The following is a 72089-nucleotide window of genomic DNA, read 5'->3' on the forward strand; positions in this document are numbered from 1 at the left end:
AGCTCAGCTGGACTGCCAGCTGGGTACGAGGAGAGTGGGTGTTGAGTCTCGCTGTGCCCCCTCGTTTGCTCAGCGAGACCCCCCATTTTCCGCCAGTCTAGAACACGCCTGTGCCGTGTGCCCTGTGCGCCGGCAGTGATGACACCACTTTTCTTTAGACCGGGGCTTGGGTTTTTTGTGCAGCCAAGAACCATCCACCTGCATGGGTTCCTCGTAGGTCAGAGGCCCATGCCTGGTCGGAGAAGTGGCATGGGGGAATTCAACTGTGAGAGCCAGCCGGGATGGGCGATCTCTCCTACCACTTCTCTCCCTCTCTCTCTCCCTAAGTCTGTTATTGATGCGAATGGCGGTAGACACCAAAGTGTCCAGTGTTGTGGAGATTCAAGAGGCGCTAAAACGTCTTTGACCGGCTCTGAGAGAGCATTGCGGAATAGGGACATTAGGGGTCCCTCGGGCCACCCCGTCTCGCCTGCCAAGGCTCGAAAGGAGATGGAAAACCCTGTGACGGTGTCATTGCCTTGCCAGAGACGGGTCAGCTTCATGGCTGCCTCCTGGCCCGAGACATCATGATCAAAGATCATTGCCATCTCTTTCATGAGGCGGTCTACATCCCGCATAATCGGGGCATCCGCACGAAAGAGGGGATCTGCCCAGCCAAGTGCCCTCCCGGTTAGTAAGGACAGGAGAAAGGCTACCCGTCAGTCGTGGGAGACAAATGAGGAGGGCTGTGCTTTAAAAAATATCAGACATTGGGAAACGAAACCTCTACATTTTCCTGATTCCCTTTCATAATGGAGAGGGAGTTGGAGTTTGGGTTCCTTGTTGGTAACCGGAGTGCTTTGGGTTGGGGGTGTATTGGGGAGTTGTGCTTGTGGAACTGTAACGGGGATTGAACCAGCCCTGCTGGGTCATCATGTTTTCCTGTTGAGCCTGAAGGGCTTGAAGTCCCCCTTCATGAGCAGTTAACGCTGCTTGCTGCGTGACCAAAATCTGATCCAACACTGGTGGGGTCGCTGGTCCATCCATAATTGGCTTTGGTGTTCTGTAAGGGAGCAGGGCGACCGGGAAGGGATCACAAAGTTACCAACAATAAGCTGGATAACCACTAAAATAGGCGAGGAAAATAACAGAAAACGGGAGAGACTCCCTGGCGAATTACCCACTGAAACAAAACCGTGAAAGTGCAAACTAGCACAAAATCTCTAAAGAAGTGGGCGAGTTTTGTGAGAAAAGAACGGAAAAAGGGAATCGATACACCAACCGAAAATCTGACCTGAACTATAATAGTCAGGAAAAACTAAACGATTTTACCGGCAGTCTCGAACGGGCTAAACCTTAAGCGCCAAACTCTGCCACTCGCTCCTCAAAACTGAGGCGGAACCAAGAAACAAAACTAGGGAAGGTTCTCGGGAACTAACCAACCCAAAGGAAAACAAAATAGGTCCCTAAACTTCTCTATTTCTAATTTCTAACTGACACGTGTCAAAATGATGCAAAAGTCAATATTGCCTACCAGCCAACTAGTGTTTTGAATATTATCTGAAAAAACACATGGTTTAGAGAAATGAGCACAATTGGAGATATCTGTTTTTGCAAGTCGACTCTTCACATGGTGATACACCTATTGCTGTCTGTGTGACCAAGGCAGGAAATCAAAAGCACCTCTGACTCTACCATGGTTGTATGAGCGTCAAAAAACCACAACTGTTCTTCTCTCTGCCACAAGCCAAACAAGATGCACAAATTTATATCACAATAACTATTCTGTAACAATAAAAACTTCACATCTCTGCATGTTACTGTGCTACTATTGTTATTGGGGGCAGTTGAAATGAGATGCAGTAACTGTTAGAGAAGTATTGATTCAGGGTACTATAGAAACAGATGGACAGAATATTCATCATGGATAAAAAAGGTTTGTCAACCACTACTACACATGGCAACATTCTTTTTTACCACTCACCACAATTAATTTCAATCATGGACTAAAAATCCATAAATTTGACAGAGGAAAATTCTTCAAAGTTTCAGGTGAAACAGCAGGAAGCTGTATTCAGCGCTGGATGGTCAGCCTTGAGGGCCACATCATATGAGAGGGGAGCTTGCTGCATTATTTTCTTTCATCTCCAATACCAAGAAGAGGCAGCATGCACACTCAAATTCATCCAGAGGTTAGATACTTTCAGTATAACCTGTTTTTTTCTTACCTTTTCAATGACATGCTATTACACATCTATACATTTGCTGCCTTTTATTGTGTTGTTAATCTGAGTTGAGTTACACAACTTGATTTTTACACAGTGTCTGAAGAAACTATCATTTTTCAGGCGCTTTGTTGGAATAAACCCTGAAAGAGGCACCAAGGCTGGACGGGGCAAAGTCTTATCAAAGAAAACTGGCAAAGTCACCAACAAAAAGACAACAACAGTCAATCCACATGTATCCACTCTGCTGAGGAGACTCATGGACTTTGAGTGGGACTTAATTTAAAATGGTGAGATTACTCAATCCCATTACTCATATATATTTATCAAAACACCAGCTTGTCTCATTCCTCTAATTCTTTCTCCCTCTCAATCTCACCCTTCTTCTCCCTTCTTCTCTCTCCCTTACAGAGAAGAAAGTCTGAATCCCTCTTCCATTCTGTCACTCTGATATACTCTCAATCATTCTTTTACTTATGATATCTCTAATTCTCAAACCTTGTATTCTTTCTGTCATTCTCTCTGTTATTTGTGTTCTGTTTCTGAAACTACACATACAACTGTTTGAATGTTCCAGGCTGGGATGTTTTGGCTGGCTGAGGGGTTAGTTCAGGGCTTGGGATATTTTTTCTTTGGATTTTTATGTTCATATGCTCTTATCATAATGTGGACTATCCACATTATGATAAGAGGAAATGAGGGGCACACACGCTGATTTTGTATGTGAGAAGTTGCAATGAAAGTTATTTTGGAACTCTCTCTCTCTCTCTCTCTCTCTCTCTCTCTCTCACACACACACACACACAGAGGGCTACCAAGGTTGGATTGAGAGAACTGGTGTCTTTGAGTGGGCCATAAGTCATTCACTAACCACTCCCCTGCCATCACCCAATATTTGGACTTCCGCACTTAGCCATGTGCCTTGTTAGAGCCTGAACATACAGTTCATATTTGGACATGATGTAACATGTCTGGTGGTGTTCATTATATTTTTATTTTTATTTTAACTGTTTTTGATAGACAGCATTATATTGACAAAACATTAGAGTCCGGGGAAGCAGGCAGGGGTCAAAACCAGAAAACCAAGTTCAACAGAAAACCAGATAACCAGAAAACCAAGGGCAAGGGCAAGGACTCAGGAACAAGGGCAGGGGCAAGGAAAACAAGGAGGCTAGAACTGGGGGACGGAAACAAGGGCTCGGGAACAGAACAGGACAAGACAAACTAGCAGCGTGCAACTGAAAAGGACAGGTATAAATACACAGGGGAATGAGACAAACTAGGCGGGGCATGGGAGTGAGGGCGGTCTAACAAATAAACATCAGGTGAGACACATGAAAGGGTAATAGGACAATAACAAGGGGGAAACGAAAACGCGGACTGGATTCACAATGACACACATGTAATACAAACGGCTCCGGACTAGAGAGTAGACAATTGCAGAGAATCAGGAGATGCAGAGATAGAGAGAGACAGGTGCGAATACTTCGCTGAAACTAAGCAAGTCATCAGTGATAGAATAGGGAGGTGGAGTTACAGAACAGAATTGAAACTGGAGATGTGTTAGTAAGTTAGTTAAGTGATTTAAATTACAAATACCCAAAACTAGTGAATGTTAGTTGTTAGTTTGACAAACATATTAGTGTGTTAGTATAATTAGTACTGTACAAATTCTGTTAGTTGGGATTAGTAAATTAGTGCTATGTACAAACATGAAATGGAGAGAAAGCAGGAAGTAAGGAATGTAAGATTGGAAGGAAGACTGAACCCCGGAACTACCGTAAACACCCGAATAGTGGGGCACGCAGACAAGGGAGTGACTGGGCTAGAAAACATTCAGACTCAGACATCACAGGGGAAGACGAGTGCAAAGACTAACGAATATAAACAGAACACCAGACATGAATATGAAAAATAATAAATTATAAGAATGATGATAAAAAACAATGATAAACTAACACACGGAACACAGGAACATAAAAGTTTTGTTGTAATTCTATGTAATTCTGTAGCTCAACTGTCTTTAACTGTGGGTACTCCACAAAGCAAGGTTAGTAAGTTTGCCAGATGACTTTAAAAATGCTATAACTTCTGAAATTTGGTTTGTTAGCATGAACTTAAATTGTGAATCATAATTTAATCATATTCAAATAGCTAATTCAAATTTTGCTTTACAGATTCAAAACACTATCACAATAATGTAATCTTTTCACACTTACTGTATCTGGCTAACTTTCCTGCTTTGTGGAACAGTCCCCTGATTAAAAGCTGCTTAACAGCAATTGATGTGGTTTCTTCAACTGAACTGTTCTGTTTTGGTCACCTGGTTTAGTTTTCTAAACACTGTTTCATATTTTTCAATATATTGTTAGTCAAAAAAGGTGATATACAGTAGCTGATCCTGTCAATATTTCTGAGCCTAAGTGCCTCGTACTTTTATTGCACTATTTTCAGCAAAAAGCTAAAGGCATTTTGAGAGAAAAGGCTCTGTCTCATGTTTTTGTTACCACTTGTTTAACATGCAATTGTTCTGCATGTGAAGTTCCATCCATCCATCCATTATCTCAACCCGCTTATCCTGAACAGGGTCGCAGGGGGACTGGAGCCTATCCCAGCATACATTGGGCGAAAGGCAGGAATACACCCTGGACAGGTCGCCAGTCCATCGCAGGGCACACACACCATTCACTCACACACTCATACCTATGGGCAATTTACACTCTCCAATCAGCCTAACCTGCATGTATTTGGACTGTGGGAGGAAACCGGAGTACCCGGAGGAAACCCACGCAGACACGGGGAGAACATGCAAACTCCACACAGAGAGGCCCCGACCGACGGGGATTCGAACCCAGGACCTCCTTGCTGTGAGGCGGCAGTGCTACCCACTGTCCCAATCCGTGCCGCCGCATGTGAAGTTTTCAACTTTATATTAAAATAAAAAATAAAATAAAATTAAAATATGGGTTTTTTTCTCTCACATTTAATCACATTTTTGAAAAATCAGTGATTTAGCTCTGTTCTTCATTCACAAAGAACATTTTGTTATGGTTTGCATTCTGTGCTTGTATCCAGCTTTGGACAGAGATTTTGTGAAGACTGACAACCAGTAAGGTCTATTATAGCCTTTTCCTTATTAAAAGTACCTTTAATAGTATGTAGTGTGACTATTCCTATGTGCATAACCTGCTACCGTAAATCCAAATTGTGTCCAGGGTCTTTTATTTACTTAGGCTGCACACAGCACAGGCCTTTATTTGGGGCAGGCTTATATTCGAGGCAGGCCTTTATTTCTTATTAGGCTTCTGGTGTAGAATTTTATTCCTAGAAAAAAAGTAAAAGGCTACACTTAAAGTGGGCCAACACTGTTCAACACTTCCTGTAACCGTTCAGAAATCAATTAGTGTAGGCTAATAAGGAAACACCGTTTGGTAAGTCATAGTGTCAGTCTTAACAGACTTAGTTTATTGCAAATATTCTCAAACACAATAAATCACATGCAAGTCCAGAATCCATAAAATAACAATTTGCCAGACACGCCTTCATGAACAATAACAAATTAGCGTAGATAACAGCAAGTTAAGGATCTTTTTTTCCTAAAGTGCGTTTTATTGTGAGACATGCGTTTCGTTTGGAGCAGCATACCGGTAGGCTATCAAAAGATTTTCGCTTTGGTTTGGGATTTAATTTACTTTTGGACTGTTTGATTCTATTGCTAAATGTTGGGACTGATGGGCACTGATTATATTTGGTCGTTCACTGTTAAGTTTTATGTAGTTGAAACAGTGTCGGGATTTCCACCCGTTTATTGCAAGCCAAGGCTGCCGCTTTCATTCATTCATTGAACATGCGCTGTGCTGTACATACATGGAAACCTCATTGTGTAGCCAAGTAGCCTAAATTGAGTTAATTTTAAATTTTGCCTGATTTACTTTTTATTAAATTCGTAAGCTGGAATGCCTCGCTGCAACAATTGTGTTTAAATGTATACTGCTTCAGCCTTTGGCAAGCTACTTAGAAGGGGGCGGCACGTGACTGGTAGCTTGAGAGCAACGTATTGGAGACCCATGGTGTTGGACAACAAATTTTCATTGGCAACAGTATTAAACCAACCAACAATATAAAATATTAAGAAGAGCTCTTTTATTTTAGTTAAATCGAAACAATGTCTTCTAGTGCTCATGGACTGATAGCCCTACTGGTAGGCAATATTACCCCGGCTTGTATTTGGGGGCCGGCCTTTATTTGTCCGAATCGGCCACGCCCCCGGCTATTATCCGAGGCCCGGCTTCAAATAGAATCCCGGACACAATTTGAGGATTTACTGTAAGTCGGTATTAATTCAGGTTAAAAATTCAAAAAAGGTTTATTAAAATGATTGTAAAAAACTAAATAGTCAGTTAATTGTAAAATACTGTGAAAGTATTTAAAAAAACGGTTCATACTGTATTTTTCATTAATAGTACAAAACGGTAAATTTCAGTGACAGTATAAAAATGTTAATTTTACAGTAACATAATGGCAACCCTGCTGCCAGTTGTTTACTGTTTTTTTACAGGAAACGTTTTAACAGTGTAGAAAACCAAATCATAATTATATTTCTGTCACTTTTCAGACAAGCAAATATTACTATCACTTTTAATATTATAATAATGATATAAACAATATTATCTATCATTCTAATACATTATGTAACTTTACACGAGCTTTCCATTTTGACAGCTAACGGTAGTGTACGTTATAACGCTAATTATAATGTAATTTGTTCCAATTGGCAAGTAAGCAAACGTTAGTAGCCTAACATTGGCTAACATAAACCTGAGAGGAATATCAGGTTCTGTGATATTTGTATGCTAACGTTACCGTATTTTCTGGGGGTGTCATGTGATCGCCAGGATGGGTGGCCGTCCATAAACCAGTCTCTGCGGGTGGAGTTTGAGTACCCGTTACCTTCTGGCAAACACAGGCTGGAGACATCACTGTACATGTTTGTAGTGAGAAGTTTTGCCCCATATTCAGGAAACAGCTGCACTGACGGTGATTAAAAAAACGCCTACACACATTACTTAAGCATTTAATTCAAATATGGTCAACTGAAAATAGCATAACAGTGCTCCTTTAATAATTTTAATTTATTCACTTATCAGGGCTCACTGTGGCCTCAGGCACCTCTGGGGTAAGATTCTACTTCTCACGTCACCTTGCTACTAATTACGTTTATTCTGAATAACAGTTATAGGCTTGACTAATAATGGGCATAGAAAGCAAATAACTTGCAACAACAGTGGCTCCCCTCCATTATAGTTAATCTAATTTTGTATTGACTGTTTGTCCAAGAAGTAAAATCCTCCTTCACCCCACGTTATTAAATGCCCCAAATTACAATTCTGCCTCTTTATCTGTTCAGTGATTTCACATTCTTTTTAAACATTCTTAATGTCTCATTTTAAGATTTTACAGAAAATGCAGTGTACTATTAATATATTAAGGTCCTGCATTATCCATGAAACAGTCCATCACTGTTTTAAACAACTATATGATCCAGTTTTAATGTTGATTTCTTAAAATAATAATTGGGGGAAAAGCCTAAAGCCATTTAGTTATGTTTCTAAGAGAGGGGATAAGGTGGCTGTTGGAAAATAAATTATGTGCTTCTATTAATTGAATCCACATATGACAGGCAACTAAGTATGGTGGTATGACAGGCAACTAAATATCACAATTGGAATACTATGGAGTAGGGGATTTCAAACGTACATTTTATTTGTATTGAGCTTTTTACAGAAGGCTGTAACAGAGACCGAGTAAAAACCTGGTCCTGGGGACCCAACCATTATGATAACAATCTGCTAATTGTTCATATTTAGCAAGACATTTAATGGTTATTGAAGCATTTGGTCAATTATGGCCACAGAAATTATTTACGGCTCAGCTGGCATAAAACTATGCACAATGATTTTGATTTTAAGTGAAGACTACTAAAATGCAGTTTTGTTTCAAGCAGTAAAACATAGCTTCACATAGTGTCACATAACACAATAATTCACAAAACATTCCGACATCAGAAAATGAGAAATGTAATGAAGTATTTATTGAAAAGCATCAATACACAGTGCTTAGAAATGTGAACCAAATAAAATTTCAAAGCTGCCTAATATGACAGGCACATGTATATTTGCCTGTAGAATCATTTGATGTGTAATCAGCATTTTCTTCTAGACTTCAGTTAAAGTAGCATTGCACTTTTTCTTCACATACCTGGTAAGTTTCCTGGTTCCTGAACTATGGCTGAAATGGGTTGTCAATGGTAAAGACAAATGGTTGAATCCCTACTTTTGTCTCAGTGTGACCATGTTCACAAGTGTCCACACTACTGTAGGCATTGTCCTCTCATTTTATTGTGTTTCTGGCAGTATGTATATATTGTTAGTGTTATATTAGTGTATATTAGTGTGTGTGACTGCTTTTGTTACATTAGTTTGTGTGTGATGGATTAGCCTGGGTGTGTCCAGCCGTGATTAGCCTGTTGTGAGTCAAGCTATTAGCATTTTAATACCATTCACCCTTGATTTCTTTCTGCATATGTCTCAGTAACATTCTCCCTTTTCTCTCTACTTTTCCATCCTTCCTTTTGCATCATTTCACTCTTTACATCTACCTCTCCCTCCCACTATCACCCACCTTCCAATATCCCTGTCAATTTAACTTTCTCCTCAATTTCCAACTCTTGTCCTCCCCTCATTCCCACCCAAATCTCTCCATTAATCCAACTCTTTAAATCTCTTATCCTCTAATTCCTCTCTCTCCTATTCATTTTCTTGTTCTGGTCACTGCACCTTGCCAAACAACCCTCCCCCTCCACATAACAAACACACACACACACACACACACACACATTCTCTCTCATTTTTCTGTTTTTTTTTTCATTCAGTTTTGAAGTAAGTGAGAGTCTGAGGTGTGATGTCCATCCACAACTCCTGGATTGATACTGGCAGACAAGAATTGCGTTTGGACAATCAGCTCCAGACTCCCATCCACAGGATGGTAGGAAAGATGACCATGGTCCTTGGATCCATCCACTTTATAACTCCATACTGTACTCTGATACCATATAACTCTAGGCCATGCTGACCCAATGACAGCATTCAGATGAAACCACACAAAGTAAATAATTCAGATATATTATGAACTGAAATAAAATTGTATAGACACATTGTATCATACATTAACACATTGAATTTAAAAAATGGCATTGCTTAACAGAAAAAAATCTATATTGCTATAGTTGCTTACATTTTAAATGGTCCATTGTTGCTCTTATTTCACAATTTCACATTAACATCATTTAAAAGGCACATAAGTTAACAATAGCATTAAATAGCATTAATTTAACTTTTACTCATATCCATTTTACATTTCAATTTACCACATGTTGAAAATAACTGGAGAAAAAAGTAATAGGCAGTTAAAACTAAAAGATGAATTAGTTACTGGCAGATACTCTGTAGTATTCAGATGTTATTGAACTTTACAAAAATCTGAACCATGCATTAATGCGTTCAGGGTAAGATAGCAGAAATATAAGAAACCAGTTGAAAAGAAAATCCATTTGGCTTCACTGATGGCTAATCCCTGCTGATTCTGGCATGCTATGGTACAACAAGAGTATTCAGACCAATGTGGTGTACGCTACTGAAAAGCAATCTGAAAAATGGTGTATCCAGGTCCAGGCATAGAAAATCCAACTGCAAATGACACTCTCTTCACCTCAGACTTTGTTACTGCAACTGTAACTTTTGTAGAAAAGCACATCACAATATCTCAATTTCTCTGAAGCATTTGATGAAAAACGGTATGTTAAATGAAATTAAATGTTTTTGCCGCGATAAACTTGCACTAGTGTAGATTAATAAAACTTCACGTAATTCCAGTAAACCAATCTTTATGAATAAATTTTTTTTAAGTTTTGTTTTCAAAAGCTCAACATTCAAAGATTTCAACCAAAATGTTTTTTAAAAATCATTGTCCGTATGCCTGTGACTGCCCTGAATTTGTTTTATTTTACCTTTAATGTTTATCTTCTTTATTATTTATCCCAGATCTTCTGAATCTTGCCTTGTCCTTGTCTTTCTCCATGTTCGCACATTCTCCTCTGTCCCCGTCCTCAACCATCTCTGTCAGTTTCTCACTCTGTCTTTCAATTTCTCTCTATCCCTCTATCACCTCATTTCATGCAGGACTGGGGTTACCTAAGAGACTGGGCTTCAATGGAGAAAATCTCTTTAGCTACAATAAACTGAGAGTAGCAGAGGGGACAGAGGGAGGGAACAGAGAAGGGGTGCAGAGAGAGCGAGTGAGAGAGCGAGAAAGTGAGAAAAAGAAAGATAGCAGTACAGATGCCGGGTGGAGGGACACAAAATTAGAAATTGAATAAATGGCTTTGCTTGTGTGACTTTGCATTGATAGCCAGACTGTTGTGGCGTCAGTCTGGGCAGCTTGGTTAAACGGATCAGTCGAGCTTGAAACACTTCATTTGGAATCTGTGTTGGATGTTTACAAGACATCTCCCAAGTTATTTCACTGCATACTTTTACCACAAATCATGCTTTTTCTCAATTTACAAAATGATGAGAGAGCATCATTTTTGCAGTGAAATGCAACAAGAAAAATATTTTTCAGGATGCTCAGAATTAAAAAGGAATTAAAAAGGATTGTTTGAGAACCCTTTCACTCTTTGAATCTCAGGGACCTGATGTCTCAACCAATCTCAACCAAGGTCATGAAGCTGAGACTGCAGCCAAAGGATATAAAACATTAGTATACTTATAAAATAAACATTTTTATATCTAATTATAATAGATACATGCAATTATAAGTATTTCTTTTTTTACATATATGCAGTACTGTTTAGAAAACATCATAGATTTTTTTTAAATATGCTTCGTTTTTTTTTGTTTTCTGCATTAGCGTGCCAGTACAAAATAACAAATTTGACATTTCCAAACATTCATGTTCCAAAATTTTTTATGTTACAGCGATATTTTTGCATTTCATTAAATAAAGTTACATATTAAGTAATATATCGCTTTTCAAATAAAAACTTGATTGAGGCTGTCTGGGACTGCCTGGACAGCCAGAAGCAAGCGAGACAGACAGACAAAGTCTTCAGAAGAACTGTAGAACTGTGAAAATATGTTTGGTACAACCTACTTTCTTATAAAACTCCAGGACAGTGTAACAAAGAGAATTGATGCCTTTTTTTCAAGATGAAGAGTGGTCAAAACAAATATTGATTTGATTTAGTTTTTAAATGTTCACTGTTCTTTATAGTAACATTTTCTATATTTAAAACTATTCATTTCATTCTTTTTGAAATAATCTTTGCTTTACAGAATTTGTTTGACATTTGCCTAAAACTTTTGCACAGTGCTGTACATTTGTTATGTACTTGTAAGAAAAGATCAATGCCAGTGGCTTCCTTCAACAACTTCCCAGAGCCCTTCTGTCCCCCATAAGGTCAAAATCCCATTCAAACATATTTTTTCTTTATGTTACATTCTTGTAAATAATTATCAATGGCGATGGCTTTCTTCTTTTTTTTGGTCAAGATCACGTAATATTTTATTTTGAAAAAACAGTAAAATCAATGTTAAATACATTAAAAATTGATCAATGCCAATGGCTTGATCAAGTTTATTACAAGCCTTGCCCCAGAATGGATCATGGGAAATCCCTGCAGATTGTCCATAGTTCCGTTCAATGAAGTTATTTCAAGAGCTCTGTCCATCTGTTACCTTGGCAGCAGTGACCACTGCGTTGCCATGGCAAGGTTGACACAAAAGGGCGTGGCGTGGGAAAGAGTCCACAGGTCAGGAGTGAGGGCAGTGGGGTCGGAGGTCACAGCCAGCTGGACAACAGACAAGAGAAGATGTGGGTGAGAAAAGGGGGTGGAAGGGTAACAGAGGAGCTGACCGAGCGGACTCAACAGGACATTAACATTGAACTGAGAGAAGATAAATGCGGAACCTGACTGAGGCCCACTGACCAGTGTTGGAGGGAACCTGCATTTCAGCGAAGGCCTACTGTGGTCTAATCATGCATGGTGTTTGACACGCAATTGACTCTTCTCAATGCCCACACAAATGCAGCTATTGAGATCTGAGGTGGGCTATGTGTCCTTTATATTCATTCAAGAGGGAAAGTATTTAACTGGAATGTTTTTTGTTTTTTTGCATTTGAGAAAATAAATCTTCACACAGATTATTCACACATATTGCAAACCATTTCACCTGTGCATCGAAGCGCAATGAGGGCACATATCATTTTCATCATAAGATTATCTCACCAGTTATTGTAGCTTTATTTTCACTGTTACAGTAAATAATGTAGCATTATTGTGGTATGTCTCCAAGGGCTGTAATAGCAACCTGATATTCACTAACCTGTGAAAGTTTCAGACCAGTACTCTTTGCTGTCACTCCTGTTTTTCAAGCGATCAAGTACTGAAACAAAATATATTGACCATTATTAAAACATTTTTATGAATCATGTATTGTCCATCATTTGTTAAAAAAATATGACACAAGAATTTAGGGATCATTTCACTCTGGCTTGTATCATGTTAATATTATTTCTGGTTCTGGCCTACAATAAGCCACTGAACCTTAACCTGAATAAAAAATGAATAAACATTTACATTTGTACAGAATTATACACGCACCTCAAACCCAATAGGAATCATAGGAACCATGACAACAAACGGCGTCAGATTTAATAAAAACTCAGCACAGTTGAGATTATGTGATGGATCCAAAACAAGTTCTTGTGACTTTACATATTGACAGGTTGAATTCAATGATACAAAAATGTTGTATGTATGAATACATGTATGCTTTAGAGAACATTTTATATGCAATAAAGTGGCTTCAGAAAGTATTCAGACCCATTCACTTTTCGCACACTTTATGTTTTTTGTTGTCATTTTTTCTTGTCAATCTACACTCAACATCCCATAATGACATGGTGAAAATGTTGCAAAAATATAAGTTTTTACAAATGTATTAAGAATCTAAAACTGAAATCTAAATCTACAACACAATACAGTGTACAAAAGGGATCTGAATACTTTCTGAAGCCACTGTATCTGAAATCATAATATAAGGTATTTCTCTTACACTATTTATCCTTTTTTAATTGTAATAATAGCACATTTTATTTATGTAGCGCCTTTCCTAAGCCCAAGGTCGCTTAACAAGGTAAAACAAAAAACAGCAAGAAAAGTACACCCAAGGAAGCAGATACAAAGAAAGGGGGGATTCAGAGGGGATTGCAGAACGAAATGTAGACAAACTTACAAACAATGCGAAGGTGGAGCTAAGGATCACTGGTATTGTAAAGGTGAGATTGGATTTGAAAATGGCAATAGTCTCTGTTGGTGATGTACATTGGGAGGGCGTTCGATACGGGGTGCAGCCGCAGAGAAAGTTCTGTTTGAGTCAGGTCTTTGGGATGGTGAGTTGATGCCAGTGTATGAGGAGTGGATGGTGCAGGGGGGAGTGTACACAGTTAGCAGGTCAGTTATGTAGGGAGGGGCCAGGTTGTGTAGAGCTTGATGCAACAGAATTTAGAAGTTTATTTGTGCCTTGATGGGGAGCCAGTGTAGGGTTTTTAATGTGGGTATGATGTGATTCCGGGATCAAGTATGGGTTAGCATTCTGGCAGCAGAGTTTGGGACAGATATCCTGGGTCCAGGCCCTCGATAGCAGGTTAAGGTTGACAGTGACAAGGAATAATCTCTCTTGAGGAAATTGAAAGTAGCTTTGGGTGGGTTTCTGCTATTTATCAACATGCTCTCTTTCTTCTTAATGATGTTCCAAACAGTTTGTTTCGGTAAAATTATTGTTTGGTGTATGTCTCTGATTAGTTCCAAAGGCTTTTGATTGCCTACAATATGGATTTCAATACCATTCAATTAAAGGTGACAGTCCGCACTTTGACCTCATATTCATTGTTTCATTTCAAATCCAATGTTCTGGCATACAGAGGCTAAAGAATAGAAATTGTACCACTGTCCAATTACTTGTGGTTCAATGGTTTCTAAGCCTTTGTGTATTTCTTGCTACTATGACAAAAGTTACAGACGTAATGTGATCACACAAACAGGGTGCAGAGTTCATGGGTAGCTTTTTCAAATAGCCCCCCCCCCCCCATCCCCAAAGCATACAAAATTATGATCCCACTCACACATGTATGTGCATGTATATACACACAGTATGCAAAAACAAATGGACACACGCATGCACACATTTCTTTTACTTGGGTATAAATTATATGTTGTATATTTGTATATTATCCATGTATTTTTCATGTATTTTTTTCTATGAGCGCATTTCAGGAAATAGAGATACACAAATTAATAGATCCAGTATTTTATTCATAAAATCCCATATTTCCTGGAAAGAGTGATTTGCACTGGGATCCCGGAAATAAGGATGGAAATAATTCAGTAACGTATTGTCTATGATGAAAGTTACAGAAGAAGGAAAAATGCAGCAGAATAAAGCTGAATGGATCAATACAATAGGGGAAAACCTTTGTAGAATTTTTCACTTCTTACTCAATTACTTGACGCATTCAAAAGTGGTGAAATTTAAACACAGAGCATAAAACATGTTAGGTTTGAGGTGATCACAAATGGTTTGTGTACAAAGAAATGTAAATGTTGTTCAATGTTACAATTGGGAAGTATGTGCGTGGCATTTGTAACAGAGGAGCGGCAAAATTGTAACAACAAAAAAATAACTGGATAAATCGTTATTTGCATTATTGGATGAGTCATGGTTTCTCGTTTTTGTCTCTTGTCCATATTCTGTGAACAAAAGACAAAAGATGCACCTGTTACAAATAAATCCATGGTTAAAACTCTTTATCTGATTTGTGTATAAATAGAAACAAAACATAATCATTATTTAAATGTCAATTTGCTGTTCATTTATTTTAAAACCAACCACAAGCTAGCAAATTTGATTAACTATAATGTGTTTCAGTAGCCTAGTGTATGCTAACACATACATTGGGATATACTTGCTGTTTTATTGCTTTTTAATTTATGCAAGTAAGCAATGCAAGTCAAACATATGCAGACTTGGAACCAGGGTATAAATTATCAAAATGATATGTGTTTTGGTTTAATTAGCACAAACATCAAATATCAAATAAAAAAACACTACTGGTTCATTAATTTACTGAAAAATAATTTGCTCACAGTTTAATGAGTTGCACAGATCTCAGAATTGCACTGTAGTTAGAGGACAGCACAATGCATATATGAATGCATTTTTGCATCTGTGCTTATATTGTTGAATGAGAAAATGTATTTGTTACAATTGTGAAATGTTACACTTGTGCCGGTTCTCCCCTATGTATTCCACATCATGTAGTGTTGCAAGAGGATTTCAATCAGTGGCCACAAAAATTGTCCAATGTAAAATGTATGTTCACAATAGTTTTTGTACACATTCAAAATCAATCGAAACACACATGCACACAGACAGTGAACATTATAGGAAAACATATCTTTTGTTGCTCTCAATTTTTAGTTTACTTGATCAGGTGATAGTTTATTGTTTCATGTTTTTATAAAACATTTATAAATAGTTTTTATTCCAATAAGAAACAATGTTTTTGGTAATCACAAAGATTATTATCCAAGACTCCAGAAGTAACAGTTGGATTCAGAGGGCGCTCCAAATTAGTGTCTCTGACCTGAAAAGATGAAAGGGATGCAATTCAAACATTACTTTCTAACCTAACCTTTGTTTCTACTTTATTAATTATAGTTAATTATATATTATATAATTATATATTAATTATATTAATGATAGAATTTACTTTTTAATAGCTTCTTACTAATTTTAAAAGAGCAGTTTTTTAAACTCACCATCACAAGTATAACAGATGAAATTGAGCTTCTCAGTCTCTGGCAAGCTGACCCACTGATGTTCCCCTCCAGATTCAATAGCTCCTGTGTGACCACACTCCTCCATCCCAACTGGCTCATGTCCATGAGCCCAGTTCTGATAACAACCAGTTTCAGATGTTATCCAGAACCAGAACTTGAAGACACAGGTGAATCGCAGGCCCAGCCAAACATGGGCAGTAGAAGCATTTTCAGCCTTCTTTGCCACCCATTTCTGAGTGGCTACAGAAGTCACAGACACCAAATTGATATGGCGCATTCTGCAATAATGCAGGGCTTCGTTCCAGGTCATATTCTCCTGAATCAGGATCAGATAGTCTGCAAGGGTTAAGTAATTCTTATTGAATTTAAGCAATACATTTGTGTTAAGATTACTTTATGATGAACAATCTCAATAGATCTGATGCTATACTAAATGGTTTCCAAATTATACTAAAACCAAGATATGGGATAGAAAGACTTTTAAAATAGCAAGTGGAAATAATCTTTCATTTATCCATGTTGTTGAAGAACAAATAGAATTTATGAATTTGATTAACAAAATGCTTCATAATTACCTTCAGTTGTGCGTTCCATCATTGCCTTTTCAGTTGTTATATGTTCTGCATATTTGTACTTGGTGGTCAATGTCTCTTTATCAGTGGGGCCTGTAGTGGTGATGTATTTTTCTAGCTGAGTAGTTTCATATCCAGTAGTCTGTTGCTCAGTACTGCTTTTCTGAGAGGTATATTTACTAGGTGCTTGATTTGTAGATTTGTGTGTCACACTGTGTGTCACACTCTCCACTGTGGGGAGAGGGGCTTGGGACTTCATTCCTTTGAATTATATAAAAATGTAAATACATTAGAAATAATAATATGGTAAAAAAGGTTTATGTCCTGCATCTTCCAACATTTACTTCATTAGTCTTTAGGCTGTTAGTTGTTCTTAATAAACCAATGGGTGTCAAAAAAGCTGCAATCATCGATACAAGATAAAGCATAATCAAAAGTATTTCATTAAGATGTAATTTTGAAATGCTATTGATAATTAGCACGGACTGTCATAATTACTATTTTGACTTCCTATTAAATATTTCTTTTCAAACAGATGATGAAATACAAGAGAATTTAGAAACTAATTTTCCCTTCAACAGCTTCCCCTCTTGATCCCACCTACCATATATACAGTGAGTTCCATAATCTTAGGGAAAAATAGATGTTTTTATTTGGCACTATACTCCACAATTTTAGATTTGTAATACAAACCATGCATATGTGGTTAATGCGCAGATTCTCAGCTTTTATTAAACAGTGTTTTCAGTATATTGAAAATACAGTGCTGTTTATACATAGTCCCTTCATTTCAGGGCCCACATTAAAGTCTGTACAGCATAGATTGTAGTTACATTAATGTAATGCAAAGTTTCTACACCTGTTTAATTTCATGACTGCAAACATGCAGATTCGAAAGTCTACAGCCAAATGCAAACCCAGGTAAACTTACTGCCTTGACAGAAGAAAGGCCGACTGCCCTTGCACTGAAAGTCATTCCATCTTCCAGAGTCTTCCAGCACAACTCCCACACAATGCTGCTTTCCTCGCAAATTATTTGGTTGTTTCGACCTCCAGAAGCGGAATGAGGAGTTGCTATGGTCAGACCATTTCCAGGAGTCACTGAACAGTCCAATCCATGCGCTCTGTAACTGTAACAAATGCAGTATTTCCTGGTTCTCTGACTGATTCCGCACACTGACCAGGTCTTCATGATTTGCCCTACAGAAGGCCTGAGCTTTTCTCCAGGTCTTCATTTGCTGAAGTAAGATGAAGCCCTTGTTGCCATTACTTCGTCCTGGCAACACACATACATTGAAGACATCATTCATTTATGAATACTGAACAGCAAAAATCACATTCATTGCATGCCATAGAAATTACTGCAGGATATTGACATCTAGACTAAAATATTTAATAGTATGTAGATCACTTTGCTTGTTAGTGTCTGGTAAATAAATCTGTTCAAAAAATAACAAAATTAATAATGCCTCGCTGTAAATATTCCATACCCTGGACTGCACAAAAAACAGAAGTATTTACCTTTAAGGCATATAAAGTGTCTTTTATTGTTGCAGTTGTCATCAAACCATTTACCACTGGGATACATTGCTGCACAGCTCTCTTTGTGATCATTTTTCGGTTCACCCTGCTTCCAGTTTCGAAATTCTAACTCCCCGTCTCTGTAGAAATCTCTGTCTGCCAAGGACCAGTGCCACTTAAACAAGTCTCCCCTTTCTAGTCCTATCCATGCCCTACCACTAAAACCGCTGTGCACAGCCTCTCGTATGCTTTCAATCCCAGCACTGTTGTACATTGATGCCAGGTCTGAATACTTTTCCCTGCAGTATTTCTGTGCTTCTGTCCAATTCTTCTGATCATTCACAAAGTGATACTGGGGTGACAGACCTGATATCAGGGAGCAACATCCTGTGAAATGAACAGAGAGATTATACACACTATGTTTGATAAAACAGGGTTTATTACACACAAAATACGCTCCGCTCTAGCTCAAGTTCCAAAATGTTTTTACAACCAACATAATCCAAGCGCATTGTAATTTTCTGACCAATGGATTTTCAGTGCTACACTATGAGAGTAATGGAATGTATTACACCCCATTTGAATGGATGCACCTTCCAAAATTTGCAGAAGTTCCCAAAAAAATAACCAATATGAAATATAGTGCTTGTTCTTGAAAATAGCCAATATGTAATATAATGTTAAAGGTAACTTAAAACAAGCTCTGGTTGGGCTAGTGGGCTGCCCTGAGCATTCTCTATGAAATTCCTAGTGAGTTTTCAACCACACATTTTCTTGTAAGAGCTGAATCACATGCATTGAAATGGTTCACTCTCTTCTTTGTTTGGTTAGAATGCTCAGAAAATAGACTTTAGCTACATGTAAAATGTGTGTGTATATATATATATATATATATATATATATATATATATATATATATATAATGACACTCACCTAAGATAATCAGGAAAGGAAACACACTGGCTCTGTTCTTCATAACTGCAGATTTCCATCTGACAATCTGTACCACATTAAGCAAAACACACAAAGACATACCACATTCTGTTATCTTCCTTGTATCTCTAAAGGTGTAGGCTAACTAAAATGACACCCTGTCCATAATTCACTGTCACACATTATTATTCATTACCTTTTACTCACTGTGAGGAACTGGTTCACCCAGTGTAGTTCCTCTCATATTTGTCTGTTTCAGTGAAGCAACTGTGAAACAAATATATTTGAACAATGACTTCTTGTTTTTGAGTCAGAATGTCACTTGGCCAGTTGTCTGGAACTTTTATTTTCAGGAATCCTCATTGCTAATTTGCACAACAGAGAGTGTTGAGGCTTGAACAACCTTTGTCAGGGTATGGAAGATGGGATGAACAGAATGTTGTTCACGGTCACATTTAATACATATGCTAGTCCCTGTAGTGATCACACAAAGTGATAGGGGTTTCATGACATGGTATCCTCTATAATTCCTTGACAAATGAAACTAACACCATGATTTTTTGATGCTTTGATTTAATGTCACTGTATACATCATCATAATCTAATTCCAGCTAAGCATTTGGACATGCTGTTGTTGTTGGTCCCTTTTAACAACACCCACCTCGTACAGACACAAAGAATGAAGATAAGCCAGATAAGTCAGTCAAAAGTATTTTACTCATTCTCCAAATTAAACCAACCATGTCATGCCTTATGTTCTAAAAAGGGTTTTTAAAGGGCTCTCCTGAAAAAAAGTTGTTCAACACCATGCATAAGATTGTTTGAATTTCCAATGTTTTGATATGGTTGTGTTTTGTGAATATTAGTGTTTCTGGTTTTCCATCATCTTTCAATTATATTTCTACCAGAGTGGTAGAAGTACCACAGAGGTAGAAATATAGATTCATTCTCTCTCCCATCCATTGTGAAATACAAACACAAAATCATTCACTCAATCATGTTTTCAATATCAAACTTCAGTTTATTGATTTGACGTGACCAAGAAAACAGTGTTTATTTTATATATAGAAAATATACAGTGGGAGCAATAATTATTTGATCCCTTGCTGATTTTGTAGGTTTGCCCACTTACAAAGAATGGAACTGTGTAGAATCTGTGTAGCTCTATTTTGGTCTCATCTGACCACATCACCTTCTTCCAAGCCTCCTCTGGATCATCCAGGTGTTCTTTGGCAAACTTCAGATGGGCCTGTACATGTGCCTTCTTCACCAGAGGAACCTTGCATGCAGAGCAGTATTTGAATCCTTCACGGTGTAGTGTGTTACTGATGGTTCTCTTTGTGACTGTGGTCCCAACTGCTGTCAGGTCATTAATAAGCTGCTCCTGTGTAGTACTGGGCTGATCCCTGACCTTTCTCATGATCATTGATATCCCACAAAGCGAGATCTTGCGTGGAGCCCCAGACCGAGGGAGATTGGCGGTGACTTTGTTTTTCTAATTTTCTAATAATTTTCTAATAATTGCTCCAACAGTTAACTTCTGACCAAGCCGCTTGCTTATTTTCTTGTAGCCCATCCCAGCCTTGTGCAGGTCTACAATTTTGTCCCTGATGTCCTTAGACAGCTCCTTTGTCTTGCTCATGGTGGAAACATTGGAATCTGATTGATTGCGTGGACAGGTGTCTTTTATACAGCTACATAACGATGTAATGAGTTGACCGGTGTTTTGGGTAATGAGTTGAGATTAGGAGTGCTTGTTAATGGAAAACTAACTGTGGGAGCCAGAATTATTGCTGATTGGTAAGGGATCAAATGCTTATTTCATGCAAAAATACGATAATTTATAAAATGTATATGTTATTGTGGATTATTTTGTGATATTCTGTCTCTCAATGTTAAAATGTACCTCGGATTAAAATTCTACACAGTTCCATCCTTCGTAAGTGGGCAAACCTACAAAATCAGCAAGGGATCAAATAATTACTGCTCCCACTGTATGCATGTGTGGCGAGGTGGTGATAGAAACAAAGAATACCATTCATCCGACTACGCCACCTAGGGAATTTCACCCCAGGAAGTATATAGGGGGGGCTTGGAGTAATGCCTTGATACACAGGCTACACAAGTTCGATAACTGAAGAAAGACAGACGTGATTCCAAAAAATGCAAATTTATTGAATTATTAATAACTAAAAGGGTCCGTGGAAAGAATGGGAAATAAACCAAACCTAGGTGAAAGGCAGTAACAAAGGTTTATTACAAATTTAATCAATATATAAAATACAATATTTTCCTAAACTTCCCCTTCCTAGGCCCTAAGGGGAAAGTAGACTGAGGCCAGCAATGGGGAGGCAGACTAGAGTGTGTCCAGGGGTGCAACCACTTACCTACCACACGTGTATTCACTCCAAAATGGCTACCACGGCAAACAGGTGAAAAACAAGTGTCCCAGTGCTTTTTTAACACTACCAACCAGTGAGGGGAACCACACCAAGGTGTCTAGCCTCGCAACCAAGCCAGCACTCAGTTCCACTTCAAAGAAATGAAAGAAATATTAATCAGAAAAGGGTCACCAGTACACCAGTAAGCTCACAAAAATCAGACAACTGGCTAGATAACACATACACATTGAATATAAAAAATCTCAGCAAAACAGCAGCTGATAGAGACCTACAATCAAAAAGGCACATTCGTACAGAAAATTACTTCAGGTACTGCTCAAACCCTACTTACCCCTGAACATTGGGTTATACCTTGGGTAAAATGCATGTTGGCCAAACAGCCTCAGGGTAACAATCCCCAGCACCGAAGGGCAGGCCGGGACTTAAATCACCAATCGGTTAGCAGCAGACCAGGTAAACAGGACACTATCAAATAATCAAACTATCAAAGTAATTGAGTATGTAAAAAGAATCTTAAAAAACCCAAACGCATGCCTGGATCACCTACCCCAATCACAGAGAGGAGCCAATATTAGCAACCAGCCAAACAGCCAGAGAAAAGCAGAAGCAGCCATGCTGCCACAGCTGCCTTAAATGCCCTAATGAGCTACTTAGAGGGCGGGACCAGGAAGGCTGTGTGGGAATGTCAAGACAACTACTGGACATCTGGAAACCAGTGTTCCTACCACACATGTATTACTTCATTGTTGCATTAGACTATATAGTGGTATGTTAAAAAGGCCTCCGAATCTTTTTTTCATTCTATATGTAAAAAAAAAACACGTTTCATATCAGTAAATGAGATCTTGTTATGATATATATGTTCTAAAAAAGAAAATTGATGCTGGAGGTTGATTCTGCTTCACACTAGATCAGGGATTGGCGGGTTCTTTCAGCCACATACCAAAGCCTTTGTTAGCAGAAGCAAGGTGGGCCAGACCAATAATTTTTAACCTGTCTGAATTACATATACTATGCACCCTTTTTTATATTTCATAAATAGAAGTTTTTTTATTTATTGTAATTTTCTGAGTGTAACTATTGTCACAGCTCTTTGACTTGCTGCATTAAGCCACCCATCTAAAGTTCTCACCTGCCTTTTACACCTTGTTCACACCCCCTGCCCTATTGTACTGCTCCACATCACTCAGCAGTCCCCTCCTATGTGTTCTCCAGTTGAAAACCTTTCACAAGCTCTCACAAAACGTTGATGGCTGTTCACTCAGACGCACATACTTAAACACATCTCCAAAACGAATTGATCAATCCCAACACCTGATACCTCACTTTGTAGCTCTGATCTTATAGTATACGTTAGGGGCGACATGGCTCAGGCAGTAAGAGCAGTCGTCTGGCAGTCGCCCGGGCTGTGTCGAAGTGTCCCTGAGCAACCCCCAAATGCTCCTGACGAGCTGGTCGGCGCCTTGCATGGCAGTCAATCGCCGTTGGTGTGTGTGTGTACGAATGGGTGAATGAGAAGCATCAATTGTACAGCGCATTGGATAAAGACGCTATATAAATGCCAACCATAGTTTCCCAAAAAAAGGTTGTGATATTTGTGTGCACTGTCACACAAATGGAAATGGAATTAGCAATATTTAAGGAAAATATTATATTTAACACATTCAGATGAATGAAAAATATGTTTTATGAATACATCTAGTGTGTACATTATATTTTATAAAACTTGAATGAAACAATCGGTGTAAACACGTGTTGAAAAAATGTATATAAGGCATATATATATATACCTACATCGCTACATGGCGAGACAGTGGCAGTAGTTATCCTACCTGAGAAAAAATGAAAATGATACTATAGAACGTTTTTAAGCAGTGATGGTATAGCTAGCTAGCTAGGTAGCTATGTCAATGCCTAAAGGCTGCCCTCCAGGTCGCCACCGGAAGTAGAACTTGTTAGTCTAGCGTTTCGGTTGAACAACAGAGATGCATGGAAGTGAGGTGACCAAAGGCCTCATTTCTAGTTTTTACTAGTCTGTTTGGCAGCCCTGGGGTGTTCACCGTTTATTGAATACTATGCAATTCAACCCATATAGTTATTTAGTTAGCTAACTCGATGTTTTTTGTTAGCTGCATATCATAGATAACTTTAGCTAGTATTATTAGTCGGATGCCGTTGGCCATCTTCTAAATGAGTTGACTAGCTAGCTGTCACCTGGCAAACTAGCTAACGTTACCGTTCAACTTTGTGTTAGCTAGCTAGCCTAACCGTAGCGCAGTTATTCAGCGAAGTTAGCCAGGTAGCTTTTAGATGCAAACGTTTGCATTTGTTCGTTGATATCGTCTTAACCTTATAACTTAGTTAGCTAACCGTAGCCAGTGCTAGTTAGCAATGTAGTGACATGGTTTGTTGTCTTCCATTTATCCAAGAAAATCAACTCATCTGTATAATTTATAGACTCATACGATAGCTAGATAGCTAGCTACCAATCGCACAACGTTGCTGTTTATTTTAGCTAAGTTAGCTAGCCAGTCGTATCTTATTTGGCAAATTAGCTAAAATAGAGTAGCTATAATATTTATTAACTTTAGCCAAACAGACGTTAACGTTAGTTCATGTCTAGCTAATGACACACCAGGTAACGGTTAGCTTCTAGTCCGCTAACATTTATCATATTGGCTAGCTATTTGAGTATTGGTATGCAGTTAGCTATAATTAGGTCTAGCCATGTATTACTAAGGTAGTCGTCGGAAGTCCAATTTCGCCGTCCACCAACCAGGTATTAGCCTAGCTAGTCCGTGATATTCTGCAGTAGCTAGCTAGCTAGGCCTCATACAGCACGCTTTGGTAGTGGGCTCTGAACGTGGTCTGAAAGCATAACGTTAGACTAGACTCACAAAATCCATAAAGCTACGGGGCAGCCATGGGTGATAGTAGAGGTAAGATCTTGAGCTAATATTACATTTTAGCGAGTTATTTTTGCTGCTGCATATAGTGCTGATATGGCGAGTTAAAGTTAGCTTGCTAGCTAATTGACGACGGGCTTAACTTGCTGCTACGATAGCAGATATTGCTATCTTGGCTAGCAACTAGCATAACGTTAGTTTATCTAGTGATCTGTCTTGCTAGTGTAGGCGCCACTGTTCAGTTGCGATAAACAACTTGCCCGTTAAGGATTCCTAGATATTTTGTTAAACCAGCTAGTCTGGAGCATTTTAATTTAATGGTAATAGCTAGCTAGCTAACTTACTTATGTTTAGGTATCCGCGCTTTTGTAACGAAAATGTGCTTGGTTCATTTACCAATTTGCAAGCGAGTAACTTCGCTTTATTTACTAATTTATTCGAAGACGCTGCATATCTAGTAACTAACTTAGCCAACTTCTGCTAACTTGGCAATTTAGTCCGTTAACGTCAGTATGTAGATGGGATATATTATTAGCTAGCAATGTTCATTCTGAGGCCGTGTCCATTTTAATTGGCAACATTTGCTGCACTACGGTTGTGTGGCTTAAAGTAACCATCCATTCCATACAAGAACATTCTGTCCTAGTACATCGTTGCTGTGGTAAGCAGCTGGCCTATAACGTTTGTTACTTTTATTAATAGCAGCTTGACAATATTTATAACTGTTGTTTAATAGCATTGAGTTGACTATAAGGTTGTTCTGTTTTCTGGGCTGATCTGTTTAAGAACGACACTGTTGATTACTATTGAAATTCTTTATTGTTTCTTCTGGAATTAACGTTATTGTGCCTGTTGTGGTAGCTAATTAGTTTATGTAAAATAAGTTACCCTACTGTTTATCTGCTTCCATATGCAGAGATACATTAAACACACGATTTCGTTTTTTTCTGGCATTTTCAAACTGTATTCCGAAATATTCGGTTAAAATCCTAGGTAACTCCGTTGTTAATGGAACAAATATTCATAGGAACATTTATTTGTGGGCTTAAATATAGTTACGATTGGAACCATTTTGCTTGAACACCTGTGACCGACCGTGGGAGCAAAAACCTTGCAATTAATGTCAATGTCCAGGGTCAGAAGACACTTTTGTTTGTGCTTATCGATGATATCATGTCTGCGGACGCAGTACATGTAGACAGATTCTCACTGGCAAGTGCAGACAAACCGAACTGTTGGTCATTTTTCAGATCAGTTTTAGTGGTAACTTAAAAGTTGTAACCTTAAAATGCTAGATAGATGCACGTCTCAATTAGGAGTTTATAGTATGTATGGAATGGCCTTACAAATGAGAATGCACATCCAAAAATTGAGGAGAAATTCATTGAGCCCTAGGTTTTTTCTTTGTAAATGTTAACACTGATTATGAAAATTATTGCTTACTGAATCAGTGATATGATAACTCACTATTGAGTGGCCTGCCAGGTAGACCTGAATAATCTTCACCTTTTTTTATATTGTTTTGCTTTATTCAAATGGAGAGAAAGCAGAAAGGGTGACAGAAGGGATCACACCTCAGAAGGTGCTGTAGGGCAGGTTCCAGTCCCCGCCCATGGGCTGCGCTCCTTTTCTCCTTGTCTGTCCAGTAACTGTGCACTCGCTGTAGTGTCCTGCGGTTCTAACCTGAGCCGTCCCTGCCTCTCTGTCCCTTTAGATTCACGCAGCCCGGACAGCTCCTCGGTTTCCTCCCCTCCCTCAGCCCAGTGTTCTCCTCCGGCAGCATCCATGACCTCCCTGCCTCCCATCACTTCTGCCGTCAGCAGCCCCATCAGCAGCCTGGGCTCGCCCTTCTCAGTCATCAGCTCCTCCCTGGGGTCGCCAGGTGGCCCCGCCACTCCCTCGGTGGGCTACAGCCACATCAGCAACCCCCAGGTCAGATACAGATGTTGGAGGATTCCCACAGTCGCCACTCACTTTACTGTACAGGCACACTGATATGAACTGTGTGGATCAGCGTTGCTCTGATACCAGGGATGTTAAGGATTACGTGATGGTCGATTATTCTTCATTGCACATTCACATTGGTCAAGCTTGAATGAAGAGAATTCATTTTATTTTGTGTCGCCTAACATTGCACCCCTGTATATTTTAACCTACTGAGATAGGCTTGGGTATCTGGGTCCTGGTGCCCAGTCCAAGAGCCTTAGCGTTTACCGCTATGTTACATTTACCTTGCCTATGTCCTGTCAGTTTGTTGACATGATGACGAATAAGTGGGATTAAGTTGCAGTAAAATTTTGAATCTGTGACAATGCCTTTCATTTATTATTACACACATGCAGACTATCCAGGGGCTGCATCTGTTCAGTTTTAATGGACAATTTAAGTGGATCAGGCAAAAGGAAGAGATGTTGATTCTTTGAGTTGTTTATGTTGTCTTTGTCTAAATTTAACCGCCATATAAACATATTGTTCTGAGCTTTTACATTGAGGTTGATAGTTTTGTAGAAGGCAGTTTGAATGTGGGTGAATAGAAACCCTCTCTAAAAGCCTTGAGTCAGGAAAAGTATTGCCTCTTCTGCCACTATGCATTTTTATTGGTGTGCCATTTTGTTGGAATACACCATTAAATGACTGTATTGTTAATGGAACACCGAGGACCAGGGTTCGATTCCTGGTCCTGCCAAAAACCAAGTTTAGCCGGCTCTCGTGGAGTGGCATAATTGGCTTGCTGCTCCAGAGGGAGGGACTTGGCAGGTTTAGCGGATTGCTGTGCACAACAACACCCCGGGTGCCTCGGAATCATGGTCTCGAGCATGAGACGAGTGCTTGAAGAAGGCCTGTTGTTCTCCTTTGAGATGCGGTGTGGGCGGTGTATCCCCCAGCTAACACTAATTGGATTAGATAGGGTACAATTGACGACCAAATTTGGAGAAAAAGGGAATAAATGTTTATTTTATTTTATTTATATATTTAAAAAAAAGGATCACTGATCAAAGGAATGATTTGAAATGTGCACCCCGATCTGATGTTGCTAAAACCCCCTGCGTCCTACGAAAAGCTGGTACCCTGATGTAAACTACCCGCTGTAGTCCTGTATTATACTTTTTAAATCTCTCCACCTCTGCAGTTTTTCATAATGCATTTTTTGCAATGCTCTAAATGTATTGACTGAGTAAATATAAAGACCGATAACTAGGGATGTGTATCGTTAGGATTTTATCGATACCGATACCAATACCGATACTCCTTATCGGTGCCGGTATTTATCGATACTCTTATCGATACCACGGCGTGTAATTTAGTGTATAAAATAAAGACGTTACAAGATGGTAAAAGATTCAATCGTTTTTATTACCACAAGGGGGGTAACACCAGCAACATCATTAAACAACTTACAGCACCTGCCTTTTAAGCCCTTAGCAAGTCAACATGTGCAGTGCGAGGTATGTCAAAAAAACGAGCAGGCAGCTCCATACAGCCTTAAAGGTAACTGTCAATGTGATAATGCTTCAACAGAACAGAAGCTTAACTTAAAATTGCAAATGCTTCTCAGAATGGATGAAATAAAAATATAAAACCTAGGGAGATGACCAAAGCCCTTGCCTACATGTTCAACCCAACAGACACATACATGTAAACAGAACAGTGGAGGCGCTTCTCCTGATGCATTTAGCCCTAACAGTTTTTTTAAGGAAAAGCAACATATTTACTTTCTCTGGCAGCAGCCGAGATCGCTCTGGACAGAGTGACGTCACGCAATACACTCGGATAAAATGGAGCTGCGCATGTTTTAAAAAAGGGCAGTCTTAAACCTTTAAGGATGTATTAGGAATCAATCTTGTAAATTATTAACTTAATCTAGTATTTCACTTCCCCTTTAATGATTCATACACTTACCGTGACTCGATGAAGAAGTACTGTCGGAGTCTGCCTGCACGGAGGAGGGCACGGTGTTGTTAGCGTCTGCCGGGTTGCTAACTTTAGATGCGTTGTTTAACACGCCGCACTCCTTCAGCTTTATGCTATGGTTAAACTGCAAGTGTTTCATGATGTTGCTGGTGTTACCCCCCTTTGACGCAACTACTTTCTTTGTTTATTGCATTGAGCCGAGGATTCATTGAGTTTGATGAATGAGCCCATACCTTGGAGCGCTTAGCTCTTACGGCCGACATATTGACTACTAGAGAAAACAACGGGGCGCTGTGTCATAACCTGCCGACGGCGGCAGTGTCATAATTACGCGACGGTTAGGTAGACTCTTAAAAAAATACCGAAAATAGTATCGTTTGTCCAGAATCTTTAGCGGTACTCTGGTACCGACCAATTAGGAACCGGTACCAAAAAATACCGGCTCTCGGTACACATCCCTACCGATAACTAGGCGTAAGTGGGTAGGTACAAAAAACTATTTGCTTTGTCCTTGCGGTATGTTGGTCGCTGCTTGATCTGAATGCTTCTTAGTCTTTGTGAATGATGCAGCATTTGTACGTAAGGTTGGTTTTGCATCAAAACCTAGGTTTTGAATCAGCCTGCCATGCAAATATCAGTTTTTAGTTCATGATTATAATCCAAGGTTGTCATCATGGGCAGTAAATAGGCTTAGGCCATGCATTTGCTTTGATGCAGACTGGTGTAAGCAAGGTCAGTGCATTTAACCATTAACACTTGAAAAGGAGATGTATTTCTCGTCCTGCCCTCCACTCACACCTCCTCTGTTGTTGTTCTCATCGTACACCTCTCCTTTCTCCGTTTTCCTTGTTCTCTCTTCTCTCTGCCCGCTCCCTGTTTTCCACTGGCCTCTCGTCTCAGGTGAACTCCACGGTGTCGGTCTCGGTTAGCAGCTCAGACGACGTGAAGCCACCACTCGGACTGAAGTCTCAGCCCGCCCACAGCCCTGGAGCCATGCTGTCCCAGAAGAGGCTGTGTGGCATCTGTGGAGACCGGTCCTCTGGTGAGCACGGACTGTGGCACGGACTGGTCCTAACATTAAAGCACAGTTCACTTGCTGCGCTGGTGTAATGAACAATTCGTGCCAGTGTTGAAATGACTGGTCAGTTTCAGTCAAACTGCCATCTGCAGGAACTACGCAAGAATGACAGAAATCACCCAAAATGGAAATCCTATGGTGACGATGAATTGGAAATTCTGGCGCTTGCTATCAGTAAATGTATATCAATATTGGCTGATGCTGGTACCTCTGATTTACGTTATAACAAAAATGCAAACTGCAACCAAGGAAGTAGATGAGTGCAGCTGTAACCCTGTGAAGGAAAAATGACACAGATTGTAGTTGTATAATCTGAGCAAATCTTAATTTGTTTGCAGAATTGGTATATACACTCATCGAGCACTTTATTAGGTACATTTTTACTTTATTTTTTAACACCTAGTTATTCATGCAATTATCTAATCAGCCAATTGTGTGGCAGCAGTGCAATGCATATAATCATGTAGATACAGGTAAGAAGCTTCAGTTCACATCAACCATCAGAATGTGGTAATAATGTTTGACAGTGAAATGATTGTTGGTGGCAGACAGGGTGGTTAGTGTATGTCAGAAAGTACTGATCTTTTGAGATTTTCACGCACAACAGTCTCTAGAGTTTGCAAAGAATGGTGCAAAAAAAAAAGAAAAAAGAAGTGAGCAACAGTTCTGCAGACAGAAACGCCTTGTTAATGAGAGATGTCAGAGGAGAATGGCCAGACTGGTCAAAGCTGACAGGAAGGTGACCGTAATGCAAATAACCCCACATTACGACAGTGGTATGCACAAGAGCATCTGTGAACACACTGCATCATAACTAAGTGGATAGGCTACTGCAGTAGAAGTCTAAAAAAGAAGTCTAAAAGTGTTCACTGAGTCTACGTGACAGACACCGCAATTCCATTTGTGTTTATTGAATAATTGACTTGAAACTTAAAGGAAAAACTGATCAACTGCCATTCCAAGTGAAGGAAGCAGTCTGCCTTTGTCTAGCTATTTTCTAAAATATGTTTTTAGAAATTGTGTTATGCGGTTCGTAAACAGTTGCATGCAGATTTTGGAGTCAATGGTTGTGCAGTCATGGGTCACATACAGGGATCTAAGCTGCTAACAAACACATGAGGTCTGAAATGAATGCCTCATATTTTTAAAGGAACAGCCTGAGAAATTGCTCATTTACATTATGTGCTCTTCTGTTAAGCAGAGCATAGGTGGCACCCAGCTCTAACACAGCCTTCCTCCTGCCCTGCACCTCGTCCCTCTGTGTTCCCTGTTGTGTGTTCTGGGTCCCTCGCCCTCCCCACACCGCTAACGCTGGACGCAGGGAAGCACTACGGGGTGTACAGCTGTGAGGGCTGCAAGGGCTTCTTTAAGCGCACCGTGAGGAAGGACCTGAGCTACACCTGCAGAGACAACAAGGACTGCCTGGTGGACAAGCGCCAGCGCAACCGCTGCCAGTACTGCCGCTACCAGAAGTGCCTGGCCATGGGCATGAAGAGAGAAGGTGATTCACTGGGCCTCCAGGTGTTGCGCGGCCTGATGCTTTCACTGTGCGTTCAATCTCGTCTCTCTGCATTATACATGACATTGTTTAGCTGCTGTTGATTAGACTAAGCAGGGCACAGTCTCCCCCGGAGGAATGCGGGGTTAAGGGCCTTGCGCAAGGGCCCGGCTGCTGCACGGGTCTCGTCGTGGCTTGAACCACTAACCTTCCAGGTCCCAGTCATGTACGTTAGCCACCGCCAGCTGTGCCAGCTTATCAAGTGGTTAACATGGTAGACATTGTAAACATGGTAAACATTTTCTTACCTTGTTAATGGACAAGAGATGGTGGAGAGAATTTTAGCTTTTGTATTTTTTTATGACCTGGGACAGGTAGGAATTGCTTAAATTAGATTTGATTGGACAATTTTGTCTTGCAAAACCAATCCGCTTTGTGTCAAAAATAATTAGGCTGTGACGTCTCATGAGGCAAATGTGCATAGCATCTTCAGCAACAGTCTACCACGGTCATCTTTTCAACGTGCACTTAAATGATGCAAATCTGGAAGCTAACTTTCCTGTTGCATATGTCTCTTGGTCTCTAAGGCTATGGCTAACTCCATGTATTGGAAGCATGTGTGGTCACAATAAAGATGCATGTCAGGTGAAATGATCCCATTGAGTTTACCCAGGATCTGCTGAGTGTTGGCAACATACCATATCTGTTGGTAACATCTTTGTTGCATTGCCTTTGTCAATGAAAGGAATAGATGTAATTTTAGGTTTGTTACTCAAGGAGCACTCCTGCAAATGTTCCCCTCCATTTTTTAAAGAGATCTCTGGAATATCTAGGAACATACAGTAAATCGCACAATATTTTCTACTTGAGTAATAACGCTTGCTCCCAGTAGTTTCTCAAATTAGCTCCAAAGCTAATTGTAAGGGCACATTACAGTAGCTTCAGAAAGGCTTCATCCTGCGAGTGTAATAACTTCACTCATGGACAACATGCATCTCTCCTTGTAATGGATCACTTTCACTAACCTTTGAGATTTAAATTATTCTCTAATGTTGAAATTAAATGCTGCTAGAACAGGGTGCCAACTGGCTTACATTTGCTGTCTGGTCAGCATCGATTCTCACCACTTCTGGCTCTACACGTTAATATTACTAGACGCTTCCTTCCAGTATGGAAGGAAAATGTAGAAACCACATACGGGGATGGACAGACTGAGTGAAAAGGGAGAAGGCATGTGTTTGTATAGAATATAACCTTTGTCTTCCTGTCTCTCTTTTGTTTCCTCTCACTCCGCTTCTCCTTCCTACAGCAGTCCTGCACGACTGACAGATGTAAGGAGGACGAGGGGCAGGCAGGGGCAGAGATGTGTGCATTTGTATTGTTGCATTTTGTGGCCAAAAAATTTTAGGACTGCATGAATTATAATTATCGGGGTAGAAAAGGGGAAAATGTGATCAGTGAGAACTTTTCATTTCTAATGATTTATTTATTTATTAGTTTATTTGACAGGGCGAATGCGCATTAATAACATTTTTGTAAATGTGCCAGAGTTTTTCATCTGTTGTCCCTGTTTGGAATGTGGTTCCAAACCAGAGCACCTGGAGGAAACGCACACAAACATGGGGAGAACATGCAAACACCACAGAGGGACGGTCAAACCTAGAACAACAGTGGAACAACAGGCATCAGTGCTGACCCCTGTGCCACCATGCCGCCCAAATCGTTGACAAATAAACGTTATACATCAAGGCCTGTCAAGAAAACGTGCAAGTTTGAATTTGGTGGGAAATTGAATTCATATCCGGCTTGTTTCTTGTTCTCCTCTTGTTCTCCATTTTGCCCCTCCCCTCTCCTCTCTCCCCTCGGCAGCCGTGCAGGAGGAGAGGCAGAGGAATAGGGAGCGCGAGGGGGAGATGGAGTCCAGCAGCGCGGTGAATGAGGAGATGCCCGTGGAGAAGATCCTGGAGGCGGAGATGGCGGTAGAGCAGAAGACGGAGCTGCACTCTGACGGAAGCTCCGGCACCAGCTCTGTGAGTGTGGCCCCTGCAGCCTGCAGAGCTTTGCACATGAGGCCTAGTGAAGGGTCCCTCGGATATTACCACCCAGCTACTACTTAACTATCCGCTGGGCAAAAGAGCAGACTGCGAGTAGTCTGACGCTAACGTGGTCTCAAGCAAAAGTTTTAGCGAGTTAGTCGGCATTTGAGTCAGAGCTTCAGCCTTCATAGAGATGTCCTGTCAGGGTTCCTGAAGCAAGGCTGGAGAAAAACCTCTCCTGGGCCAGGAATACAAATACCTGTGCGAAGTGAAACATTTTTAACACTACTGCTCCTGTCCCATTTACATGTTGCGATTTCCCGTTAACTGCAATGCTCTCCCCCCTCCTCACCCACCCACGTATTGGCTCCAGCCCAATGATCCGGTCACCAACATCTGCCAGGCTGCAGACAAGCAGCTCTTCACCCTGGTGGAGTGGGCCAAGCGAATCCCACACTTCTCCGAGCTTCCCCTGGACGACCAGGTCATCCTTCTGCGTGCAGGTAGCCCCCTCCTCTCTCCTGCGTCTCACTTTTCTATGATCATAAGCGGGGCTGGGGCTTAGTATGACACTGGTTATGGAGTGGAACCTTGCCTTGAAGTTATCGGTTGAGTAACTTTGTGTCCATAACTGCCCCTGCATTGTTTCCCTAAGAAATGCATTGTCATACATTGACTTCATTTCACTGGCCAGTTCATATAGATTTGCCCCTGCCTGAAATGTTTTCCTTTTTCTTTTTTGTATTTAGGCCCTAGTTTCATTCTGTATTCTAAGCCACGCAATCATGTGCAACTACCCACTCATTTCTGACCCCCCCGTGGGTTTTCAAGAGAATCGGTAACGGTATTTTGACCATGCCAATTCTGTCCAGGATAGTGCTATTGCTTTTCATAGCTTGGATGTGGGGCAGCCTGTAGCGTAGTGGTAAAGGTACATGACTGGGATGCACAAGGTTGTCGGTTCACCCCGGTCTAGCCACAATAAGATCCGTTCGGCCCTTGAGAAAGACCTTTAACTCTGCATTGCTCCAGGGTAGGATTGTCTCCTGCTTAGTCTGATCAACTGTACGTTGCTCTGGATAAGAGCGTCTGCCACATCCCATTACTGGATCTCCTCACCAAGCGTTTTATGTTTTCTTTTCCCCTGAAGACTGCATTCGCGGCTAGTTCAGGCTACGCAACGCGTCAAGCATACTGGCGACTTGCAACATTCAAATTATACACATTTTTCATGCCTGATGGCAAGAAAAAACCGAAGTAAGCTAAACAAAAGGAAACTATAAAGATAGACTCGCTTTAACATATGCTCACTGTTCTGTCTGTTGGCTAGAGCTTACAAAGCTAGAATTGTTTTGAAGCTTTGAATTATCCTGCCAAAATGAGTTTGTAGCCTACATTACCCTCACCACTATATGTGAATTTGATGGTGTTACACCCATCACATCTATTGCCTTGAGTACTACTCAAGCGATCTGTAACTAGCTACAAAGCAAAAATATGCTCAACATTTTTATGTTTTAACAAAATGTAATGGCTATTTTTAAGCTTCATATTATGTCGAATTGGTAAACCCTGCTCCGTCTGCCTTTCTTGCTCTCGGTCTGATGATGAGGTCTCATCGGGGGTTTCAAGATGCGCTGTAGTTTCATTGTTGTGAGCAAGATAGCAGGGCTTTGGATGTGTGTCAGGAAGTATGCTACTGTGCACTTGTCAGAACAGAGCTGCAACCAGTAACGATGTCTGCATTATTTATGAGAAATTGGGTGGGTTTATGCCCTTGCTTGCAGTAGCAGTGTAGCGGTGGGCCCTGTGCATATGGTGGACAAACAAAGTCCCTTTGCCGGTACCTTAGCTCAATGGCAGTAGATGGGTTTCCACTCTTTGTGTTCTCTCAGGTTATCGTCACTGAACGCAATGGGCTGAGTTGGGCCCTTGTTAGAAATTCTACTGAGCCAGGGGTGGGCTGTCCCCACCCCCTTAGGACCAGATTACTTAGCCCTGATTGGTGTGTCTGTCCGTTTGGCCCCTCCCCTCTTCTGTCAGGCTGGAATGAGCTGCTGATCGCCTCGTTCTCGCACCGCTCCATCACGGTGAAGGACGGCATCCTGCTGGCCACAGGGCTGCATGTCCACCGGAACAGCGCGCACAGCGCCGGCGTGGGGGCCATCTTCGACAGGTACTGCCGCCGCGGCTGCAAAGTCTGGCCACTCGCCTGCTGCGATGCGCTCCTGTCACTCCGTGTAGCTAACGCCCAGGGATAGACTACGCACGTCTCACACTGTCATTCACCTTCTTCTGGCATCTGTCTCTGCATGTGGCTGAGATTTTTACAGTGGAAGGACGGCAGACTCTTGTCTAGAGTATCTAGCAGCATGGTGCATATTACAAAAGAGACCCAAACAGTTACACGTACCCGAAAACTGACAAGGCCACAGTCGCCCACTCTGTACTAACACCACTAATTGTCTTCCAGGAAAAGGGGTAGTGGTTCATTTATTAATGTAGCTCAGTTAATCGTATATCTGTTGTGTTGTCTTGACTTCAGCTGTACTATGTTAGTGTTGCATATAGAAAATCAAAAGTAAAATTTCAGATGCCAATTTAGATAACTGAACCATTTCTGGTTTTGTGCCATGTAGTAACATCCTCAATCTCTACTATAGTGTAACACTGCCGCACAGACCAATTTACATACATTCTGATATACAGGCTAACACTCATCAGTCCATCTGAATATGTTTAAGATGAGGGCCGCCCCATTTAAGTAGCCATTTTAAGTCAAGATGACTATATGAAGGAAAATTGTTATCGTCTTTTGTAATGGAAAATGAATTTGCATACCACCTAAACCAGGATTATGTAACTAAAACTGCTTATGTTTTAAGGTTTTGGTACCACTCGTCAGATGGTAGCTGGTAGGTGCTAATTATAGCCACTAGGTCCCATGTCACTGTTCACATAGTCATTACATTGTTATTACAGCGATGGGAGATTTTGACTACAGGGTGGGAATGACTCCCTGTGGGGTGAACAATTCTCGGTTTAACCAGTTGCAGGCTTTTATCAAAAGGAGCGATGTCATTCATTTACAAGGCCTGCTGTTTGTGTACATTTCATAACATGATGGGGCTCGCTCCAGTCAGCTACTGTGCTTCATTATTAATAGCCTTAAACACAGAGGAAGTCCTTTGTTTTGTAGACCTTCTAGAGCCACTGTCCAGCACACTCGACTGCTTATAATGAGATTTTCCCCCTTGTCCCCCACCAAATGAAATCGAGGAGAATGACTATAGATCAGTGTCCGTCAGTTTGTGTGTTCATCACACTGCTATTTTGGGTATGCCACAAGATGGCAAAGGGCGACATTTGCTCCTGTCGAACTGGTCGGTGCCTTGCATGGCAGCCAATCACCGTTGGTGTGTGAGTGTGTGTATGAATGGGTGAATGAGAAGCATCAATCGTGTACAGCGCATTGGATAAAAGCGCTATATAAATGCCAACCATTTACCATTTTACCATTTACCAATGGGGCCCTTATAACCTAGAACAGTGGTTCCAAAACTTGTACCCCTGTGTATGCTGGTTGTTGTTCCAACCTCAATTTCCATCTAATAATTTTAACAAGCTGTTAATCTTGAAGTGCTTTTCATCTTAAAATGGATTTCGTGCCTTAAATCAGCCTTAAATTATGCCAGAAATCGCTTTGCAGGGGCTTGAATAATGAAATTACCTTGTTCTCATTGTGCTTATTGTACCATCTTACAAACAATTGTATTAGTAGAGGTAACAAATAAAACATTGAGGTTAACGAATAGGCTAATAATTAGATAATTGAACACACATAAATTTAATTCAATTAGTTGTCTTTTGCATATCAACACAATGCAGACTTGCCTTGTTATAATTTGCTTTGCCTTTGAATTCTTCATTATCTACTGATTCACTTAAGTCTTCAGTTAAAAATAATTAAGATACTTTTTCTGCTAAATGTATACATTGTTTGCAATATAGCACAATACGCACAATATTAACATGGGATTTTTATTCTTTAGCCTATGATATGCATAGCTATCTGACAAAATGTGCTTCAAGAGCGTAAGTAATCCCTCTCAACATGGAAAGCACGTAATTAAGAAAAATTGTGGATTGCAATTGTGGATGGAACAAAAACCAGCATACACAGGGACCCAGTTTGGGAACCACTGACCTAGAACTATCACTCAAGAAGTTTGCTTAGTCTTGGTTTGACCTATACAGAGCCCCACTCGTCACCCTAGGCAGGGCTGGACTGGGGCAAAAAAAAGGCCCTGCCATTTGGCTCAGACCGGCCCACCACAATCGGTTGGACACCGCCCATCACTACAACATCCTTGCAGTCTGTTCAATATGCATATGATGGATATCTACCATTCATCAAATCATCAGTGTCATGGACAGATCAAGTATACCAATGCAAGTGTGGACCAGTGTACTCACTCACTGTCGACTTATTCCAAGGTGAGCAAACAATACCCATACTCATACTGTTAAGTAATTGTTAAAGAAAAAGCTCTGCTCAAAGTCATAGGAATAATTCAAATTATTTAATTTTAAGACGCTCAAGCTGCCAGACGCCCTGGCTAGTTAACTACATTTTACATCAGTCTAGTCGCGGTAAAAAATGGCCCAAAGTCCTTGATCGCGTCGACAATAGTTAATAATAACAGCACATAATATTGTTCCTGAAACCCCCTGCGATAACATACGATACTGTACTAAATAAATCTGTGAAGGGACCGGTTTCAAAAGAGCGCTCAAACGGTCTGTCAAAATCAGTGCGCTCGCACTGTTGTTGGACTAGGCTCATCTAGAGTTAGCAATAGCATTAGCCATTCTGTGCTAACATTCATAAGACCTAGCCCAAAAAAATTATGCTAACGTAACGTTGCTTAGTGAGACCGAGTGACTGACTGACCGAGTGACTGCTTAGCTTACCTCTTTAGTGCTAGCTATATCCTCCACTGTCATAACTGACTCTGAGTCTGTGTCACTGTCCGACTCCCGTTGCTGCTGTCTAACGTTAACGTTCCTGCTACTGTTACTGCTACTAGCAGCAGTTCCAGAGAACATTTGTGTAATCTTTCTACATTTTGAGGCATCCTCTGCCAACTTTTGGACTTTCTTGTCTCTAATTTTCTGGGCACCTCCTTTGCGCTTTCGATCCATTTCGATCCATTTCTCAACTGACAACAACTTGACAACAGGGAGGAGGGGTCAGGGTTGAGCCTACGAGACGGGAGGGGTTGGGCTTAAGCATGTGATTGGGCCGGCCCACTGTCAGTATAGAAAATGAGCCAATGGGCCGCTGTCCATTTTTTGGGGGCCGCTTGATAACAAAAACATTAAAAATGTTTTTTTTTTAAATTATTATTATTATTTTTTAAATAAATAAATAAATCATACCGGCCCAAAACTAGACCGGCCCACATGCCCGCGGGCATGTAGACTATATAGCCAGTCCAGCCCTGACCCTAGGTAATAAAGAGTTTTTCAAATGTAAACACAGATATTCGTTTTCTGTTTTGCAATCGGACGCTTTGCCGGTCTGTACCCTCAGTTTCGGTTACACGTCTGGCAGGTAGCAGTCAGTCCTTTATCTTTTTTCCTTTTCACTTTTTTAATATTTATGCATATTTATGCATTTAATGTAGCCATGAAAGGCTGGGTTACAATGTGCCAGTCCAGAAGAGACGCAACCACTAGGTTGGCAGATTGCAGGTTGCTTCAAGATGAGATGCCAGGTTCTGCGATCTACTACGTGCCTTTCGCCCACAGCAGGTGCTGCCGTTCCACATTCCTGGAACAGTGTCATGCAGTTTTAGCTGTCTGCTTGAAAGTAGTCTATTGTTCTATCCATTAAAAGCTTAGCTTCATACTACCATTGTTAGGCATCAAGTAATTGTCCCACACTCAATGAAATCAGAGGTGGCTACACTGCATCATTGGTGGGAGACAACGTGTTTACTATTTGGTTTTTTTTCGCCAGCTTCAGTCCTCCGCTAGCTCAAGGTTGTAATAGCCCCTTTGTGAATCCACTTCTTAATTATTCCTTATGCCGCACCTCAATCATCTATGCTGATAAAGTAATTGGCACTACGTAAGCACATACAATGATTGACAGCAATGTTTGCTAGCAACACTTGTTACATTCAGATTGATTTCTTACTCCAATGGACATGCGTTATTTTTTTCTTAGAAGCAGTTGGGAATGCCCACATTAGAAATGATAGCAGTTATGCAACTGTCCCGCAGACAGCCATTTGCCAGCAGAGTAACATCTGGGCTGACCTACCGCTACTGTTTCTCCATTTTCATTGTCACTCCTCTTCATATTGTTTGGCATTACTGGTCTACTGTTCATCTTGTCATTAAACACCATATATTGACTTACATCAATCAAACTGTTGTTTTTGAGTGCAGGGAAAGGCTTACCTGCATTTCTTTAGCAACAAATGTTTGAAAATGCTCAATGCAAAATATTCCATTCATATGCTTTGTCTTGTTCACCTTTCATCTGTATAAGTTTTGTCTGGAATCAAGGAATGCAAACATGCACATGGCTGTTAAAATATTCTCATTTCTTTGTTAAAACTTCGTTATTACAACTGTATACAGTGTCACTCACCACCGTTCAACTCCATGTACGCTTCCTGGTTCCCTTGGGAAAATCGCGTGGAGGTTAACCTGGAGGTTAAACATTGAAATACACGTTTAAATCCCTTCAGCTCAGGTGGTGGAAACAAACGGGTGGCCCTACACGTAATGTCGGGCATTCTAACTCTTAAGCACTGGCCTTGGAGAGCTGGTGGATCTGGTGTTTTCTTTTAAATTTAACCCAGGGGTGCACAACTCCAGTCCTGCAGGTAAAATCCTTAGGATACACTTGCAGTCGGCACCGATCAAGGTGTAATTGAGCCGATGAAATAATTAAAAGCAAAAGGTTGGCACAACATCCTGAAATGGATCGGCCCACTGATTTAACCTAACCATTTCAGAACTGAGTAACCTAGTGAAGTGTGTTGTCTGTGTAATCAGCTGTTGTAATTAAGTGCTGAGTAGCAACACAAACGCCACTTTCTGTGGTTCAGTAGTGCCAGGATTGATCACTGATCTAGTCAATGGGCTCTGTTATTGCTCTGTTATCGTCAGTGCTGGGCTATTGTAATTCTGTGCAGCTTTTGATCTGGTGAACTCTTCGTGATCTGTATCTTGTGCTTTCATGGCTTTGTCAAATGTCCAGTATTAACCACCCTGCTTTAGTACTAGGTGTATGACAAATCATCAGTTTTTGTAAGCGTGTACCGTCCCATTTTGTAAACGGTTAACAGTGTAATCGATACCGTTTATGACCACTGGGGACCGTATCTTATTTATGAAATAAAAAGAAAAAAGTATTACAAAAATGTAACTGCATTTTTGAACTTTATTTTGGGCCATTTTAAATAGTTCCATTTAAATGTCAAGATTATTATAATGTCAAATTTACATTTACATTTACATTTACATTTACATTGACATCATGTTCACAGTTGTCTAGCAGTCTGTAGCTAAAGCCGTGTCGGTCCTGGGCAGGCATGCTGGTTGATCACGTGACATTTAAAAAAATGCATCTGTTAAAATGATAATTCTTCATGTTTGTGTCCCTGTTCCATATGGCTTCTGCCTGACAGACTTGATTGGCATGAAATGTGTCCAATCTGCTGCTGTTGAACTCCTTTATAGACAGAGTTGTCCACTCAAAATTCTGTGGTCATGTAAATGTCCAATATTTGCGTTATATAACACCATGGTGGGGTAGGGTTGTGGTGGGGACACGATAAATCTGGTCTATTTTGAAGCGCCTTCACACGGTCTCCGACCTGTGTGTCTAACAGTCGCAATATGTCCTCTAGCTTAATTCTTTTAGGTTAATTTTTCCTGGAATATGTAGGCTATTTATTAGCATGTTATGCAGAGCGACACACAAGCCATATATAGCTAGAGATGGGCGGCAAAATTTTGGAGGGAAAATAAAAATAATTTTTTTAGGTTTTGCTACCTATACCGTGCATTGCTTAGTAAGTTTAAGTGGTTTAAAACCTTCACACAAGCCTCAAGATCTGGCAGCCCTCACCCATTTTGCAGTGTTCTAGTTTGAGGCTTTATAACTCCAGAGATGAGCATCATAGAGACTTGAAAAATGGCTTAAATGAAGCAAGACTTTTTACAATAGCATTTACAATACCAACTTAATTTTGTTTACTACAAAATACTAATTTTGTGTACTACAAATACAAGTCGGTAAATCATTTTTGTTGCCGAATTATCCTTCTTTTTAAAAAAATTTTTTTTTTATATATAACATCATCACTAGCTAGCCTGCTAGGAACCGTCTCGATTAAAATGCATGGCTTCCGGTTATTCGGTTGGTTTGCTTCGCAGTGGAGAGGAATCCATCGCACCCGAAGCCTCGGTCAGACACAATCTCTGCATTGTACTGGGTTGGAATCCCTCGCAAGCTGGTTTACCACTCCCATAGGAAATGAATGACTTATCTTTATTGGATAATGTGGGCTCATTCCAATCACTTATTTTTTGCATATTTTTTCTACTCCTTGCTCCACCCATTGGGAGAGGCTAGGAAAACCGCCAAGAAAAATAAATGAAAATTGAGAAATGAAGAGCATGTGAATTAGGCCAATGGAATGTCCTTCCTCCTTCAAACATCAGTTTGAAGCCAGGTCTCGTACAGACTTGGTAGATGGGGACAGGTTGATCCACAGGTCAATTATTTATATAAAAGATACTAACCCAAAGGATGCACTGTTGTTTTCTTGCTCAAAGGAAGGTGTTCTTAACTTCTATTTCAATATTTTCACTATCAATATCCGATGGATAATAGGTTACTGGTCTAAGGATTTTACTTTTGATTTCTACTGAATTTTTAGAAATAGTTAAACTACACGGTCCTGCAAAATGTAGTTAAGCTAGCTCTGGCCAACATAATATAGAACACAACAAAAAAAATGTTGTATAGTGATTGCTTTATTAAGCAGACTCAAAAAAATAAATAGTTGGAAAATTGTTGCATTTAATACAATTATGAACAGTGGTTACACACAATGATAGCTTTTATTTTTCAACTTGCCAACTTAGTAATGTTGTGTGCAACATTTGTCCAATGATTTATTGCTTTAGCCATTTATTTTTATGTAGATGTGGCATAGTGGAAAGCTATGTTCAATTTACCAGTAGTTTGAATTTGCGTGTCAAGGAATAAACACAACCTCTATGAACATTAAGAAATGCCATACAATAACCCATAAGTGAATCACAGCTAAAGATTTAAAACGCATAGTATGATAACTATAACACTGCAGCATTCAATTCCCTCCTGTGTTTGCATTCTTAGCCCCCCTGAAATAACCAAAGATTGCTTGCTAGAGCTAGCTTGACTGTTGCTAGTTTAGAAGGTAAACAGCCCGGCAGGACGTTCTATGCAGCCATGTTTCTTAAAATTGTCTGACCAATTTGTGCATTTTGTCACTGGTGGTGAAAGCGCTTTTTAAATTTTATTGAAACATTTTTTTACTGAGCCTACCATTTCAGCTTCAAAAAAAAAAAAATCTGTTTTTGTTATTTATTGTAAACAGCTCCGTTTCAGTTAACCGTTTAACCATTTACATGCCTATTTAGTACCTCTACTGTGTCCCTCATTAGAGGGACAGAACAGAGACTCACCTTCCGTAGAAGTAAGAAGTTTCTGTGCTTGTACAAAACTAATAGAAATGTGCCATTATCTCAGTCAGTTTCTCTTAATCTCTTCTCTTCTGCAACTGACTGTGGTTTAAAGGTTGTCATATTTTAGTTGTGATTCTGCTCATACCGTAGGATTAATTTAATTTGTTAATTTTCAATCAAACTATCATTTTTAAATAAAACTTGTACCATTTATAACTATGGCTTTATGTCGCTACTTTTTTCATTTTGGACATTTAACACATTTAACAGCTTCAGTAGCATTTATTTTTTCCTGCTAAAGGCAGTTTGGATTGTACTTCATTTCAGAACACAGTTGATTAATTTGAAGCATTCAGAGGTATTCCAACAAGGGGGACCATTTAGATTGCTTTACTTTTTTTTTTCTTTGTTCTTCAAGCTTGGGTTTTCACTGGACGCCTGTTTGCACCCATAAGTAACCTGTCATTGATCCTGCTGGATGTGTTTTTGTAGAGATATTTAAGAAAGATCTCTGTTAGCAGTGTGTTGTTCTCAGATAACTCAATTTGCTGAAGTTTGGTTTGGTAACCACGGGAGCTGAGCCTTCATTATTTAGAGCCTGTCGCTTGTTACACCTAGAACTGGGCTTCAATGCAAGTGGAGTCCAATCTGTATGCCTGGGGCCAAAACCTGGATTTTGACTGTATAATGACAATGTAATAACAATGTAACTGTGATGTAACAACATTGTAATAACACATTTTGATTGAATACACAGGGAGAGTGCGCACAGTGCAGAGGTGGGGGCCATATTTGACAGGTAATGACGCTACACAACACAATGATGGCACTTTTTAAACATCGTACAATAAGTATGAGATTTTGGATGTAGCATGGAAGTGAACTGTAGATATTCAGTTACTGGGCCACCATCACTGGGCTGTAGTTGTTAGTTGGCAGGGATTTCCATTTTAAAGCCTCTTGTGCACGGAGAACCCTTTGTTGGATTAAGCACTGGCTCACCAGAGGTATAGGGTGAAAACATGCTTGTCACAAAACTTGATTCTTTTTTTTATTTTATTTTTTTGCTTTCAATTTGAATTGTCATATAGAATTGTTTCATTCTGTAGAAAATGTCTTAAAATGGGCTGACAACATAATTTGAGTATTATAAATTGCACTATCCATTCTAATTTACAAGTTTCGTACTGTGCGTGATGGTTAATCCTTGCTCCCATTGTGGCGAGTGGCAGTGTAAAGGTGTGTAACATGAGGCTAATGTGTGCTACAGTTTTATTCCTCCTGTACCCCTCACCACACACATTGTGACTCTTCTTCATACACTTTTGTGTCTTTAAACTCCCCCCTCCCCTCTCTGCATACCCTCTCCTTCCACGTCATGCAGAGTCCTCACTGAGCTGGTCAGTAAGATGAGGGACATGCAAATGGACAAGACTGAGCTGGGCTGCCTCCGAGCCATCATCCTCTTCAACCCAGGTACCTGCAGCATGGCAACAGTGTGGACCCTGCTCTGGACATAGGAACCTTTTTTGAACATAGAAGCCTTCAGCAGAATGCACAAAGCACTGTCCGCTTTGGTTGGGAAGTTTTGGTAGTATGACATTTACACCACGGACTCGGTTCATTGAGATGCACCCGTTTATACAGTAAATGCTTCCCTTCAGTTGCGGTCACTTTGTCGCTTGGCAACAGCTATAAGCAACAAGGGCTGTTTAACATTAAGGGGTGCCTCATGCAAATAATAGAATTGTAAATTACGACGGATGCATTTATTGAACATGTTGCCTAATTGCCTTTTAAATGATATTCATAAACTGAAGATTTCCCACTCTCTCTTTGTGCTGGAGCGATGTTTAACCATAGTTCTTTCTTGGTTTTGTTGGGCACCGTCGTCTTAAAATTGGAAAATAATGTTTCTTTATTCAGTGCCACGTCTAACAATATCTCCATTTTGTTATCTTTGAAGCTGTGGGACCGCTTATTTCTTAGTTTTTTTTCCACCATATCTTATGGAAAAATAAATAAGGTTTTTCGTGTTGCTGCGTTTTGCTTGTTGGTGCACTTTTATTGAAAATGTCTGCTGATCAGAGAAAATGGTGAATTGCACCAGTAATGTGATGGTGCTTCTGCCAAATCAACCCTGATTGCAAAGTCATTTAAGGCACTATGCCAAAAATATGAAAATAAATTAAACATGACATGCCAAAGAAGGCGTATTGCTAGATGGCGTTGCCACAAACTGTATCACTCACCATATATATAATTTGGAGAAAATTATATATATACGGTTGGATAATTTAGTTTAAGTTTTTAATTCTATTAATATGTTCCCAACAGTCTTGATAAATGCAATATGTTTAAGTATTCCTGCAGTGTTTTATTAATAAATAACTACTTGCTCTTATAACGCAGTCAAACGGTCGCTGCAAGGAGTGCATAATCGATCTTAAAGCGAGTCGATGGGCCTAGTTACGTCGCACGTAGAAGCTATCCCTTAAGCAACTGCCTAAGTGATAGTTCAGGGTAGAACACGTGTAGAAAAGTTAACAATTTTAGTAAGGTATACTTTAGAGAGTCTTCGTAAAGCGCTAAGAGACACCATTATCGGGAAACGCACCCCTGGTTTTGTAATATTTTCCACTTTTTTGTGCGAATAGTGGCATGTCTGAAAGTGAACTGACCGTGTGCTCTTCCCCAGATGCTAAAGGTCTATCCAACTCCAGCGAGGTGGAAGTTCTGAGGGAGAAGGTGTACGCATCACTGGAGACGTACTGTAAACAGAGATATCCAGAGCAGCAGGGCAGGTAATCCAAATACCCCGCAGCTGTCTTACCTTTCCATGCACTGGATGTGCAGAGAAATGGGAATCGAAATTCAGCTGGCCAGGTGTTCGATCCTCTCCTGGAGCCTACTACATTCTTGGTTCTTGTAAACGCTCTAGGTTAGTGTCCTACACTTTAAGGTCCTAAAGAAGCCTGTCAAACAATAGCTGGTTTGTTGACCTGGACCTGGCAGTGATTACCCAAACTTGGGTGAATTGGCATAGCTGAAGAACTCGATTTGAAAGGAAAGGGTAGGAACTGAGTTGGTTTTTGGAGTAACCTGCGAAGTGTGCAACCACATTTTCACTCGTTCTTTGATCAGCTCTCCACCTATTGTCTTACGGAGATGTATGGACTGGTGTACTGATCCTTCCTCTGTCCCTGTTCCAGGTTTGCTAAACTCCTCCTCAGGCTACCAGCACTGCGTTCCATTGGCCTGAAGTGCCTGGAGCACCTTTTCTTCTTCAAATTGATTGGAGACACCCCCATTGACACCTTCCTGATGGAAATGCTTGAGGCGCCGCATCAGTTAACATAGAGAATGGTCCAGCCTGGAGCAGGACTCTGATTGGCTCTTGGTGCTGGGACTCTGCAGTGACTGAATTTCCCTCTTCACCTGAACAGTTATTTCCCAGGTCACCCAAGCAGCTGATTGAACTGTCTGTAATGCACAGCTGTGCATTTGAGTGCAGCATCCTAAAGGAACTTACCATTACTATGAATTTTTAAATATGCTGGTGCTTGAAATTCATTTTTTGTCTTAATGAAAGGATTAGACTTGTTTTTCAGAAATTTTAAACTTTGGTTTGCCGCTACGGCTACGACTTGATACCTAACCAAAGCTCATAATTTGAGTGTATATTATTGGGATTTGAAAAATCAAAGCCATGTTAAAGCTTTTTGACTTTGAAGTTGAACTTGATGTTATAATGCAGTCTGTGGTGCCCACCTGTACATTTTGCCCCCTTTTACTTTCTCCAAAGCCTGTTTTATAAGGTGCTTGTTGTTTCTCTCCAGTAGAAATATCAACTGTTGGTAATATTTCGAATTACACACTGAACACAAAATGTTCTTCATGTTAATCAGAAGGCAAACCTGGATGAGGTTGTGCTCAGAAATGCAAGTGACCAGGTGGCTGTAACACTTTCCTTGTGCACCAAGGGTGGTTTTCTTGATAGAATAGTTGGTCCATTCTCTCTGGAAAATGCAGATTTTCTTGAAATTGACACAGAAGTTTTTTTGATATGAAAATGCCAAGCTAAGCTCTTGAAAGGCTGATGGGAAAATGTTTGGTACATTCCAAGGAATTTTCTTTTACCCCTCAGGTAATCTTTTGGAACTGTCCTGAAGCAGCAAGCTAAGAATCCAATTGCAGTCAGGGATGTACCAGTCTATGCATCTAACTCATTACAATTAAGCTAAATACACAGGACAAAGACCAACAAAATATGAATTTTGGTTGGTAGAAGGAGAATTAATCTTTTAAAAGCTAATTGCAAGTAAATCAAATGTCAGGTTGCTGTGTTCTTATTGACAGACCTTACCAGTCTTTAAATGTGCAATGGGCATGATCTATTTATCCCTGGAATTTTTTATCACACAGTTATGCTTTTTACTTGAAATGCACTGTAAATGTGCAATCATTTACATTAAGAAATCAAATAAAGTAATGGATTTCCCCTGAACAAAAATAAGCTAGGTTGATCAGTAGTGAGATTATATCACTTCATCAGACTCTTCAGTGTGAAGATTCAGCAGAGACAAAGGTTCTCACATTTTTTACACTTTGAATACAAACGGGAATGTAACCTCTAAAAGATGTTGCTTCTCTATATAGTGGGAATACTCATTTTGAAAAGCTAGCATGTGGTGTTCTGCTGTGACCCTCTCACACAGACTGTACTGTATGTATTAAACATACTGTAGGGGACTTTGGGATCATTCATACTGGCACTCGTGTAGCAAGCCAAATTGGTGCTACACCACATAGATCCTGGAAATGTACTTCAGCAGCACAGACATGGCAAGCACTCGCGTGCTGCACTGTACAATTGTTGCACAGTGCACATGCACAACACGCGCAAATATGCAAGAATAGACACATTTTTTGATTGCCAGATGATAAATTCAATAAAGAGCTGTCTGTTTGCCAGATGATATTGATATTGATGATATTGATATTCCAATATGTAATAGTCGGTATGGTTTATTGGGTGCTGTGCAGTCCGGTTGGGAGTGTTTAGTGAACATCCTGTGTATGATGAGGTACTAGTCCTAAAGACTGAACCAGGTGATGCGTCTAATGTATGTGAATATGTATGCAATTTTTCTTATTCAGCTTGTACCACAGAGCCAAGAAGGAAGGATTCCCTTTGCACAGCGTTTCAGGGAGTCCAGATCTTAACTACAGGCTCCATGGAGCAAGTTGCTGGCCTTTGACTATTAGCATCTATGTTTCTGTCCATACTTCAGAGACATCTATTTTACCTTTTAGTCTTCCTTAGTTTGGTTACCTTTTGCTTGGCTTCCTTGAAGTGATCTTGCACACCAATTGCATCGTCCTGTCTGCTTAAGTTATTATACCATACCCTTAACCATACCCAAGCTATAAGATGGGCAGAGATGTATCAAGTACACATCTAATGGACTTTGTATGCTGGGCATGTGCAAGTCGGGTCTAGCAAAGGGATTGGTTGTGTATGTGCACATTATGAATGAATACATCATGAATTGTGTGGCAGCATATGCTGAGAGTATGTTCTAAGCCAAAATGACGATGAAACTGTCAAACTTGAGTCTGGGCTAAAGTGTTCTTTTCAGGATGTCTCACCATGGTGGTGGTTTTCTTGTGTATGCGCAAAATGATGTCTTTGTACTGATCATATAACTCAAGCTGGGTACCAGACTGCCAGAAAATAAATTTTATATTTAAAAGTGCTCGATGTAGCGGACATCCTGCATTCTCTCAATTTTGGTGTTTGGCTTCATTGTTGTTTTTTTAATATGCAGAGTACTTTAGTGTCATTTTATGAAATAAAACCACTTGTTTTAGCAGAAGTTAACAAGTGGTTTTATGTAATAAAAAATAAAGTTATGGGGGCCCGCGGTGGCGCACAGCTAAAGTAACAGACCTTGATGCAGGCATCAGTTTGTTACGGTTGCACACCGACGACCAGGGTTCGATTCCCAGTCTTGTCAAAGCTGAGTTTGGCCGGCTCTCATGGAGCGGCATTATTGGCTCGCTGCTCCGAGGGAGGCACTAGTAGGATAACCGTGTACAACCGCACCCCGGTCGCCTCGAAATCACGGTCTCGGGCTATGAGACGAGACTGCTTGAAGGCCTGTTGTTCTCAGGATCGCCAGATCCATCTGGGGCGCCAAGGGACAGGGTTGTAAGTGGTGTATCCCCAGCTAACACTAATTGGATTAGGTGGAGTACAATTGGTTACCAAATTGGGAAAAAATGTGAAAAAAATAGTTAAAATGAAATAGGAAATATTCACTTTTTTCTTTTTTTGCATATGCTTGCGTTTGATCTTTGCCCCGACTGCTCTGCTGTTCTTGTAACTACATACAAGTTTTCCTGCTGGAAAGTTATTAGATTTTAATCTTCTTTATCAATATTTCTCTTATTTTTCTCTCCATTGTGGCACTTCATGTAAGGGTTTTTTGTGCACATGTAGGATTTACAAAGGAAATATATTTGGTCCATGTCATTGACTAACAAAAATTTTCTCCATTTTTGAGAAACATTCAAAAGGGTCTGGGTGTCCTTTTGCATTTGTAAGTCTTTTCTCTTCTTAAAATTTTAGTCTGTCTGTGTCATTTGGAATGTAGCCTGATGGAAGTTGCTGGTTAAACATCTGTAAGGCATACTGTGCAGGAATTATTTCCTTGCTTCGCTCCCATTTAGCTGTCGTTACTTGTTTGTATTTAGTTATAGTTTTCTAACTGTAGGCTAGCTACGAAGGTACTGCAATCGCCAAAAATGCATGAATGTGTTCATAGCAGTTAGATGGTCAAACTTATGCCAAAATGCTGGGCCAACTTATCCGATAGGAAAAACTATATGCAGAAAAGTTACGGGGTAGCTGACTAGCTAAATGTTACTGGTTGAACTGGAGTGAACCAACGCTAGCCATTTTTGCTAACACCAGTGGTCTTTTGAAGATCCAGGGGGTCTTTTGGATTATGGCATGAGAGGGAATAAGCCAGTAGATTCTTCTGAATCTTGGGCCTTGTGCAAGAACCAGTAATGTAAACATACAGTGGATAGAAAATGAATACACCCCTTGAACATTTTTTCAGATTTACTTGACATATAGCCTGTAATTAAAGTGCAATTAATCTGTGTTTTTTCTACAAATCTACATGCAGTACTTAACGTTTTCAAAATGATAAACCAATTAAAAAATTGTTTAAACATTAATTAGAAATGAACGATTGCAATAAATTGGTTTGATAAGTATCCACCCCCTTTACTGAATCATCCCATAAACTATCTCAGGACATGGCAAATTGCCTTCAAGACCAAACAATAGCTAATTGCCCCACACCTGTGTGGAATCACAGCAATTAACTTGATGACATGAATAAAAACAGCTGTTTACCTTGGTCCCTTAGTATGCAAGAGCAGTCTTACTGAAAGGCCGAAGCATGGGTTCCAAAGATCTTGCAAAAGAAGTCCGTGACAAATTTGTGGAAAGGTACACATCAGGTGAGGGATATAAGAATATTTCTAAGGCTTTGAAGATACCTTGGAGCACTGTTAAGACCATAATTAAGAAATGGAAAGTGCATGGCACCACTCACAGTTTGCCAAAATCAGGGCTTCTGTCTAAACTGGGTGCCCGGGAGAGAAGACAACTGGTCAGAGAGGCTACCAAGAATCCAATGGCAACATTGACAGCTCCAGGATTTTATGGCCAACAGAGGGAAACTTGTGCATCATACAAGTATATCAAAGATATTGCACACATCTGGCCTGTATGGAAGGGTGGCAAGAAAAAAGGCATTTCTCAAAAAGGTCCACCAGGAGGCTGTCGTGAGCCATGGACGCCTTGCCGAGCTCTGACCTCACGTTCCCACGAGCAGTACCTCACCATGAGGTGTCTCGGGGACGAACTCAAGTACCCCGAACGTTCTGGAGCCCTGGTAAGTTCTACTGAACTTCCAGCCCAGTCTCGAAGTGAAGGGTGTGATGCAAATCTGGTATACGATGTCCGGTATTCAATGTATTCCTCTAAAATAATCTTTATCACATGATTATAGTAAGATATACTTTATTATAATCAATCAAAAGAATAGAGTTATACAGATTACAGGATGTATATCATCTTTCAGTTTGCTGATCACATGCAAGTTACATATACCCCTTTAGCTCTTTCTAATTTACCTTTCCACCATGATGTTAAAATTCAAGGTACACCCCTCAAATACCCATCATCCTCTTTGGCCTTTACCTTATCTTATGGCTCCCCCTTCACGGAGATAAAAGCTACTGAACTTCCATTAATACAATGGGTACAAACACCCCTAAAGTCTACTACTTATTTATATCTTATATAGTATCTTACTAAAAATTAAAAGACATAAAAATGAAAGGAAACTTATAACGTTGAGCTTCTATGTACTACCTTTCCTACTTTTACAAGTAATATAGATTATAATTACCACCCATGCCCTAAATATAGCCATCTCGTTTTCTGCGGGATTTGATCCCTCCGCCTTGCTGTTGATGAGCTCTTTGAACAGCTGCATTGGTTTGGGAATCTGGGGCAGGATCAGGACCCAGACTTTCGAAAGACGTGACTTTGCACTTCGTACTTCTCCTGCCTGTTGTATGGGATGTGCACTGGTATGTCTTCGAACACGTCGGCGGTTTTGCAGTGCAGCCGCAGCATATGCCTCTCCTCACTGACACTAAGGTTCGGGGGGGAGGCTTCAGGTTCTTGCGTGGGTCCAGCAGGAAGGTGTTCTGTAGCGTGGAGGAACCTGCATCCCGTCTGTTGGCCTCCAGGTGCAGTTCACGGCTCCAAGCATGTCGTAAAAGCCCTTTAACTCTTTCACCAGCTTTTCTGTATGATGAGGGATGCGCATGAACACCTCTTCGACATCAGTCCCGCTGCCACAACTCTTGGGCTGAGTCCGCACCGCGTACATCACTCCTCTCTCCATATCCATATCCTGGAGTGGCGGGCAGAGGGAGCGCGCCACTCCAGCTTGACTACAACTGTCTTGCGTTGCTCTCTCTTCAACAACCCATAGATATCTTCTGAAGCAAAATTCTAAGATGCTATCCTAAGGTCTAAAAGCTTATTCCTTATATATCCTTTTTCTGTATAAGAGTGTACCTTTTTTTGATAAGAAATATCCCCAATATATCGAGTGGGAAGACATTTATCTCTTATGCAACTTTTTAATGACCATATTCATCACTTCTGTTTGTCCCACTGTCATTTTCTCATACCTCAAAAGAAATTTCAGCAAAACTTCATCTTATGTGCCCCTCCGGTTGGGAATTTCCACCATCTCTATATACGAGTGGAAAAACACTAGCTCTTATGTAATTTTTCAATGAACCTATTCATCACTGGTATTTGTCTCCCTGTCATAATCTCTCCTTGGACTCTCTCCAAACTTTGACTTCATACAAGCCAGAAGTTAGTGCCCTCCAACATCTCAACACACTCTTCAGGTGCCCCTCTCTGCGGCGCCTTAAGGGATCTACAAAGGACATCCAGCCAATAGCTGAGTGTAAATCATCCCCCAACTCTTCTACAGTCAGTCCTTTGAATCTATCCAATAAATTATCAGATTATAATCAGGAAGGCCCTTAAAGCCTCTTAATATTCTTTCGGTATTGACATCCCTTCCGTTTTCCTTATCTTTTTGGGGTATTCCCCGACTGCTCGCTCAGCATGTTGAATCTCCTCCAAGGTTATGCTGGAACTCATTCTATGCATGGCCTCAGTCAGAACTTTAACCTTGCTCCTTAAAACCCTAAATCTAAGTCCCCCGACTTCAGACTCCTCTACTGACAAGTATGGCTGCTCATTATCTCTGAACCACATATTTTTCCTCTTACGGGCGTGCTTACTACCACCTCAATGGCGTGTGCGAGGGGTTAACAATGCATTCCTTCCTAACCCATCCCTGTCAATCTCTCATCAGGGGGGCCTAGGGCCGGGTCCTCGACAAGGCCTGCTTGAAATTTGCAAAAGAACACCTTGGGGAACCTGCAACAAACTGGCAGAATTTTTTGTGGTCTGATGAAACCAAAATAGAACTATTTGACATGAATGCCAAACGCTCTGTTTGGCAAAAACCCAACACCGCTCATCACCAAAAAAACACCATCCTGACTGTGAAGCATGGTGGTGGCAGCATAATGTTATGGGGATGTTTCTCATCTAAAGGGACTGGGGAACTTGTCAACATTGAAGGGAGGATGGATGGGGCCAAATACAGGGATATTCAGGAGAAGAACCTGAAGAAGTCTGCAAGGAGACTGAGAATGGGTCCAAAATTCATATTCCGGCACGACAATGACCCAAAGCACAAGGCCAAAGCTACCACTGAGTGGCTTGTAAAGAACAAGGTGGATGTGCTGGAATGGCCAAGCCAAAGCCCTGACCTAAATCCAATTGAAAACATGTGGAATGACTTGAAGGTTGCTGTCCATCAGCGCAAATCAACAAACCTCTCCCAGCTTGAACAGTTCTGCAAAGAGGAGTGGGGGAATATCTCCAAGTCCAGGTGTGCCAACTTTGTGCTGAGCTACCCAAAAAGACTGGTAGCTGTAATTGCTGCCAAAGGCGCTTCCACCAAGTATTGACTCAGGTGGGTGTATACTTAAAAAATTAGGAGATTTCTGTTTTGTCCATGAAATGCCCTTTTTTTTTTTTTTTTTTCTTCCAAATAAAAATAATTTCACTGCATTCATATGGTATGTTGTGTTCTTTGGGTCAGGGAAAAACAAGTCCCATTTTAATCCATTGAATTTACATTCCGTGACAAAGACATAAAAATATTGATGGGGGTGTATTCATTTTCTATCCACTGTATTTGTTCTTAAATCTCTTAAAACTAGTGTTTTAAGAACTTGGCTCATTCACCAATTTTCTCTTTTGAAGTTTTTGTAAGGTTGGAGTGACATTTACGAAGGGTCCTGACCTGCTGTACGAGTCATGTAAACGAGCCTTTGCAGTGCAAGTCGCCTAGCACAGAACTCAATTAATCAAATTCAGAAACTGCATTGCTTATTTCTTGCCTCAGATGTTTTATGAAATGCATTTTCCCTTCAAAAATGAATGAACCCAGTCTACCCAATCAGGTATCAGTCAGGTCTTTGTTCTTGTTAATCTCATTCCGGTGAAACCCACCTACAATACCGTCTGAAGTTAGATGCTTTTGTTTAATCCAACGTGGCACACTCACACTTAGCGTAGCACATTCATATGAGCCCTTTGTATGAAGAAAGCTAAGAGAATTTTATAAGCATAAGAAAATGTTTTTACATGAGCCCATGAACTGTAGTGTGATTTCACCACACTTTTATTGAATTTATTGGCATTTATTGAATTCTACATTGTAGAACACATTGTAATGATGAGCTATGTAGCCCTCCCAGTTAATGTATTTATTTTTGATTCGCCATGAACTAGATTATTTTTTTGTGTGTTCAACAAATGGCAAACATTTTACTCTGACATTGTTCCTCCAAAAACAAAAACAAAACATCTGACAAAAATCTGCCTAACCTCAGGCAGCTTTGATATCAGTCTAATCATAATCGCAAATCCAAGATGATGCATGAAAAGTACAAGTATGGTTTTAGTACCACCAGGGGGTGCCATGTACCAGCAGTAATGTTTTTCCTATTTTGAACGTCTACCTGCAAACCTGGTCTAATCTTCATATTCAATGGAGTCAAATCATTTGTGGTTACTATTCTCAGCCAGATAACGAAAATCTGTGGCTCTTTGAGGCACCTTTTATATTACCATGGACAAGCAGGAGATCTGTCTGAATTTCAGTGATTGTCGATTCTTTAAAAGTCAGTGCTCTGTAATTGTGCAAGCAACTGATGACCTTACCTGGTATCAGTCTACCCGGCAACAGTAATATCACTCATTGCTGTATTGTTCATTGGTCAGTAATAGAAAAATGCTTGTAATGTGTTTGTTCCTCAAAATAATAATCAGAAAACCCCTGCTGGCTTCTGGTTCCTGTGGGTGCTTGTCAGTATAAAGTATGAACTATATCAGTATGAAGAATGGTGGTTTGGATTTAATTTCTTCAAAAACTTCTCATGTCGTTCATATGAGTATTGAGGCATTGCAGTCGGAACATGGTGTTGATGTCTCATTTGTAATGATTTTGTATTTAAATCAAAGTGAGGGTTTTACTTTAAACCAAGTAAACTCCATTCAGTCCTGGGATGTCATACTTCACTACTCTCAAAGTCGTTTTCCTGTACATAAGGTATAGAAATGGCTTGTCAGCTGTGATCTTTCTACCTGGCAACAGGAGAATATGTCATGATTGCACTTTTCATTGGTCTGTAGTGGATCATTCTTTTATTATGGACCAATGGTGGTAATGACAGTTGTTCCTCAAAACAATTCCATTGTGGTTTCTGATCTTTTGTTGTCGTTTTGTCATCATCCTAAATAACAGCCTGCTTTTCATCCAATTTGTGTAATGAGCACAGGATGAGACATGCACGTCAGCGTTTATTTTACTTCCTTGTGTTGTGTTCATGCCATCTTTTGTGTTCCTGTCCAAAATCGGTTCATTTTAATTGCTTCTGAGGCAATCATGAAGCATACCATTTCACAAAATGTTGTATTACACCTTCTAATGTACTTAACTTGTGATAATGACTGGGAATAGGACAAGACATCAGAGACCCCATACATAACATAAGATTTCACAGATTTCTTTCGAAACACACACAGCTTCACACACTTAATGTTTATATTCATGACGACAAGTCACGATTCTCAGAACATGGGATCTCTCAGAAACTTGCGGGATCTAACGTTACTTAATGTAAAATGAAAATTCTGCTTTCCAGTCAGATTGGCTATTGCCAAGCTATTCTCATTGGCTTTTGCTTGTTGCTACTCAAGATTCTATTCCATTCCCCTCACACAACAAGATTTTGAGTCATAATATCCAACCCATTTGATCTAACCTTATTGATTTGAAATCAGGGTGAGTGTGAGCCAATCAAGAGGGTTAGAATTCTCTTATAGACCGCACACCATGGGCCACCATTGTGGGGGGTTAGGATGATTCCTGGGACCCTGACTCACAGGGCCCTCAAAACTACTAATAAATATGAGGATTTCATTGATCACAGAATCATTGATATGCTCAGGTTTGTACTTATGGACTCCCCTCTTTAGTTCAGACCGCAGGTTTGATGCGATTTAAGTTTGGAGACTGAGATGGCCATTGCAAAACATGGATGTTATTTTAACTTATTAATTTCTGTGTGGATTTTGATGTATGTTTGGAGTCATGGTCCTTCTGGAGAATTTACCGATGAACTCTACATGTTCTGCCAGAATACTTTGTACTTTGTTGAATTCATTGCGCCATTGATTGTAAATAGTGCCCCTGGACCACTGGCAGCATCTCATCAAAACATCAATGACCCACCTCCATATTTGACAGTAGGTATATATTATCCTCCTTGTATTTTGGTCTCATCTCACCACAGCAATTTCTTTCAGTCATAATTCCAATGAGGATTGGCAAACTCCAAATGGTTGGTTTTGTTTATTGTGCTCAGTAAAGGTTGTCGTCGTGCCACCTTCCAAAGCAGGGGTCTCCAATCTTATCCAGAAAGGGCCGGTGTGTGTCCAGGTTGTTGTTTTAGCACAGGACTAAGACAGCTGATTCTACTCATCTAGGTCTTGATTAAAGACCACGATTAGTTCATTAGTATAATCAGGTGTGTTACTGCTGGGTTAAAACAAAAACCTGCACCCACGCCGGCCCTTTTAGGATAAGATTGGAGACCCCTGTTCCAAAGAGTTCCAAAGAGGTGCCATTTTGTTGTTCTTTTTGAGACTTGGTGATCCCAAGATGCAACCAATTTCTGGTATTCTTAAACTGTGATCATTATGGGTTCATTATGGCCTTCCTCACCATCCTTGGGGACAACGTGCACTTGCATCCTATTTCTGGCAAGATTGTAACCACTCCATATATTGTATGTATATATGCCCTTACAGTGCTAAGTGGTACTTTTTTTGTCCCCATTACCAGACTTGTGATGGTCAATTACCATTTATCTCTTCTGAATTGACAATTCTTTGGCTTTTCCCATGCTGATGGATGACAAGGGGTTTGCACATGCTTGCTACCACACTTTTTATACTCTAGTCAAACAGGAAATTATAGAATGACAATATAGTTCCTTTAGACTGAGATTAACTGAATTAAGTAAAATTGTAATGCCAATTTAATTTTGTTTGAGTTTCATGTTTCATGATGAATAGCAGCTTGCAGGGGTGATCTGAAACCTTACTTTATCCAAAGACAAGAAACACAGAGCCAAAAACTCACAATATTATTGTTTTCTGGTCGCTTGTGATGTTGCATCCCTGTCCAGCTTTGCGAGGGAATATCATCTCTTGCTGAAAAAACAGCTTAAGCTAGGTTTTGAAACAGCTGGTTGACCAGTTAGAGCAGCTCCATACTCAACATGGTTTGACCAGCTCAAGCTATGTTTTGAAACAGATGGGTATCTCACGCTGGTCATAGCTGGATTATGCAGTATATGCGCTGGGCTGATGTTTTGGTAGAAAGGAAATGTGATTGAAGTAATTTAAATGTGTACGTTAGCTAGACAGAGAAAAAGCGGATGCCAAATTATACATCACCATCCTTGCTTTTGAAAATGCGCTTAGAGCTAGAATAGCAGACTTAAATGAACAAACAACTATTATCAAACTTTTATAATGTGGCAGTGTCACCTAACTGCCTATATACAATGATATACAACGTGCATGAACAATTTTACAAGGAACACCTTCAGCTGAGCCACCTGCCTGTTCGTATCAGAACCACTATCCGCATTGCTGTCACACTCGCCTCTTTAAACACACACCCATGTTGTCCTAAAGCACCATACTCCTAAACAACACATCCGTCCCAGTTTGTTACATAAATATAATGATGCAGGTAAAAATCACTCAAATAACATACCGTGAGTCACAAACACTTGTGTGACCGGCAACCACACTCCTGTGTGACAGAGGCAATACCCTGGGCACGCATGGATTATCGGTATGTTTCAAAATAAGTTAACGTCGGAACAAATCTGCCCCATACCTTGCTATCACATGACGTTTATCCGTCGCCCACACTACAGTACAGTAAGCCTAAAGTAGCCCCCTAAGTTTACTTCCTTGTGCTGTGTTCATGCCATCTTTTGTGTTCCTATCCAAAATCGGTCCACCCGAGCCAATAAGTTTATACCCATTACATTACATTGCAAAGCATTTTGCAAAGCATTTAGCAGACGCTCTTATCCAGAGCGACGTACAATGAAGTGCAGATCAAACAAGTGTGAAGAGGACCCAAGAGGACAGTACAGTTCCAAGTCCTAGCATGACCATACAGATACAATTGGAGCCCTTGAAGAATACATCAACTTACAAACTAGCATACCACGGCTGGCAGCTAGAATACCCCGAGTACAACAATACAATAGCTAATACAAAAGACAACAATATCTATATATAACTATATAAGTGCCATTATAGTCTATAGCATATACAAGGCTAATCATGGTGGCGAGGTAGGGAGGGAAAGGTGCAGCCTGAAGAGATGAGTCTTCAGTCTGCATTTGAAAGAGGTCAGAGACTGTCGTTTTGACATCCACAGGGAGGTCATTCCACCACCGTGGGGCCAGGACAGACAGCAGTCGTGAGCGAGAAGTGCAGATGTGGTGAGGGGGAGGTGCCAGACGGTTGCTTTAGAGACCTGTGAGTCCGATGGGGGGAAGGAGAGAAAGAGTTGGGTGTCATTGGCATAACAATGATATGAGATGCCATGAGCAGAGATAACAGGGCCAAGGGATTTTGTGTAAATGGAGAAGAGGAGGGGGCCGAGGACTGAGCCCTGGGGGACTCCTGTAACAAGGGCGCGAGGGGTTGACACTCTTCCAGCCCAGGTCACCTGGGAGGACCGGCCAGAGAGATAGGATTTAATCCGGTCTAAGGATGTGCCAGTTTGTAATAAACAGGCATATTTCAATTCAGCTCCATCACCATTAGGAGCTAAAATGTTTTAATTGACATGATCATTAAAACACTGTACTTTCAAGAATGATTGATTTCTTTAACAACCCCGACCGGCAGTAAGTCTGACCCAGGTAGAAAACTCACTCCATACAAACCGTCACCATTCATGCTTTGAAATGTTTGGGGTATGTCTATATAATACAACCCAGAACATAGCTAACGCTCGTGGCTACAGAAAAAAGTTTCAATATGTTCGCTCAGGTTTTCGATCTTGAACACTATGACAAGATACTACTTAAGTAGTTACATCCTTAATCTATGATAGGAACAAGTTCACACAACAGTCTCTTGACATGCACAAGTGAGAAGTGAGGAAAACAGCAGCAGGCAGTAATTTTTAGGGGGAGGAACCAGGCAGGAACTGGCCTATCAGGAAACAGTGTTAACTTTATGTTACACATTCTTCACTGATGTACAGCTACTGCAGCCAATGTAAAAAGTAAATAAGTAAAGTAGGCCGATTCTCCGATCACTGATAATGATCCAGTTACTTGTACAACACTCGTGATCATTATGGGTAATTGTCTGAACCGAGCACTTGTATCACCCCTGCTACTAACCCTTGGAGCCGCAAGCCAATTATGCCACTCCACAAGAGCCGGCCAAACTCGGCTTTGGCAGACCTCGAACCCCAGACCTCACTGTACTGTAAAAGAAACTCATGCCTGCATCAAGGTCTGTTACTTTAGCTGTGCGCCACCACAGCTCCCTGAAGAGAGTAATGCTCATATAACTAGATGTAATGTTTGTCACATTAATAATGCCAAATTCAGGTTTATTTTTTTAGTTATGATTGCTATAGCTCATACTGAAGCATATGTGCTTACTGACAGTCTTGTATGTATGTTCAATTCAGCACTACATTTCAACTACTACTTCAAAAAGTACTTACTGAATGATAAAATAGAAATAATGGTATCTGGGTGGGCCTAAGGACACCTGAATATGTCAGCATCACAGTGGAAATACGCACCAAGCATCAAACAAAGCCTCTTCTGATGCTTTTTTCTGCTAATTCAGTGATTGCACACACACACACACACACACACACACACAAACAAAGCCACTATCACTCTTTCACTTTCTCTTCCTCATCACTGCTCATGTTTGTGTCTCATGTTCACCACAGTGGTTGGATGAGTGTCAGGGGGTTTCTAGTTGTTTTAGTTCCCTGATCACAAGACCAAAGCTTATGGTGAGGTGTGGCTCACACAAATTAACCCTTTTGCTCTGCAGGGCTCTCTCGGGTAACTGTAAGGTAAATACACAGGGAAACGGTTGAAGGCTTTACCTCACTTACTTCAAGGATGCAATCAGATTGGAATGGATAATATCATAAATATCGACTCAAAAGATGTTTATGTGCCTGATCTTCATTTTAAAATGTGGGGTGGTTTTGGGTGAAGTGGGTTGATAAATGTTGCAGCTAGTATGCCATAAATGTCTGTGACTTGATATTTCACACATCCACTGACTTTTGTCTTGTTAATCTCCATCCACACCTGATGCTGCTGTATGAAGCTCTCAGTGAGAGTAAGAGACATTGCTTTCCCTCAGCCTGCAGGATATAACACTGACGTCAATGTCTGATAGACCTGTGCCTTTTTCATACTGAGCATGGCAAACTAGCTTTGATACTTTCAGCTTGGTATCTACTCAAAGACACTTAATGATTATTATATATTTAGTGCTTTGGCTCTTAGTTTTGTAATATAATTTTCATAGATTTGTCTAATTTAAAACCAGTAGGTGGTAGACTTGTGTTTATGCTGCCTGTCAGTTGGGCTTCTTGAATGAGGCTGCTTAAATGAATCAGTCTTTGCTTGGTAACCAATGACGTCTAGGGTTTCAAGTTTTTCAGTTGGCTAACATGCATGCTTTTTTTATTGCGTCTGGCTTTCAGAAACATTGAATGCATTTCATCATAAAATGGTGAAACAGGTTTCAATTCATTCATATGCCTGGGAAGGTGTATATGATCTTTATATTGCTAGCAGTGATACTATGATGTACAATATAAGAACAACAGTAACTACAAAAAATAGAGAAGACTCTAAAATAGAGTACTCTACATCCATAAGCATGTGTTGCATGGGTGTGCTGAACTGGTGTCATTAAAAAGCACTGTATGCCCACTGCAAGTTGATAATTTTTGTGCTCAAAAGGTAAAAAGGGTCATTCAGTCATTTTATTTATTATTAATTGTTTAGTTAAGGCAGAGTTCTGGACAGAAATATTACCCATAGTTTATGTCCTGCCATTCAAGCAATCGCATTGCTTACGGAAGGATTAATACAGCAATGTTGGTCAGCAATAAATTAGTGTTTGTTATTTAAAGTCATAAGCAGAAATTCCCTAAGGGTTGCTTCTCCCTGTGGTTGCTATTTTAATGTCCACAACAACCTCCTGTTGTTCAAATTATGTTTCTACAATCATTGGTTGGAAGGTTATCGCTAAGTGGCTTTGCATTCTATTATTTGTTTTACTTCTCAGTTGTTATTGTCTACAAAAATGAAAATAATTCCCAGCAAATGCTTTTAATAGTGGAATCTCATTGTATGAACAGCAAATAACTGCCTAAGTGAGGTAGTCTTTTCACCTTAGCAGGTTCAACTGTTTTGCTGCATAATGCACATTTTGTCACAAGGTATATCTCTCTGACTGAAGTCATTGGCTTACAGTCATGTTCTAACTAGCAAACTAGAAAATGAGTACGCTTACGGAATGACCACTTTTGGCTATCATAAGTTGTTCACGCCTGATATTACCTTGTCTTGTGATATATTATGTTACCAAGCCTGCTGTCTTTACTACACCTGACTGAAATGCATCATCAGTGTAAACACACTCAGCGTCCAAACATCCAGAAATTCCTTTTCTGCAGAATCAATGATTAAGGATACACGGCAACAAACATACAAACCGCAAATTCTATCAGTTGAGATGTACATTGTGGCCACTTGAAAAACAAAAAAGCAATTCTGCGGGCAAAAACACCTTGTTATTGAGAGAGGTCAGAGGAGAAGGGCCAGACTGGTCAAAGCTGAAAGGTAGGTGACAGTAACGCAAATAACCACACATTACAACAGTGGTATGCAGAAGAGTACCTCTGAACACACAATGCCTCAAACCTAGAGGATAGGCTACAGCATCAGAAGACCAATAAGTCTAAAAAATAAGTCTAAAATAATTACTTAAGTGCTCACTCAGGGTATGTGTGAGCCATAGGATTTGTATAAAGGTGTGTTTATGCTTATGGCTCATGGGCCTACTGATAATGCCAGAAATGTGTTTCTGATGTAATAATATAAATTTGTATAGCACCTTCCTTACACCTTTTTCTGCTCTGACATTTTGAACTAATATTTCTACATTTTCCACTGATGATAAAAGGAAAAGAACCATGGTGGTGGTAATATGATGCCTTGGGACCTGGACAACTTGCTGTTACTGAAGGAGCCATGAATTTTGCTCTGGACCAGAACATTTTTAAGGAGAATGGGTGAACATCTGTCTATGAGCAGAAGCTGAAGCATAATTGGGTTGTTTTGCAAGACGGCAAACCAAAATGCAAAGGCAAGTCCACATCTGATTGACTGAAAAGAATCAAAATCAAGTTTTGGTGTGGTCCTACTTGAATCCAGAGATGCTGTGGCAGGACCTGTAAAGAACAGTTCATGCTTGAAAACCTGTCTACTGTCAACAAATTATAGAAATTTTGGTTGCAGTTATTGCTGCTAAAGAAGGTGGTGAAACCAGTTATTAAGTTTAAGGGGGACTTTAGAGGTGATATGAGTGTTTGATGCTTTTTCACAACACTGTATAGTACTGGAGGTGGCACGGATGGTGCAGTGGGTAGCCCTGCCACCTCACAGCAAGGAGGTCCTGGGTTCAAATTATTGGCACCACAATGACAGTAAATAAAATCAAACAAAGTGAAATTGCCACAACAAATTTACTTAATTTAGTTTATTGACTGGACACGAGTGCTAAGGTTAGTTGAGACCAAAATTGAATACTTTGGCTATACACACCATTGACATGTTTGGCGGCAAAATGGAATGCATACAAGGAGAAGCACCTCATACCTACTGTCAAATATGACGGTGGGTTATTGATGTTTTGCTGCCAGGGGTCCAGGGGCAGAGTTTAAAATCAATGGCACAATTCATTCAACGAAGTATCGGGAAAAATCTGGTTGTCTCTGTTCGGAAGCTTGGTGATAGGTAGATTGGCCAGCAGGACAATGATTCCAAACATACATCAAAATCCACACAGACATTGTTAAGTGAAAATTCCAAGTTCTGCAATGGCCACCTCAGTTTCCAGACTTAAATACCATCAAAAACCTGTGGTCTGAACTGAAAAGGGGGATCAGCTCAAAACCCAAAGATATCAATTATTCTGATAAGTTCTTCATGGAGGAATGGTCAAACATCCCTCCAAATGTGTTCTTTAACCTTATCAATTATAGGAAAAAACTCATGGCTGTCATCTTTGCCAGGGGTGTTTGCACAAAGTATTGAAACAGGGGTACCAATATTTTTGGTACATATGGTTTTCAGAAAAAAAAAAACATTGACTGCTTTAAAAAAACCATTGAAACATGAGAATACATGAATTGAAATAAAAATATACAATCACAGAGCACTATATTAGGTATTTATTCGACTTATTTTTTAGACTTCTACTGCAGTAGCCTATCCATGCATTCTGCATACCACTGTTGGAATGTGTGGTTATTTGCGTTACTGTCGATTTCCTGTCAGCTTTGACCAGTCTGGCCATTCTCCTCTGACACCTCTCATTAACAATGTGTTTCTGTCTACAGAACTGCTGCTCACTGGATGTTTTAGATTTTTTGCGTCATTGTCTGCAAACTCTAGAGACTAGTGTGCATTAAAATCCCTGGAGATCAGCATTTTCTGAAATACTCTAACCACCCTGTCTGCCACCAACAATCATTTCACGGTCAAAGTCACTTTGTTCATATTTTCTGCCCATTCTGATGGTTGACATGAACATTAACTGAAGCTCCTGACCCGTATCTACATGATTGTATGCATTGCACTGCTGCCACACAATTGGCTGATTAAATGATTGCATGAATAAGTAGGTGTAATAAAGTAAAAATTTTACTAATAAAGTGCTCGGTGAGCATATATTTTTCCTTTATGTTTGAACATAACAAATTATTAGGTGTTGTTTACTAAATACAGCCTTCCTTTTTTTCTTCATTTTTCTTCAGGGGTGCCAATCATTCTGGTGCCCACTGTATGTTCACTTTGTTCACTTAAAAGTGTTTCACAAACTGTATAACATGGTGTCTGTTTTACCCTGGCATCTGTTTTAAGGGCACCTGAATCAATCTGCATCAGAGTGCAAATACACTCATCCAAGCATCAGACAAGCCCTCTTCTGAAGCTGCACAACCAGTTATTACACAGAAATACACACAAACAAAGCTCTCACTCTTTCACATTCTCTTCCTCATCATTCATTATATCTGCGTCTCTCCTGTCTACCACAGTAACTGGATGAGAGCCAGGGGGTTTCTTGTTCTTGTTTTCTGATCATGAGGATATGGCACAGGAGGAGGTATGACTTACAGAAACATGCTGCTCTGCCAGGTTCTCTCAGTGAGGTAAATACACAGGGAAACAGTTGAAGGCCTTACCTCACTTACTTCAAGGACCCAATCAGATTTATGGATACTACTGAATGGCATTAAAGAAAATCTTCAACCAAAAATACAATTGAATATCCATCCATCCATTATCTTAACCCACTTATCCTGAACAGGGTCGCAGGGGGGCTGGAGCCTATCCCAGCATACATTGGGCAAAAGGCAGGAATACACCCTGGACAGGTCACCAGTCCATCACAGGGCACACATACCATTCACTCACACACTCATACCTATGGGCAATTTAGACTCTCCAATCAGCCTAACCTGCATGTCTTTGGACTGTGGGAGGAAACCGGAGTACCTGGAGGAAACCCATGCAGACACGGGGAGAACATGCAAACTCTGCACAGAGAGGCCCCGGCCGATGGGGATTTGAACCCAGGACCTCCTTGCTGTGAGGCGGCAGTGTTACCCACTGCACCATCCGTGCCGCCACAATTAAATATATGCTCTATAATTTTAAGATGAAGATGTGTACCTACCTAATATTGTTTGTTTATTTAATTTTGCACTGCTTATTAGTTTTGGGCTGATTAGTTTTGGGCTGATTATTGTTACATTTTGCTGGAGCTCTGGTTATAAATGTCTCTGACCTGACATGGGACACATCCATCTCCATGCACACCTGATGCTGCTATAAGGAGCGCTCAGTGAAAGCAAGGGACATTACCCCTTTCCATTTTCCCGCAGGATATAACGCTGAATTCAATGTCTTGATAGATCTATGCCTATTTAATACTCAGAATTGCAAACCAGATTTGATACTTTCTACAACTTGATATCTGACCAGAGACACTTGGTCGCTATTAAATATAATTTTTTCAGCATTTGCTGTTAGTTTGGTAGTGTAAGTTTGTTGACTGGGTATTGGCTTAATTTAAATCCACTAGGTGGTGGAATAATGTTGCCAATAATACTGGCTTCTTGAATTAATAAGTTTAAACAAAGAATGCCTTTGCTTGGTAACCAATGACGTCCAGGGTTTCAGATTTTTCAGTTGGCTTTTTCTTCCTGTTGGTAGATTACGGACTCTTTTTATTGTGACTGGCCTTGTTGCAGGTTAATGTCAAGTAGCCACAGGAATGTTGGGCAGGGAGTGAGCCACCTGGAATGCCAACTTACCTGTTTTTTGGGGTATTTTCATGGTTAGGTTAACTGGCAACATTTAATCGATTAACCAATTCAAAACCGTAATAGGCTGTACAAGTATGCTCCTAAACAATAAAAGTCAGTATAAGCACATCAATGAGATATCTTACTGCATTCAAAAGAATGACATGGCATCGCACTGATAAGGGATGATTCAATGAAAACATCAACTCTAAACATTGATACCAAGATATTTAGCAAAAGGCTACTTGCTGAACTATAGGACACTACCTGAGGAAAGGCACAAAACAACATAGGCTGCCTGTAGACAGAGTTGCCTGCTAATACACAACTTTTTTCAAAGATAAAACAAGGAAGTTGCAGGTTTATGGCTAGTTTTTGGTCTAGGACACTTGCTTGCATTATAATTTTACATTTGATTTTGGTATTCAGGCGGCACGGATGGTGCAGTGGGTAGCACTGCCGCCTCACTGCAAGGAGGTCCTGGGTTTGAATCCCCGTCGGCCGGGGCCTCTTTGTGTGGAGTTTGCATGTTCTCCCCGTGTTTGTGTGGGTTTCCTCCAGGTACTCTGGTTTCCTCCCACAGTCCAAAGACATGCAGGATAGGCTGATTGGAGAGTCTAAATTGCCCATAGGTGTGAGTGAATAGTGTGTGTGCCTTGCGATGCACTGGTGACCTGTCCAGGGTGTATTCCTGCCTTTTGCCCAATGTATGCGGGGATAGGCTCCAGCCCCCCATGACCCTGTTCAGGATAAGCGGGTTAGGATAATGAATGAATTAATGAATTTAGGTATTCAACTCCCAGCAGCAGTCTGCAATCACAAAATCCTATCCAGTTATTGGACCTTGTCATTTTCAATTAAAACCCATCTCATTTTTGGTCTCATTTAGTTTCAAAGGTAATAAAAATACAAGTTTCTGATTCTAATCAGATCTAAGATGGGCTGTGGTGTTTTCGGCCATGTGCCTCTCATCTATACTGTGAGTTTACAGCACAGCTGTTTTAATTTCCTATCCATCAACATGTTAGTCACATAGCCTATCCTACCATTATGAAGGAGGTCAGCCAAAGTAACTTCACAGACAGCAAGAAGGTCGTTTTTTATCTTCGCTGTAGTCTGTTCCATTTCCACCTGCGCTGTAATTATGTTGCGCAATGGTATATCCAGGCTCTAATAATTCCATGGGATTAAGAAAGCCTTTATTTATCTTAACAAAATTAAGAGGCAACATATCCTTAGTCATTATACAAATGATATGCTGTGCAATATGCTCCCTTCTGGTTCGATCACACTTGTGTTTAAATCGCACTCGGGTACACTTTTCCATGCACTGGGTGATCATACCTGGAGAAATCATACCTTGACATACTGTGTGATATTCCTCAGGGATCAATTCTAGGGCCAGTCCTCTTGAATTTGTATATGCTCCTTCTTGGGAATGTCATTAGGCTTTGACGCATTGTGTGTTCAGAGATGCTCTTCTGCATACCACTGCTATAATGTGTGGTTATTTACATTACTGCCACCTTCCTATCAACTTTGACCAGTCTGGCCCTTCTCCACTGACCTCTCTTTTCTTTGTTTTCTGCACCATTCTCTGCCAACTCTGTTTGCAGAGGCTGTTGTGCATGGAAATCCCAGCAGATCAGCGGATTCTGAGATCTAACAAGCCATGTCTCTTTAGTTGCTGCCACATCATTGGCTGATTAAATATTTTCATTAACATGCATGTGTACAGGTCTATCAAATAAAGTGCTGAGTGAGTGTATATCATATTTCCAAACCTTTTGCATATGGGAATGTACAACTTGACACCTGAACAACACTATCAACAAACAAGAAGGCATTGTAAATTCACAATCATGTGTCTGCATTGGGTGTGCTGAAGTGTCAGAAAGCATGGTATGCCCACTGTGTCTCAAAGTCAGTTAAACAGTGGCCACGCACACATACATACACACACACACACACACTCACACGCACACGCACACGCACACACACACACACACACACACACACACACAGAGAACGCATTTGCTTTCAGTTTCTCCTTACCACACTTTTTCTCTGCAAAAATATAATGTCACCCAAGAGGAGCAGTGAGCACCCTTCTGTGAAGTCTTGAAAATAGCTCCAATATTGGTATCTGATGTATAGCAAAATATGAATGTCCCAGCGAGACAACTCGGGAATCAAAAATTATTGCCACCTGACATAAGTGGACTAGTATCCCAGGGAGAAAGCTTATGGAAAATGTGAATCATATCTGGATGTTGAATAGTTTCCTTCTGTAATGTGGTCCTCTTTTCAATCAAATTGGTGGTGTTCATATTACCTTTCAGATGGCCTCCTTGAATGAATGCCTTGAAACAGAGAACCCCTTTGCCTGGTAACTGATGACATCAGAGCCATCACATTTTTCAACTGGCTGGCACTTCTGCTTTATTTTCCTGCTGGTAAATTAGGGACTTTTTCATGATCTTGTCTGGCCTTGATACTTGTGATAGGATTGGTTATCCACAGAAATTTGGGCAGACAATTAACCACCAAAAATGTCAACTGACTTGTTCGAGATTAATACATACCATTTAATGGCTGTTTTATTGTTTATATATACACTCACTGAGTACTTTAATAGGAACTCCTGTACGCCTACATATTAATACGATTATCAGCCAATCGTGTGGCAGCAGTGCAATGCATAAAATCATGCAGATACGGGTCAGGAGCTTCAGCTTATGTTCATATCAACCATCAGAATGGGGAAACAATGTGATCTAAGTGACTTTGACCGTGGAATGATTGTTGGTGCCAGACAGGTTGGTTAGAGTATCTCAGAAACTGCTGATCTCCTGGGATTATGTCTGTAGAGTTTGCAGACAATGGTGCGAAAAACAAAACAGATCCACTGAGCAGAAGTTCTATGCATTGTTAAAGAGAGGTCTGAGGAGAAGGGCCATACTGGTCAAAGCTGACAGTAACGCGAATAACAACACATTAAAACAGTGGTATGCAGAAGAGCATCTCTGAACACACAACGCGTCAAACATCTAAGTGGATAGATTACAGCAGCAGAAGACTCAATAATTATCATAGATAAGTATAATAAATACCAAATAAAATGCTCACTGAGTGTACCTCCAGTAGAGAGCTTTAAATGTAGTTTATCATGCTGTGATATTTGTAGTCAGAACATGTTTTTATAGTATGTTATGGGTATGTATGACTGCTGCTCACTCAATGTTTTTTGTACCTTTCTCTGTAACATCTAGAGACTGCTATGTGAAAATCACCAGAGATCAGGCTAGCACAGACAATCATTCCACAATAAAAGTAACTTGGATTACATTTCTTCCCCATTCTGATGTTTTGTCTAAACAACAACTGAACCCCTTGACCGTGTTTGCATTCTTTTATGCATTGAGTTGCTGCCACATGATTAACTGATTATAATATATTTGCAATAACGAGCTGATGCACAGGTCTTCCTAATAAAATGGTCACTAAATGTATATACAAAAGTATGTATAACAATTTTAGGTTTTAATGTTTAAGAGTGTATGAAATCTTATTAGGGTTAAAAATATGTAACTAAAAAGGTGCACAGAATACTAATTATGCCATCATAGTGGATATCACAATTTATCAAAAACAATGTGAATTGCAAAATACCAAATTATAATAATTTCTTCATTTGTAATTTTTTATTGCAGTAGATAATACCAATGCTGCACTTTTTTATGTACTTGGCATCCACAGAATTCACCTGTTATACTTATAACTATACTTAATGCTGCCTTGTTCTTATTGAAATCAGACTTTAGGCTGGATTCAATCAACATTTTCCTTAAGGTGAACTTTGACAAAATAAATTAAACAATAAATCTTAATGACATACTTAATGACAAAAGTTAGATCTTGGCCCTCATCTCATATATAGGCTCTGTCTTTGTAAGAGGTTATAAAGCAAAACTGTCACAGCTCTGCTGGGAATCCTTTTACCTAGCAACATGTATTCCATAATTTCTTTATTTTCTCATTGGTTCCTAAAGGCAGAAGCATGTAGTTTGTTTGGTGGTTGTTCAAAATAAAGAAAACTTTTGCAATAGTCCTGTTTGTATGGGTACTGTACTTTCCATTCCCTATTATTTAAAGCTGGGGTAGGAAAAAAATTCTGACAGCGAGCAATAAACAAACTGCTCTAGGAAAAAAATATAGATATCTGTGACTGTCCCAGGACAGATTTTTGGGGACTTCCATTTTTAATCGCTCCCGGTAGCTATCCTATGATGGCAGCTCTCAGCCATGAGGCGAGCTTACCGACCTATCAAATTTGTGGCGCGTGTCCCTGAGAAGCTGACTGGCCCCAGCAACGTTAAACCAGTGTGGGTGACGAAGAGGAGGGGTGGGTTTTTCACCGCTGTATACATTCAAAATCCTTCTTCTTCCGCCCTGATTCTGCATGCTCCCGAAGATCGCCTACCCCAATTACCCCAACTGTTAATAAAAACTTCTTTAACTGGATTGTGTCTATAATACCTATATTATTATTTTTTTTATGATTCTAAAGGTTTGAAACTGTATAAAATTGTCTAAAAACACTTAATAATTCATTATATGATATGTATACTTATACTTGCAGATAATAATAAGTTAATTGCATTCAAAAGTTACATTTTTAAATGAAAAAGGAAATCTTGCTCATTGGGAGGGGGGGGGGTGCATTGTTTTGTTTTTTAAATATCTTTGGTTTGTACTGGTGTTCATAATTCCGTCTATCGTAGCAGGAACTGTAGATGTTTTAATTTTTTTTTTTTTAAAAGGACCACTTGCCATATTTTAAAATGCATGGGATCAAAACCACTCCTGTCAGGCAAACATACTTTAACAAGTCATATCTCCAAAACGGATTGGCCAATCCTGACAAGTGAAACTAGTTTCACATCAAAAAAAAGAAAAAGAAAATGAGATCTGCGACATGATAAACCATTTATCGCATTGCATCACATATTTTAGGCACAATTTATACATAAAATATTAACTAAATGATTCCCACCCATTATTGACTGTTGTCAGCTCCCGATTCATAAATTCAACTTGAATTAACATTAATATTAACACGAACCGTCTAACTGTCTGTTCTGTATTATATGTAATTTCAGGAATAAAAAAATATATATTTTGTGTCTGTCCCTATGTTCTGGTCAACTGTATTACTCTGTTATAAAACTGCATAAAATTCTGCAAAGCATTCATACAAAAAGCATCTGACCTGCATCCAGTGATGTCACTTCCTCTGGCGGGAAACATCTTGAAGGCAGTGAGGTATGTCATGCTTCTCTCATTATTTTGTACAAAATGTTGAGGATGCACCAACAGTAGACTAATTATTTGTCAAATCTCTTATTCAATTAAAAAAAAAACAATAATATGATGAAAATCCATAGAAATCTGTATATGGACATGCCATGTGATATCTACACATGGACTCAAAACAAAACATTGTGGAAAATGTCAACTCTGTTACTGCCAGCTCTGTTAATAGTTTACAGAAACAGTTAAGAACAGTTTAACAATGATGATGAATAAATAAAATAATCAAATGTTCCCAATTGTATTTTGCATTATTTGACATTTATTCTGGATTCTGGGTAATTTTACTGTAAAGCATACATTTGTGGTATACCATTCCAAATAACATTCTTACTACATGCAACTTTTCAGTTAAATGTGTTGATATTCTTACTCCAAAACAAGAAGTCTCTATCGTATTCGACTTGAAGTTAAATTAATGGATGTAGAGATGTTTCATTCTATACTTTTTCATACATTTGCATGTTGCGGTTTGTAAAAGAAATGTAAAAAAAATCAAATAGACCCTTATCTTTGTTGTGCAGGTAGAAGTTGAAATTGTACTTCCCTCTAGGGTCTTTCAGCGCACTTATCCCTGGTTATGGGTATGCACTTTGTTGTATGTTGATCTGGATAAGAGCGTCTGCCAAATGCTATTAATGTAATGTAATGTAATGTATACTTGAAATGTATCCAAAATTCTGTAATGAGCCCTATACCATTGCCTGTCATGAGTTATTGCTTAAATATACACTCAGTGAACACTTCCTTTTTTAAGTTATTGGTCTTCTACTGCTGTAGCCTATCCATTTAGAGGTTTGTTGTTTGTTCAGAGATGCTCTTCTGCATACCACTGTTGTAATGTGTGGTTATTTGCATTACTGTCACCTTCCTGCCAGCTTTGTCCAGTCTGGCCCTTCTCTGACCTGTCTCATGAACAATGGTTTTTTACCTATAGAACTGCTAGTCAATGGATGTTTTTTTGTTTTTTGTACCATTCTTTGCAA

At 40.0% G+C, this 72089-nt stretch overlaps 2 protein-coding genes and 1 long non-coding RNA gene across 10 annotated transcripts; 2 read left to right on the forward strand and 1 right to left on the reverse strand.

Annotated features, from left to right (window-relative positions):
• The first annotated feature begins 2132 nt into the window (after positions 1 to 2132).
• Positions 2133 to 5053, forward strand: LOC133121693 (uncharacterized). Its single transcript, XR_009708038.1, has 3 exons — positions 2133 to 2171; positions 2328 to 2494; positions 4791 to 5053. It is a non-coding gene; the product is annotated as an uncharacterized LOC133121693 (long non-coding RNA).
• Positions 5054 to 15438: 10385 nt separating this feature from the next.
• LOC133140548 (macrophage mannose receptor 1-like) lies at positions 15439 to 22180 on the reverse strand. 2 transcript variants are annotated; one of them, XM_061260564.1, is made up of 7 exons: positions 22140 to 22180; positions 19191 to 19257; positions 18258 to 18644; positions 17668 to 18012; positions 16740 to 16997; positions 16144 to 16500; positions 15439 to 15968 (listed from the first exon to the last, which is right to left on the reverse strand). In XM_061260564.1, the coding sequence occupies exons 2-7, from the start codon at positions 19231 to 19233 to the stop codon at positions 15955 to 15957; spliced, it is 1404 nt and encodes a 467-aa protein (XP_061116548.1). In that variant the 5' UTR covers positions 19234 to 19257; positions 22140 to 22180; the 3' UTR covers positions 15439 to 15954. The 2 variants fall into 2 exon arrangements, with proteins under 2 accessions (XP_061116548.1, XP_061116557.1); XM_061260573.1 differs by lacking the exon at positions 15439 to 15968 and having other exon boundaries at positions 16250 to 16480.
• Positions 22181 to 23506: 1326 nt separating this feature from the next.
• On the forward strand, positions 23507 to 48572 carry LOC133121858 (retinoic acid receptor RXR-beta-A). 7 transcript variants are annotated; one of them, XM_061231398.1, is made up of 11 exons: positions 23507 to 23592; positions 26213 to 26430; positions 29311 to 29452; positions 30690 to 30989; positions 32856 to 33016; positions 33396 to 33525; positions 35066 to 35198; positions 43539 to 43580; positions 44166 to 44257; positions 45480 to 45585; positions 45994 to 48540. In XM_061231398.1, exons 2-11 carry the CDS (start codon positions 26284 to 26286, stop codon positions 46139 to 46141), a joined length of 1401 nt encoding a protein of 466 aa, XP_061087382.1. In that variant the 5' UTR covers positions 23507 to 23592; positions 26213 to 26283; the 3' UTR covers positions 46142 to 48540. The 7 variants fall into 7 exon arrangements, with proteins under 7 accessions (XP_061087382.1, XP_061087357.1, XP_061087400.1 ...); XM_061231373.1 differs by lacking the exon at positions 23507 to 23592 and adding an exon at positions 23599 to 24531; XM_061231416.1 differs by lacking the exon at positions 23507 to 23592 and adding an exon at positions 23599 to 24531 and having other exon boundaries at positions 30810 to 30989.
• Positions 48573 to 72089: the final 23517 nt, after the last annotated feature.

The sequence above is a fragment of the Conger conger genome, chromosome 1 (assembly GCF_963514075.1).
Source record: "Conger conger chromosome 1, fConCon1.1, whole genome shotgun sequence".
Taxonomy (NCBI): domain Eukaryota; kingdom Metazoa; phylum Chordata; class Actinopteri; order Anguilliformes; family Congridae; genus Conger; species Conger conger.

Coding starts and splice junctions, on each gene's coding strand:
- LOC133140548 (XM_061260564.1), bottom strand. CDS start 19,233: ATGAAGAACAGAGCCAGTGTGTTTCCTTTCCTGATTATCTTAG. Junction 18,645..19,190: donor TCCTTTCCTGATTATCTTAG/GTGAGTGTCATT, acceptor TTCATTTCACAG/GATGTTGCTCCCTGATATCA. Junction 16,501..16,739: donor GATGGAACGCACAACTGAAG/GTAATTATGAAG, acceptor TAACCCTTGCAG/ACTATCTGATCCTGATTCAG.
- LOC133121858 (XM_061231373.1), top strand. Junction 35,199..43,538: donor GTGGGGGCCATCTTCGACAG/GTACTGCCGCCG, acceptor TTGAATACACAG/GGAGAGTGCGCACAGTGCAG. Junction 43,581..44,165: donor GTGGGGGCCATATTTGACAG/GTAATGACGCTA, acceptor CACGTCATGCAG/AGTCCTCACTGAGCTGGTCA.